This window comes from Nicotiana tabacum, chromosome 1 (assembly GCF_000715075.1).
Source record: "Nicotiana tabacum cultivar K326 chromosome 1, ASM71507v2, whole genome shotgun sequence".
NCBI classification, from domain to species: domain Eukaryota; kingdom Viridiplantae; phylum Streptophyta; class Magnoliopsida; order Solanales; family Solanaceae; genus Nicotiana; species Nicotiana tabacum.
The window spans coordinates 39,494,990-39,567,078 of NC_134080.1; positions in this window are offsets into that span (position 1 = coordinate 39,494,990).

The following is a 72,089-nucleotide window of genomic DNA, read 5'->3' on the forward strand; positions in this document are numbered from 1 at the left end:
TTGCTGGGTCAAAAGTACGACCCAACAGAACTTTTTGGTACCTCGGGCGTTCTGAGCCAAGGCTGACTTCACTTCTTATTCTCTTCACAGAACCAGGTTCTTGAACAATTTCAGACTTTCGTTTGCCATATTTCCCACCACGGAATTTCTCTTTTCCCTTGGATTTGACTAACACATCCTCATCAGACATCGAGAACTCACTCACAACATCCTTAGGTTGAAGCCTTCTCTACTGAAGTAGGCTGCTTCTTTTTCTGAGACCGTCTAACCAGTGAACCAGGTTCATCTGGTGTTTCCTCTTCCACCTTTACCACAAGGATCACCTTATCACTTACGGGTACACCATCTTTCACCAGCTTCCTCCTTTGCTTCTTACTACCCTTTTTGCTCTTTTGAAGGGTAGAGTCGTAGGCCACCTTAGCTTGCAACCTGGTAGTGGGTCACTTGGTGGAAAACTCAGGGGTGGATACCACCCTTTGCTTTACTTTGAATGCATCAAGAACTAGGTTGTCTAAGTCCTCCTTATCACTGGACCTCATCTTAGGTGCCTGTATTTCTAAGGGCACAACATCAAATGTAGGATCAGAACTGTCCTGGGAATGAGAACCCTAACTTGGGTCCTCCGGAGAGGGGTTAGGTTCCTCATGTAAGGGCCTAATAGTATCTGCTAGTGCAACGCCTTTAACAGTTACAATGACCTCTTCGTCCCCCATACCTTGTACCTCATTTTTTGGGAGATGATCTCATGTATTACACCATCATCAGACACCACAAAGACGGTTACAACATTTTCTTCCTCAATCGACACTGCTGCCACCACAGAATCGGTAGAAACAATGGCTGAACCCTCTGTGACCTCAGGGTTTTGACCTTGTTTACCACTTGGTCTTTGATTAGTGGGAACCTCAGAAGGTGGAGAGGACAGATCAACAATTTTAGGGGTTTCTGAAATAGAGAGAGAAGGAGAATCTGGGTGAGGTGTGATTTTAGCGGGAAGGGTAAGAGTGGTTAAAGAGGGCTCACTAGGGGTGAAGGACTCCATAAGTCTTTCAGTAACAGGTATGGCTGAGGCAACGAGGACGGAGTTTGTATCAACCATTGGAAAAATGGAGCGAAGGTGCTTTGGGAAGTTCGAATAGAAGACTTATGGTTTGTGGAGAACAAAAAGAGGGATTTTATTAAGAATGGATAATTATGAAGAGAGAGAGATAGGCACCGATTCTGAAATGGTGGTTGGGCATGGAGAAGTGCAATGTTTCAGAAGGAGATGAAATGATTTGAAGTGAAAAGACATGATAGTAGGATCTAAAAAGTTGGATGACATGGTAGTTGTGTTTTGTACCTTTTTAAGACGTGTATTAAAGAATGCACAGAACTACTAACCTTTGGTACAAGAACCAGGTTCTTGACCTGTTATTTGAAAATATTAATCCTCGTTTATCATCCATGCACTGCATCTAGATTCTGTACTCATCATGCGTGTTTACCTGCAACGATATTGAAGTGAGTTAGACGGGGCCAGAAAACACTTTTAGCCAATTTTTCTTGAAGATGATTTCCATAGCCAAATAATGAGGAATCAGGTTCTCAATTGGGCTTTAAAAGCCCCAACTTCACTCTGTTTCTTTCAAAGTGTTCCCTAATTAATGCCTTGGTAAAGATGTCTGCAATTTGATCTTCTGTGCTACAGAACTTCATACATATCAACCTTTTCTCCACATTGTCCCTCAAAAAGTGATGCCTCACATCAATATGCTTGGTCCTTTTGTGTTGAACTGGATTCTTGGCTATGTTGAGTGCACTTGTGTTATCACATAGAAGGGGCACACTCTCAGTGAGTACCCCAAAGTCTTTCAGTTGCTGCTTGATCCACAAAAGTTCTGCATAATAGGATGCTGCAACTACATATTCTGCTTAAGCTGTTGAAAGAGCCACTGAGTTTTGCTTCCTTGTGCCCTAAGAGATGAGACATGAACCTAAGAAGTGAGCCATTCCAGAAGCGCTTTTCCTGTCCACAAGATAACCTGCATAGTTTGTATCAGCATATCCAATGAGATTAAAACTGTCACCTGAGGGATAATAAATGACCAGGTACTGTGTTCCTTTAAAATATCTCGGAATTCTTTTGGCTGCCTTTAAATGATTTTCCTTGGGATTTGATTGAAATCTTACACATATCCCCACACTGAAGACAATATCAGGTCTACTTGCAGTAAGATAGAGAAGAGACCCAATAATGCCTCTATACATGGTTTGATTCACAGGATACCCAACTTCATCCATGTCAAGTCGAGTGGCCGTAGCAATGGGAGTGTCTATCACCTTTGATGCTTCCATGCCAAACCTCTTCAAGAGCTCCCTGATGTATTTTTGCTGACAAATAAATGTACCCTTTGGGAACTGTTTTACTTGAAAACCCAAGAAGAAGTTCAGTTCCCTCACCATACTCATTTCAAACTCACTTCCCATGAGTTTTGCAAATTCTTCACATAGAGAATCAGCTGTTGCCCCAAAAATGATGTCATCAACATAGACCTGAACAATGAGCAGGTTCCTTCCCCGTTTCTTTAGGAATATGGTATTGTCAATTTTCCCTCTTTTAAAACCATCTTCCAGAGAAACTTTGACAGCCTTTCATACCAAGCTCGAGGAGCATGCTTCAGCCCATACAATGCTTTGTCCAGTTTAAAAATATATTCAGGGTGTTCATGACATTCAAACCCTGGAGGTCGCTTCATATAGACTTCTTCCTTAAGAAGTCCATTCAAAAATGAACTTTTGACATCCATTTGGAACAAGGTGAATTCCATATGAGATGCAAAAGCAATTAGAAGTCTAATAGCTTCCATGCGAGCGGTCGGAGCAAATGTTTCATCATAGTCAATCCCTTCCTCCTGATTGTAGCCGTAAACTACTAGCCTGGCCTTGTTTCTTGTGGTATTCCCATGTTCATCAAGCTTGTTCCTGAATACCCACCTGGTTCCTATAATGGTTCGATCTGAGGATCTGGGTACCAGGTGCCAAACATTGTTCGTTTCAATCTGATGTAACTCGTCTTGCATGGCTGTAATCCAATCTCCATCTTTCAAGGCTTCATTGATATTCTTGGGTTCTATTTGGGAGAGAAAGGCGGAGAATGCAAGTGAATTTATGGCTTTTAACCTGGTTTGTACTCCGAAATCTAGAGGGGTAATTATGTTGTCAAGAGGATGTGAGCTTTTATGTCTCCAGTTAGACGTTTGAGGTTCATTTAGAGAGAGTGTGGGTACATTTGACTGGTTTTCCTGAGTTATTCTCTCAGGTGCTAGTGGAGTACCCTGAGCTGCATCAACCACTCTTTCTTCAGCTTCAGTGGTTGTAATTGAAGTACCTGATTCCATTGAAAATGAGACAATATTGTCTTCACTCAGCTCTTTTACTTGACTCATCATATTTTGCCATTCCATTCGCCATGTCAATGACTTCACCAGGGAATAGTAAGAGTTCTCCATTTTGATCTTCTTCAGCATTCTTCTCACAGGATGGATAAGACTCGTCAAAAATAACATGAACACTTTTCTCAACACATTGAGTCCGCTTATTATATATCTTGTACGCTTTGCTTTGAGAAGAGTAACCCAGAAATATTCCTTCATCACTTTTGGCATCGAATTTACCCAGCCGATCCTTTCCATTATTGAGAACATAGCATTGGCACCCAAATGTTCTTAGGTGAGTAAGCTTGGGTTTTCTTCCATTCAGCAGCTCATATGGGGTTTTGTTTAGGAGGGATCTGATCATGCACCTATTCACCAAGTAGCAAGCAGTGTTGACAACTTTAGCCCAGAAGTTCCAGAGTTCTAGTCTTCCTTTCCACTACTCCATTTTGCTGAGGAGTTCTGGGAGCTAGAAAGTTGTGAGTGATGCCATTTTCATTGCAAAACTCATCAAATTTGGCATCGTCAAATTTTGTTCCATGATTTGACCTAATGCATGCGACTCTAGACTCCATCTTCACCTGAATTTTCTTCACAAAGGCCACAAACACCTCAAAGGTTTCATCTTTAGTTCTAAGAAACAGAGTCCATGTGAATCTGGAGTAATCATCCACTATCACAAAAATGTATCTCTTTCCTCCTCTGCTTTGCACTCTCATAGGACCACATAGGTCCATATGCAAAAGATCTAGTGGTTTTGAGGTGCTCACATCCCTTTTAGACTTAAATGAGGACTTCACATATTTTCCTCTAGCACAGGCATCATAGATTTGTTCCACCTTGAACTTTGACATGGGCAGACCATGGACAAGGTCCTTCTGAATTAGTTTGTTCAGAAGAGAAAAGCTTGCGTGCCCCAGTCTTCTGTGCCACAGTTCAACATCATCATCAACGGCTTTCAAACAACTCTGATCACCACTTTGTAAGGACTCGAAATCAGCAACATAGATGTTCTTGTATCTTTTGGCCACAAGTAGCACTTCACCAGTTACCAGATCAGTAACTGTACATATCTTGGACAAGAATTCCACCTTTTTTCCTTTATCACAGATCTGAGAGACACTCAAGAGACTGTACTTAAGGCCATTGACATAGTACACATTTTTAATAGAATGAGTGATTGATTTCCCGACTTTTCAAACTCCAAGAATGTACCCCTTTTTCCCATTTCCAAAGGATACACTCCCTCCTTGCAGGGATTTTAGTGAAAGAAAGTCCATGGTGTTCCCAGTCATGTGCTTTGAACACCCACTATCCATGAACCATTGTTGACCTCTTCCTTTCACTGTTCCGTGCACAAGAAGATCAAGAGTTAGTTTTAGGAACCCAAGAAAGTTTTGGTCCCTTGTAATAGGAAAGAGGATGAATAAGAGCTCTCTTAGTCCATGCAGGTAATGTGCGCTTTTTGTGAGTGGAACCTGGTTCCTCTTTTGTAGTCATTTTTTCAGCAAATACTTTGTTTTTCTGAACAGATTGAACCCTGGCCTGGCAGTTTTCTTTGAAGTGCCAATTGTTCCCACAGTGGGTACAAAGCCAGTTATCAAAAACAATGACGCATTTGCTGTGAGGGTTGTAAGGAATTTTCTCCCTTTGGAACCCTATTCCCTACCTGTTTCCACCATTATTAGTGTACATGGCAGTGATAGTTTCTGAGGACCATGTCCACTTTAGGAACTTTTCAAGATCATTTTTTACTCTTTCCAGATCAGTTTGGAGGTGCTTGTTTTTCTCAGTTTCAACACACATCCTAGTTCTCACCGATTTCAACTCATCTTCAAGCCTAATGTGTTCATCACTGGCTATCTCTTTCCCTTTTCCAGAATTTCCAGCTTTTGAAATAGTCTCTAGTGTCTCTATTGTTTCCCTTAGGTCTGCAATTACTGCCAAGTGATCATTTCTTTCTTCTTTGAAGTTTTCAATGGTTTCCTTATGGTCAATACTACAGCACTAAGTCATCTCTAGTTTGTTCAGCTTCTCCTAGTTCTAAAATCAAGGAATCCCTATCCTCCACAAGACTATGATAGGCATCAATCAACACACTAGCTAAATACATGAGTTTCTTAGGAGAGTAGGATTTCAGATTTCTTTGAACATCCCTGAAATTTACCTCCTTGTTGTCATCGTCTTCATCATCATCTGATTTGGCCATCAAAGCAAAGGTTGAGTCACATTCATTTTCCTCGCCTTCAACTGCCATCATGGAGCTATCACCAGCATCAGTTTCATCTTCAGACTCACCATAGGAATTTCCCCATGCTGCAAGAGCCTATTTCATCACATTGTCAGCAGATCTTTTTTTTTGAAGTCCTTAAAAGGAACCAGGTTCCTTTTAGCTGTTTTTTCAGGGTTGTTCTTAGATAATTCTTACTTCAAGAGAGGACAGTGTTTGGTGAAGTGTCCAGGCTTTCCATACTTATGACAGAGATCATAATTTTTTGGTTTGCTAGAGATGCCCATTTTTAGCATTTCTCTATTTCTTCTGACCATCTTCTGAAATCTTTTGGTCAAGTACGCCATGTCATTGTATTCCTCACTTGAGTCATTGCTATCAACTTTGAGTACCAGGTTCTTTTCTTTGTTTGCTTCTCTTCTTTCACTGTCTATCTTCCTTTTCATCTCGTAGGTCTTCAGATTTCCAATAGCTCTTCTGTGGTCAGCTCCTGTAAGTCCTTTGATTCAGTGATAGCATTCACCTTGCTTTCCCAAGGACTAGGCAAAATACTGAGGATTTTCCTCACTAGCTTGTTTCTAGGAATGGTTTTGCCGAGTGAGTGTAACTCATTTATGATGGAAGTGAATCTTGTGTGAATATCTTGAATAGATTCATCATCCTTCATTCTAAAAGAGTTCATACTCGATAGTGAATATATCGATCTTAGACTATTTTACTTGGATGGTTCCCTCATGAGATATTTGCAAAGCTTCCCATATCTCCTTAGCAGTGTCACAAACGGAGATTCTACTGTATTCTTTAGGTCCTATTCCACATACCATAATCTTCTTGGCACAAAAATTCTTCTCCATAACTTTCCTATCTGCGTCAGTGTATTCTTTACTGGTTTTTGACATTGAAAATGGAAGTTCTTCCAATGCCTTTGTTGGAACATAAGGACCATCACATATGATATCCCACAACTCAGAATCCTCAGCCATGATAAAATCATGCATTCTTGTTTTCCACCACCTATAGTATTGTCCATTGAATCTGGGTGGTCGGTATGTAGATTGAACTTCTTCAAAATTTGGTGGAGCAGCCATAAGGATCCTTCCTAAGTGTTAGCCTGATAGGAGGAACCCACTCTGATACCAATTGTTAGTTTGTATGAGTCCATCAACATAGAGTACCTGGTCCTCTATGAGGTTATGCTGAGAACACTAGTAAAACTGTAAGTAAGTGAGACACATGATATTTACGTGGAAAAATCCCAACTCAAGGGGACAAAAATCACAACCTACAACTGTAGGCTTTCAACTTCACTAACTTGTAAATACCTATTACAAGCCACTTTGTAATAACTCTATTACAAAGGATTCAATTCAACTAACTTGTGGCACTCTCACCACAAGCCACTTTGTGACCCTCTAGTTACAAAGACTTTGACTAACTTGTGATACTCTCATCACAAGCTACTTTGTCACTCTCTAGTGACAAAGACTTTAACTTATGACTAAACCTAGTCACAACATAAACTCAGAGAGTTTACAGGTTTTACCAGAGGATTCCTAATCAACGCTTCTGACTAAGCAGTTTAGGAGATACAAAAAGAACAATCACAAAGTTGCAACTCAACTAAGGACAACAACATACTAACTTTAGGAACTAGTCCGTAGTAGCGTTTAACTTTGTTCTTCAAGCTCGTGAGGATTGATTTCTCTGTTTTTGCAAAAGGCTTGAATGAGAAATAGAAATGTTCAAGTGATGTTTTGATATAAACTCATTATTGATACACCTTGATTACATCACTTGAAATGATGTAAGCACTTTAGTTGGTCAACGAATAAGTGGGCACTGGAAACAGTGCAGTGCAGGAAGAAACAGTGTAGGCGGTCACGTCGCTTCCAGCTATGTCCAATTGACTTTGTACTGCTATGAGGGAACCACAAGGGTATCGAGTCCTTGTTTGGTTTCCTATCTCCTGAAGCTATAGCAGTTCACATTTTGCCAGAATCCGTTAATCTTGCAGTTTAGTCCAAATGTGTCAGGTTCCCTATCTGGTTCTTAATAATAAGTTTGTTAGATCATCAAAACATAAGGCAAAGACATTTAAAACCTATCAATAACAGAATGTCAGCTGGCAAAGAATAGTTGAAGAGGCACGAACCTTAACAGACGCGGGTGAAGACTCAAGAAAACAAGATGGAACAGTTATTCAGACTTCTTGATAATTTGAAGAGACATCGGAGGAGTGAACCTAGATAGCAAAAAGTATAGATACGTATTATCTATGATTAATGAGCATCAATGATGGAAAATATTATAGAATCTTCACGAAACAGTTACGATTGCCAATTATAACATTTCATTAATGCCATTAAATGCTTATAATGGCTCTGTTATGAGAGGAAAGAAACGTTAATAGCTATAAAAGGAGAGAAATAACATTTGTAAAGACACAAAATATTATTGGAATACACTGATTTACTTTGCTTTCTTTTACTTATTCAGCTATCATTTAAGTCAATTTTTCTTATTTGTTTCATATTTGATTATCAGTAACCCGAGTTCTTCTAAAATCGAGCTTTGACCGAAATTCCTATTTTCTGGTTAACCGGGAAGAAATAGAAATCAAAATTTTCATAAGGAAAATCTGAGGGAGAGTTCATGTATTTATAGCCAAAACGTTGCGTAATACCGAAGAGTTGCAACTCTTCATGTAAGGCTGCAACTCAAAATGGTTAAACGGCCATTTACGCAAACCCCCAAATTCAAATTATAATGTGAAAAAAATTAGATTACCATTACCAAATACAAATCTGAGCCGAGCAACGACGGTGCGGGGCTTTCCTTCTTATCAACTCTTTAAGAGCTAGAAGAAGTGCATATATATATATACCCATGAAAACTCTTTTCCTCCTTTAATATGGGATAATGATCCTTTGTCAAAGAGGGAAATTCAAAAAATTTATTTTCCCTCCATTTTCTATTCACTCTATTTTTAAGCTCTAACAAGCTTAAAACCCAATAGAGGTATGCCTAAGAAGTAATGGGAAGAGGTGATTAGGCAGGATATGGCACAACTCTAACTTAGCAAGGACATGACCCTTGATAGAAAGGTGTAAAGGGTGAGAATTAAGGGTAGAAGACTAGTAGGTAGTCGATCGTTTCTCTTTGCCATACTAGAAGCTTTAATATTATTCAAGTATTTTCTTACCTTAGATTTCTCTTACTATATGTTGTTTCTTTTGCTTCTGTTATCTTATTATCTTACTGTTGATACTGCTTCTCTTGCATGGCTTTCCGCTACTGTATTTCTTTTTGTAACTGCCATGACTGTGCTTTGCTTAAGTTGATCGAGGGTCTATCGAGAACAACCTCTCTGCCTTCACAAGGTAGGAGTAAGGCTGCATACACACTACCCTTCTCAGATTCACTTGCGGGATTATACTGGATCTTTTATTTTGGTGGTGTATATAGCCACTGTCATCAATTGGACCTTTCCTTTCTTTGTTACTAGTAGATATTAATTTCTTCTTTTACAAATCATGGTAGTATGCATCTCAATTTCATCCTTAGAAGATTATAGAAAGATGACCGGCATTTCAATAATTCAGTTTGCTTTCCTTCAACGTAACTCTACATAAACGATAAATCAGCCAAAAGAAACAGAAAATAAGAAAAAGAAAAGAAAAAAAAAGCAAGGAGGTCAACATCTCTTGCTTTTGATTCAACAGTGACTGGGTTAATAAATATTCTCTTCGTTTATTTTTATTTGTCCTCTATTTGCTTTGCACACCCCTTAAAAAATAATAAATAAAATGTATAATTTATTGTGATACCCATAGTAATTGGTGTATAGTCTTAATAGATTTGAAAAATGATTTGAAGTGGGTAATTAATACTAAGGGCAAAATATGAAAAAAAATTTATTTTTCTCTTGATATGCGAAAAGACAAATAAAAAGAGAATTTATTTTTAGAATACTTGACAACTAAAAGTGAACGGAGGAAGTATTAGGTTTTGTAATTCCTTGTTTGGCTTTATGGCAAAATTTCACAAGAGCTAAGCACCATCATTGACATTTGCAAACAATGTCTTGTTAGTGAAATGGCATTCTGTCTTTTGCTATCCTAACACATGTTCTAATCTGGATTAGTTGCTTAATAATCATATTTTGTTATGAAACAATAAAGAAGAATATTTCAAAGAAAGAGAGAGAATTCTTAATTTGGATGAATTACAATGGTTTCCTTTATTTATAGGAAAAAAGTGACTTAGCCACTAAGTAACAAACCGTAAAATCTCTCTAAAATATAGACATTCACCTTAAATACAATTCTATTTATGACACTCTCCTTGAATGTCTACTCAATAGATAATGTGCCTAGTTAAAACCTTAACTAAAATAAAACCCAGTGAAAAAAAATTCTAGAGAAGGAAAAAGAGTACACATGTTTAGAAATACACCTTTTGGTTGTCTCGTTAAAAACCTTGCAAGAAAAATTCAGTGGGACAAAACCTTGTAAGAGAAAAAGAGCACAACGCGCATTAACTCCCCCTGATGAGAGCATCAATTCACATCCTTGAGCCTTCACATTCCAATCTTGTGCACCATCTTCAAAAGATCGTTGGTAGAGATTTTATAAACAAATCAGTCATACTAACTTGAATAAATATGTTGAACCTTTAAATTATCATTCTTGATAGATATGTAATGTCTTCATATACTATCGTGGAATATGGCTCTTCAATATCTCTGCAGATGTATTCTTGCTATCACATTATCATGCTTATAGTTATAGCAAGATACATATGTGCACAAATCACACATAGGATGTGGTACTTCAGGACCAAGAATTGTAAATGCTTTAAGTGATTAAAACTCTTCAGGGATTGTCAAATAAGCCATATAAATAAACTTTCGATGCATATCAAATTTTCAGGTCTTGATAGACATATAAGATAGATAAAAGTGATTGCATACACTGTTGACTTTATACCTTCAAGTATTTGAACTGCAGGTCCAAAACTACATGTCTTTCATATAAAACCAATTCTACTTGAATTGTTTCTTCATACTTAAGATCCTCATATCTATTTAACTTTATCATATATGTATTCGACAAACATTTTATATTGGTTCCAATATTTTTTCATAAAGACATGACATATAGATCTCTTCATTCATATTTTCAAGTACCTAAACCTCTTCTGAGATTTTATGAAGTATTATGTCATGTGATATTCTAGATCACTTGCCTCCTTATGATCATTTTCTCATCTTCTTTATCAAGAATTTTATATGAAACTAATTTGTCTATACACTTTAAGCGTACCATAGACTTTGTCCTTCTAGAACTTATTCTAATAGGAGCATATGTAGTGAGAATATTGTTACTTCCTTTGGGTCAGAAAATGTGTTTGACATGCTTTGCAATATATTGCAGATAAATTATTTATGAACTTCAAGTTCATATTATCTTATTCGAAGATCTAGATATACAAATGATAATTCATGCCATGTAACTTTTTCTCAATTGTTTATCTTGTGTCCCCTAGAAGGGGAGCTTTAGCGTAACTGGTAAAGCTGTTGCCATGTGACTAGGAGGTCACGGATTCAAGCCATGGAAACAACCTCTTGCAGAAATACAAGGTAAGGCTGCGTACTATAGACCCTTGTGGTCTGGTCCTTCCTCGGGCCCCGCGCATAGCGGGAGCTTAGTGCACCGGGCTGCCTTCTTTTTTTTAATCTTATCTCCCTCTCATGTTAGAAAAACTAACTTGCTTCCTCAACTTTGAAAATCCACCTTTGTGCGTTATGGTGTTAATAAAAAAAATACAACACACATCAATAATAATAAGATGAAATTATTTAGTTCCTGACCCTGAACCACTTGTGAAGGGAGAATGTAATATACTTTCGTATATAACGTATATCAAACTGATATAGATAACTTTGTTCTCATAAGTAATAGTTTAGCTATTAAGTGGAGTCACTCAATAAGCTTTTTTGCTAAACCAACTCTGGTGTATACCAACTTATCAAGATGAACTATCTTGAATAAAAAATTATGGAATATGCTCTAAATTAAATTATTGAGCAAGTTATCTGGCAAACACCATGTTGCGGGTTAATAATAATCGCACATGTAACCATCTCGTAGATGCATCTTATGTGGTAAATATGGTAGGTGAATGAGCTCTGTATACGGTAAAATCAGAGGGTCCAATTTTTTGTCGTTACGATGGCTCGTAAGCACATCTCAAAAGCTCGAGGCTATGGTCGAGGTTGACTCCCGAAGGGCTATTTTCACTCAACCTCGAGGCAATATAAACCAACGTTTATGATGGAAAAGTGGGGAGTTCCCAAGGCGCGTAAATAGGGCTGACAAAGCCTAGTGGACTAGTTCAAAACAAATCAAGATATTAAATGGCTGTACCAGCCCATATCTTTATAATTAATACATTTATACTATATTGGGATTCCCCCTCATATATAAAAGGGATCCTTGCCATTTTGTAAACATCTATTGCTCAATACTAAATACGCAAATACATTCTCTCTGCTCTCTAACATATGCTCTTGATCTTATTACTTCATTTATCGCTTATATTTATTGTGTTCTATTTATTGTTCATCATTTATTGCCTACCATTGATTATAAAGAGCCATCACCGTAGCTCTCATAAAGTGTTAGTCCTCCCTCGATCGCTCTAAGACGGTTACCTAACTCGACCTCGAGGCATTATAATCGATGACTCGAGGCCCCGATCTCCAACTGTTCGGTTCGATTGTCATACTGCTCCTAAGCTGTAATCTTGATTTCTAACCTTTTACCCAGTATCCATTGCTTAACAACTAGCATACAAATAGATCACGTATTTTTAGAACCTCATAATCAAATTTAATTGTTATTACCATTTTCACGGTAAACAGTTTGGCGCACACCGTGGGGCTTAAAATAATAGTGATTATTTTCTTGCAGGTTTTACTACATAACGCAAGTTGCCTTTCACACTTTTTCTTGTCTAAGATCTTTGATTTCAGGTCAAAATGTTTGACTCAATGAACAACACTCTTGAGAACCATGGAGAGAATGGTGTGGATGTTCCAGGTGTTGGTGTACCACCACGAAACCCTGAGAACGCACCAGAACCAATTTTCGTGGATGCGGTCTCACCCGACACCCAACACGTCGATATAAGCTACCACACTAACAGGAGCGTGCACCAAGGAGACCAACAAGAAGCTCAGAAAACCCCAACTAGGGAAGAACGAGAAGTTAGCCTTCACATTATTTTTGAAATGTTGCAGGCACAACATCTGGCGATTGCTCAGGTGCAAAGTCACCAGAAAACTCCCAGCACGGTAGCACCGGGGATGGACCCCCCAACCGAGCAGGTACCAGAGAGATCAAGCAATAGCGGGTCGGCAACCGACCCCGCCATCGTAAAGATGCTCGAGGACCTCACAAAGAGGATCGAGTCGGGCGAGAAGAAGATAGAAACCAATGACAAGAAGGTAGAGACCTACAATTCCTAGGTCGATCAAATTCTGGGCGCACCCCCGATTCTAAAAGGGGTAGACTCGAAGAAGTTCATGCAAAAGCCGTTCCCGTAGGAAGCGGCCCCAAAACCCATTCCAAAGAAGTTCAGAATGCCCGAGCTTCCAAAGTACAACGTAACCTCAAACCCCAACGAGCACATCACTGCCTACACTTGCCCAGTGAAGGGCAACGACCTAAAAGACGATGATATCGAGTCCGTCTTGCTAAAGAAGTTCGGGGAAACACTCTCAAAAGAGGCCATGATGTGGTATCACAACCTAGCTCCTAACTCTATAGACTCATTTGCCATGCTGGCAGATTCTTTCATAAAGGCATATGCTGTGCTATCAAAGTAGCAACAAGGAAATCTGACGTCTTCAAGATCAAGCAGAGGGAGAATGAGATGCTGCGAGAGTTCGTATCTTGCTTTCAAATAGAACGAATAGAACTACCACCAGTCTCCGATGATTGGGCAGTGCAGGCCTTCACTCAAGGTCTGAATGAACAAAGCTTGGTGGCTTCGAAGAAGCTAAAACAAAATCTGGTTGAATATCCCACCGTGACCTGGTCGGACGTTCACAACCAATATCAATCAAAAATTAGGGTCGAGTATGACCAACTAGGAGCCTCCTTGGGCTCGGTATACCCAAGCAGGCTTTTGGTGAAGGAGCCAAAGCCAAACAAAGAAAGGTACCAGCCATACAAATACCCCGCAATGATCGAAGGATGGACCGAGGCCGGAATCCTCGGGGACTCGTCGATAGAGCTTGATTTGATAGTCATACAGGGCCAACGGAGGCACCTCGCTTGTCAGAATACAACTTCAACATCGACGTATCAGACATCGTGTTCGCCATCAGTAAAATCAGAGACAGCGGGTAGCCCAGGCCTGTGCAATCAGATCATTCACAAAGAAATCATAACTTAGTGTGTGAATTTCACAACACGCACGACCACAGGTTAGTGGATTGCCACCAGCTCCAAGAAGAAGTAGCCCGATTACTCAGTAAAGGTCACCTCCAAGAATTCCTTAGTGACCGGGCCAAAAATCAGTTCCAGGAAAGAGAGGCGACCAAGAAGAACGAAACAAATGAGCCACAACATGGCATCCACATGATCTTGGGAGGCATCGATGCCCCACAAGAGCCCATGATGAGAAGAACAAAAATATTCATCACCAGGGAAAAGCGAACTCGGGATTACATACCCGAGGATGCTCTCACATTTAGCGACCAGGACATCGAGACCTTGTCTCAGCCTCACAAGGACGCACTGGTAATCTCTTTCCTTGTAAATACAATTCAAATTAAACGTGTACTTGTGGATCCAGGTAGCTCGGCCAACATTATCAGGTCGAGGGTGGTAGATCAGCTCGGACTGCTTGACCAAATCGTGCCCGCCTCTCGAGTCCTCAATGGATTCAACATGGAAAGCGAAATAAAGAAAATGGAATCACCCTCCCAGTCAACGTGGCCGGCATAACCCAAAATGCCAAATTCCATGTCATCGAAGGAGATATGAGGTACAACACCTTGCTCAGAAGGCCATGGATACACTGCATGAGAGAAGTACCATCCACCCTCCATCAAATGATGAAATTCTCGACAAAAGATGGGATTAAAATCGTTTACGGGGAACATCATATAGCAAGAGAAATGTTTGCGGTGCACGATGTGAAGCTGACACCAGTACCTCCACCCTTGAAGGAGCCAAAGGGTAATCAAACAGTAAAATAGTGATAACAAACTACGTCTTCGGCTAAGCCCAACTAAACAAAACAAAGGACCGTACCGAGTCCTCGTAACAAGTGATTGAATCACATCGAGATCCAAAGTGCTGTCAGCACTAAGGTATGGCCATCCCCCCTTTTTAGTTACATTTTATACTAACCTGAATGCAGGTACCCGATCAAAACGGCTGAAGCACTTCCCAACTCGAAGGCCTTAGGTTTCAAAAGCATGCGTTGCACTTTTTTCCTTCGACCGGGTTTTTATTCCAAGAAGGGTTTTACCGGCAAGGTTTTTAACGAGGTAACATCTATAAGATACCTAAGGAAGACCCAACAAGTATTCAAGGCTTCTTTTGTAATCAACCTCAAATACTGGGGGGCATCCCCCCGGAAGGTCACCTACTCGAAGAAGCCAAGATGCGCTAAGTGGGGTCGTGATAGGAAAATAATGTACCGGGCCAAACGGTCGAAAGAACCGTGTCCGCATAAAACAACCGATCCCGTAACAGCAAAAACGTATATACTTGTACCGAGTAATCAAAGAAACTCGGTGTTTTTGCAAAAACGGCTCCGCTGTCAAAAATGTCCCGAACACTCGGGGACTGGCGTCAACAATTCAAAACAATGTGACCCCCGGGTCGGAGCTCCTAACTCGTAAGCCCTCAATGAAGCAACATCAAGATCACAAAATAGCTCCAGAGCCAAAAACGTCCCAAGCACTCGGGGATTGGCGTCGAAAACTCAAGGCCAAATGACAAACTCAAGGCCAAATGACCTCCGAGTCAGAAACTCCAAAATCGCAAGCCCTCAATGAGGCAATACCAAGTTTACAAGTAATGGCTCCCAAGCCAAGAAACCCTCGATGACTCGGGGACTGCTGCCAATCACCACCCCCATCGACTTATCAAAAGACTACATGCGGGCATTCTCGGTCTCATAAGACCTATAAGGTAACAACAATATCTGTAAGACCTCAAGCAAGGCATGAACCACACTTGTACCAAATGACAATATCTATAAGACCTCAAGCAAGGCATGAACTATACTTGTACCATGTATCCAAAATTGTAAGACCTCAAAGGCATGTAAAACTTGTAAGACCTTACTAAAGGCATAAACCTGATCTCAAAGTTAAGGCTATATATCGAACTTGTAAGACCCCTAAAAAGGCATACCCTCGATATAGATGTCGAAACTACTTCACTCGGGACTGAAAGGCTTCGGCCAAACACAAACGACTACGGTCACAAAGCTGTACCAGCCAAACTAACGCAACTCGGGGACGCCCGACCGTTGCTATAAATCATAGGCTTTCAATTACTTCGAATATACTTCAAAAAGAACCGGTTAAATAGGCTACCCTCGACATAGGCAAAAGAGCTTCGACCATGTCAACTCCAACTATAAGGCTTCGAGATACTCAGTGTCACACCTCCTTTTTCCGGCACCGCTAGGGTACAAGGAGTTTTTCCAATTAAAGGACAATCGATATGAAATTTGTTTATTTATTTCAGAGTCGCCACTTGGGAGATTTTAGGGTGCCCCAAGTCACCAATTTAATCCCGAATCGAGGAAAAGAATGACTCTGTATTACAGTCCGCGAACCAGAAATCCGGATAAGGAATTCTGTTAACCCGGGAGAAGGTGTTAGGCATTCCCGAGTTCCGTGGTTCTAGCACGGTCGCTCAACTGTCATATTCGGCTTGTTTATCTGATTTTATACAATTATGAGCTCATGTGCAGATTTTAACTCTTTACCGCTTTCATTATTATTATTATTATTATTATTATTATTATTTTACAGGGAATTGCAACGTTGTGAAAATGTATTTCGAACCGCGCCACAATCAATGTACCCGTGATCGTCGACACACTTTGACTCCGTTGAGATGTGGATTTAGGTCACATAAATGTGCACCCGAGTTTAAGAAGATTAAATTATTAAAGACGCGCCTAAAGCGACTAGCGTATCATTTACTTTGGGTAGGGTCGTGAAATTTTGCTAAACGGTCCATCCCGAAGTCTAAGCAATTTTAAAGCAAATATTTACTGAAGGCCCCGCAAATTTGTATTATTATTTGGCGAGGCTCGTCTCATTATTTTTGTTAAAAAAAAAGATAATCTTAGAATGACTACATTTTTTTCTATTAAGTTTAGTCTCTAAAATAAAGAAAGAAAATCCTAATTAATTAGGAGTTAGAAAAATTAAGAACATGTAACATACTAATTGCTAGATTAGGACCAATATTAAATGAAAGAATTTTAAAGAAAAAAAAAATTCGAAATTATAAATAAAATAAGAAATTCGACAACTAGTATTCAAAAGAAATCAAATATAGCTAGATTGAAGCTCGCATTGTTATATATATAAAAAACAACTATTGGAATTAATTATTCATAACCATTTGAAACTAGATTTAACCACAATTACTAAAGCTTATTAGAAAGATTATTAAACTTAAAATTATCTAGTCTTGTTTGGCTTTAACTAAATTTGACTATCCATTCATGATTGACCTACTGTTGACCATATTAAAACTTTCATAGCTAGTGAATTAACCCATTTTGCCAAGCTGATTCACTAAAGACCAATTTATATTATTTTTCTCTTATTGCAATTATTAAACAGTAATACATGAAATAGCCTAAATACAATCAGTAAAAGAAACGAAGAAAAAAAACGAAATTAAAACTTCAAAGTTCCATTCTTCATGTATTCATGCTTCACATTTTTCAGCTTGTAATAGCTAGTATTACAGTCGTGTACCTAGTATTTGAATACAAGGAAAGGAAGAATAGGATCAGCAGCAGTAGAAACAGCGCAGCAACAACAAACAACCAGCAGTCAGAAAACCCAGCAGTAGACTTAAAAACCAAATAGAAATTCCAGCAACCACTCAATAAAGCAATAACAAAGGACCAACAGTTAACTCAAAAAGCCAATTGAAAATCCCGGAAGCAAACAGTAGGCAGAGATCACACTCAGGAATACACGGAAATAGTATTCGGATATTTTAGAAATCCTCTTCTTCAAGATTAAAAGTATGTTCTTATCTCCTCTTTAGTTCTGAAATTTTTATCTCTCCCAAAATTCTCCTCTTTTAAGTGTCAAATGAGTCTCTTATATACCCAAAGCAAGACCCAATCTTCTTCCACTATGTGCACCCTTTAACTTTTATTATTACCCACACTTTTACTTTAGTAAAAGTAGTCAACGTGGGCCCCCGTGTTCCCTCTTTTTGAAAAGTAGTCAAAATGGGCCCCCATGTTCCCTCTTTTTGAAAAGAAGACATCATTACCCACCTTTTCCTTTTTGCATTTATCATTATATCGGGTCCCCACCATAATTAAATAATCTGTAATTGGTTAATTTCCGTTTTACCCCTAAAACTACTGTTACGCCCCGATTCAAAAATCTGTTCAACTTCAAAATTATCTAAGAACCTAAAATTAAATTACCAGCTATAACCAATCCTTAATCCAGTTCAATCAACAAATTCAAACTTAAACTGTGAACAACAAATCAACAATCAGAATTATTTTGACTGAACGATATTTTTAACAACACATATATTTGCAGATTCAACAATATTAACAAATTCAACATAACCAACAAATAGATTTGAGTTTCTAAATTCAATAGCCAATTGATCTTTAAACTAAATCTAACAACATTACAACCAAAATGAATATTCAAATTAAATCAAGCATTTAAAACATAAATTCACATTAAATCACCGGATTAAGAACGAACTTCAACCAAAAGATGAACACGAATTTAATCTAAACTAATCAATAAAAATGGATGATTCGAGCGATTAAACTAAATCTAACAATATTAAAATTAAACTATCAATTCCTTTTTACATAAATAAATAAAATTAACATGCAACAAACCAAAATAAGTAATTAAATTTCAATTTGATTCTAACAACATAAAAATTAAACTAACAATTTCTTTTACAAAAACAAATAAAACACATGAAATAAACTGAAAAATGATTAATTAAATTTCAATTCGAATCTAACAACATTAAAATTAAGCCAACAGTTTCTTTTACAAATTAAACTAAAATTAAACTAACAATTTCTTTTACATTAAAATTAAACTAACAATTTCAATTTGACTCTAACAATATTAAAATTAAGCTAACAATAAAATTAACATGAAACAAACTGAAAAATAATTAATTAAATTTCAATTTGATTCTAACAACATTAAAAATTAAACTAACAATTTCTTTTACAAAAACAAATGAAATAAACTGAAAAACAATTAATTAAATTTCAATTCAAATCGAACAATGTTAAAATTAAACTAACAATTTCTTTTACAAATTAAACTAACAATTTCCATTTGAATCTAACAACATTAAAATTAAACTAACAATTTCTTTTACAAAAATAAAATAAAAACACATGAAATAAACTGGAAAACTAATTAATTAAGCGATAAACAAGAACAAAACAAGAATCAAACAATTATCGACTTTTAAATCCTAGAATATCAAAATAAAAATACGGACAAAATGAAACTCAAACCACTAACCGGATCGAAGCGACGACGAACTCGAACGGAAAGTAGTTTGGTCGCTTGGACGAGGACGAAGAAGGAGACGCAACAGTAGCAGCTCGACGAATCCAACGAAGAAGGAGCAACGGGCAGCAGCCACATCAGTGAAGAAACGCAGCAGCAGCGACGAGCAGCTGCAACCATGGACGATGACGAAGCTGGAAGAAACAGAAGCATCGGGCAACTACAACACGGACGCAGCCATGGCAACAACGAAGGCAGCGACAGTGAAGAAGAAGCACGGGTTGGAGTTTGGTGATCGCAGCCATGGCGAAGTGGTCGTCCATGGTAGCAGCTGATCGTTTGGAACAAGACGACGATGGTCATTTGGAGCTGGGTGTTCATGGTGCGACAAAGAAGATGATGGTGGTTCGGGTAGTGGTGAGCGGAGGAGAAGACCAAGCTGAAGGGGAGGTCGTGGTGGTGTGAACGACGTGAAGACGTCGAAGAAGAAGAAGACGCAGCAGTAGAGTGGTCGACTGGCCTTCAATGGCGGACGAGAGAGGGAGGTCGACGAGCTGTGTGTGTATGCATTGTGTATGTGTGCGTATATGTTGATGTGTGTGTGTGTGTGTGTTAGTGTGACGGGGTGAAGGGCTGCCATGGGAGGACGAAGAAGAAGAGGAAGCAAGCAGCCATGGGAGGAGGGTTTGGAGAAGAAGGAGAGGAAGAAGAAGAGAGGGGGGGTAGCTTAGGGTTTTTCTTGTTTTTTTTTTGTTTTGTTTTATTAAAAATGAAAGAAAAGGGGGTTTGGGTCTTTTGGGGTTATGGACTGGGTCGACCCAGTTCGAAATGGACTGGGTCGTTTGGGAAGATTGGGTCTCTTTGGGCCTATGACTTAAAATTGAAGAAAAGGCCCAATCCGATCTCTTCTATTTTTATCCTTTTCTATTTATTCAATTTCCTAAATAATAATAAAGCTAGAATGCTAAGATTAAATTATAAAACCCAAAAATTATCTGGAAATACTAATTAACTCTTAATAACAGTTAACACACAATTAAATAGCGACTAACGAGAAAATCACACAATTTGGACATTAAGTGCTAAAAATGCAACGTACATTATTTTTATGATTTTTTCATTTTGTAAACAAACTTAATTAAATATTAAACACAAATGCGACATATTTTTATATTTTTTATTAATCTAACAAATAAACATGCATAGACAAAAATGCAAATAATTACACAGAAATGCCTCGAAGAACACAAAAATTGCACACAAAGGAAAATTATTTTGTTTTGAAATTTTGGGAGTAATTCTCATATAGGGCAAAAATCACGTGCTCACAGCTGCCCCTCTTTGTCCGAAAACACAAAGAGTTTTCGTGCAAAGATAAAGTGAGCGGATACGAGCGATTTTTGCCCGTTCGAGTACTCCGTGCGAAGCATTTTTTTTTTGAAAAGATTTGACCGAACCTTTGCTTCAAAAGTTTCCTACATATCCTGGGTTAAACAGGAATCAGGTCAATGTAGTTCGGGAAGTTTTGGTAGTTGGGACTACCATGGGACTGCAATGTTACTGCTGCTACATGCTGTTGCTACTGCTTTTCGATCTCCTTATTACACCGTGCCAAAAGAAAATAAGAAGCTAGACTAAGCTAGGAATTACAAAATCTTATCTGTCTTCCCCTTGCTCTAGTTGTCTTGCTTTCTTGTCGGCTTGTGTTTCCTGTGGTGCTTTTCTTTCGAAAACTGCTGGGGATGACACTGGCCTTTTGCCTTTTTGAACATAAGTTTTATTATTCCGTTCTGTCTGCTGGGGAAACTGTTTCCTACATTAAAGCTTGTTATGCTGGGGATCTTTGTTGTACTCCCTCTCATTACTGACTTCTGTTGGATCTTGAAATATACTCCTCTGTTCTGCAGGCGGGCTCCTAACTTCAACAACTTCCTCAAAATTTTAACACCTCCATTCTCCAGGCGGGGCTCCTGTCTTCAACAACAACTTAAAATAATTTAGCCTCCATTCTCAAGGCGGGCTCCTAACTTCTTCAACTTCGAGAAATAAATCAGCCTCCATTCTCCATGCGGGCTCCTGACTTTAATAATTTTCAAAATAATTCAGCCTCCATTCTCCAGGCGGGCTCCTGACTTCTTCAACTTTGAAAAATAAATCAGCCTCCATTCTCCAGGCGGGCTCCTGACTTCTTCAACTTTGAAAAATAAATCAGCCTCCATTCTCCAGGCGGGCTCCTGACTTCTCCAACTTTTTCGAAATAATTCAGCCTCCATTCTCCAGGCGGGCTCGTGACTTCTTCAACTTTGAAAAATAAATCAGCCTCCATTCTCCAGGCGGACTCCTGACTTCAACAACTTTTTCGAAATAATTCAGCCTCCATTCTCCAGGCGGGATCCTGACTTCTTCAACTTCAAAAAATAAATCAGCCTCCATTCTCCAGGCGGGCTCCTGACTTTAACAATTTTCAAAATAATTCAGCCTCCATTCTCCAGGCAGGCTCCTGACTTCTTCAACTTTGAAAAATAAATCAGCCTCCATTCTCCAAGCGGGTTCCTGACTTCAACAATTTTCAAAATAATTCAGCCTCCATTCTCCAGGCGGGCTCCTGACTTCTTCAACTTTGAAAAATAAATCAGCCTCCATTCTCCAGGCGGGCTCCTGACTTCTCCAACTTTTTCGAAATAATTTAGCCTCCATTCTCCAGGCGGGATCCTGACTTCAAAAACTTTCAAAAATAAATCAGCCTCCATTCTCCAGGCGGGCTCCTAACTTCTTCAACTTTGAAAAATAAATCAGCCTCCATTCTCCAGGCGGGCTCCTGACTTCTTCAACTTTCAAATAATTCAGCCTCCATTCTCCAGGCGGGCTCCTGACTTCAACAACTTTCAAAATAATTCAGCCTCCATTCTCCAGGCGGGCTCCTGACTTCAATAACTTTCTCAAAATAATTCAGCCTCCATTCTTCAGGCGGGCTCCTGACTTTAATAACTTTCTCAAAATAATTCAGCCTCCATTCTTCAGGCAGGCTCCTGACTTTAATAACTTTCTCAAAATAATTCAGCCTCCATTCTCCAGGCGGGCTCCTGACTTCTCCAACTTTCTCAAAATAATTCAGCCTCTATTCTCCAGGCGGGCTTCTGACTTCAAGAACTTTCAAAATAATTCAGCCTCCATTCTCCAGGAGGGCTCCTGACTTCTTCAACTTTGAAAAATAAATCAGCCTCCATTCTCCAGGCGGGCTCCTGACTTCTCCAACTTTTTCGAAATAATTCAGCCTCCATTCTCCAGGCGGGCTCCTGACTTCAACAACTTTCAAAATAATTCAGCCTCCATTCTCCAGGAGGGCTCCTGAATTCTTCAACATTGAAAAATAAATCAGCCTCCATTCTCCAGGCGGGCTCCTGACTTCTTCAACTTCAAAAAATAAATCAGCCTCCATTCTCCAGGCGGGCTCCTGACTTTAACAATTTTCAAAATAATTCAGCCTCCATTCTCCAGGCGGACTCCTGACTTCTTCAACTTTGAAAAATAAATCAGCCTTCATTCTCCAGGCGGATTCCTGACTTCAGCAACTTTTTCGTAATAATTCAGTCTCCATTCTCTAGGCGAGATCCTAACTTCTTCAACTTTGAAAAATAAATCAGCCTCCATTCTCCAAGCGGGCTCCTGACTTCAACAATTTTCAAAATAATTCATCCTCCATTCTCCAGGCGGGCTCCTGACTTCTTCAACTTTGAAAAATAAATCAGCCTCCATTCTCCAAGCGGGCTCCTAACTTCTTCAACTTCAAAAATAAATCACCCTCTATTCTCCAGGCGGGCTCCTGACTTCTTCAACTTTCAAAATAGTTCAGCCTCCATTCTCCAGGCGGGCTCCTGACTTCTCCAACTTTCAAAATAATTCAGCCTCCATTCTCCAGGCGGGCTCCTGACTTCAACAACTTTCAAAATAATTCAGCCTCCATTCTTCAGGCGGGCTCCTGACTTTAATAACTTTCTCAAAATAATTCAGCCTCCATTCTTTAGGCGGACTCCTGACTTTAATAACTTTCTCAAAATAATTCAGCCTCAATTCTCCAGGCGGGCTCCTGACTTTTCCAACTTTCTCAAAATAATTCAGCCTCCATTCTCCAGGCGGGCTCCTCACTTCAAGAAATTTCAAAATAATTCAGCCTCCATTCTCCAGGCGGGCTCCTGACTTCTTCAACTTTGAAAAATAAATCAGCCTCCATTCTCCAGGCGGGCTCCTGACTTCTCCAACTTTTTCGAAATAATTTAGCCTCCATTCTCCAGGAGGGCTCCTGACTTCAACAACTTTCAAAATAATTCAGCCTCCATTCTCCAGGCGGGCTCCTGACTTCAATAACTTTAAAAATAAATCAGCCTCCATTCTCCAGGCGGGCTTCTGACTTCTTCAACTTTCAAAATAATTCAGCCTCCATTCTCCAGGCGGGCTCCTGACTTCTCCAACTTTCAAAATAATTCAGCCTCCATTCTCCAGCCGGGCTCCTGACTTTAACAACTTTCTCAAAATAATTCAGCCTCCATTCTCCAGGCGGGCTCCTGACTTCAACAACTTTCTCAAAATAATTCAGCCTCCATTCTCCAGGCTGGCTCCTGACTTCAACAACTTTCTCAAAATAATTCAGCCTCCATTCTCCAGGCGGGCTCCTAACTTCAACAACTGCTTCCTTCAAAACTGGTGTTTTATTCCTATGAAAATTGCTGGGGATAACACCGATATTTTATTTCACCAATATGTCATTTTCCTTCTTCAAAGACTATTTTCTTTAAAGCTGGTGCTTTCGCTTCCCTGAAACCTGCCGGGAATAACACTGCTGGGGAATTATCTTCCTACTTTTTAACAATGGTGGGGATGATATTGATTCAAAGGCCATTTCTTTTACAACTTTGGGTTATCTTGCTTCTTCCAAGATTGTTTTTCTTTTAAAACTTGTATCTCCCTTCTTGCGTATATGTTGATGTGTGTGTGTGTGTGTGTTAGTGTGACGGGGTGAAGGGCTGCCATGGGAGGACGAAGAAGAAGAGGAAGCAAGCAGCCATGGGAGGAGGGTTTGGAGAAGAAGGAGAGGAAGAAGAAGAGAGGGGGGGGGGGTAGCTTAGGGTTTTTCTTGTTTTTTTTTGTTTTGTTTTATGAAAAATGAAAGAAAAGGGGGTTTGGGTCTTTTGGGGTTATGGACTGGGTCGACCCAGTTCGAAATGGACTGGGTCGTTTGGGAAGATTGGGTCTCTTTGGGCCTATGACTTAAAATTGAAGAAAAGGCCCAATCCGATCTCTTCTATTTTTATCCTTTTCTATTTATTCAATTTCCTAAATAATAATAAAGCTAGAATGCTAAGATTAAATTATAAAACCCAAAAATTATCTGGAAATACTAATTAACTCTTAATAACAGTTAACACACAATTAAATAGCGACTAACGAGAAAATCACACAATTTGGACATTAAGTGCTAAAAATGCAACGTACATTATTTTTATGATTTTTTCATTTTGTAAACAAACTTAATTAAATATTAAACACAAATGCGACATATTTTTATATTTTTTATTAATCTAACAAATAAACATGCATAGACAAAAATGCAAATAATTACACAGAAATGCCTCGAAGAACACAAAAATTGCACACAAAGGAAAATTGTTTTGTTTTGAAATTTTGGGAGTAATTCTCATATAGGGCAAAAATCACGTGCTCACAGCTGCCCCTCTTTGTTCGAAAACACAAAGAGTTTTCGTGCAAAGATAAAGTGAGTGGATACGAGCGATTTTTGCCCGTTCGAGTACTCCGTGCGAAGCATTTTTTTTGAAAAGATTTGACCGAACCTTTGCTTCAAAAGTTTCCTACATATCCTGGGTTAAACAGGAATCAGGTCAATGTAGTTCGGGAAGTTTTGGTAGTTGGGACTACCATGGGACTGCAATGTTACTGCTGCTACATGCTGTTGCTACTGCTTTTCGATCTCCTTATTACACCGTGCCAAAAGAAAATAAGAAGCTAGACTAAGCTAGGAATTACAAAATCTTATCTGTCTTCCCCTTGCTCTAGTTGTCTTGCTTTCTTGTCGGCTTGTGTTTCCTGTGGTGCTTTTCTTTCGAAAACTGCTGGGGATGACACTGGCCTTTTGCCTTTTTGAACATAAGTTTTATTATTCCGTTCTGTCTGCTGGGGAAACTGTTTCCTACATTAAAGCTTGTTATGCTGGGGATCTTTGTTGTACTCCCTCTCATTACTGACTTCTGTTGGATCTTGAAATATACTCCTCTGTTCTGCAGGCGGGCTCCTAACTTCAACAACTTCCTCAAAATTTTAACACCTCCATTCTCCAGGCGGGGCTCCTGTCTTCAACAACAACTTAAAATAATTTAGCCTCCATTCTCAAGGCGGGCTCCTAACTTCTTCAACTTCGAGAAATAAATCAGCCTCCATTCTCCATGCGGGCTCTTGACTTTAATAATTTTCAAAATAATTCAGCCTCCATTCTCCAGGCGGGCTCCTGACTTCTTCAACTTTGAAAAATAAATCAGCCTCCATTCTCCAGGCGGGCTCCTGACTTCTTCAACTTTGAAAAATAAATCAGCCTCCATTCTCCAGGCGGGCTCCTGACTTCTCCAACTTTTTCGAAATAATTCAGCCTCCATTCTCCAGGCGGGCTCGTGACTTCTTCAACTTTGAAAAATAAATCAGCCTCCATTCTCCAGGCGGACTCCTGACTTCAACAACTTTTTCGAAATAATTCAGCCTCCATTCTCCAGGCGGGATCCTGACTTCTTCAACTTCAAAAAATAAATCAGCCTCCATTCTCCAGGCGGGCTCCTGACTTTAACAATTTTCAAAATAATTCAGCCTCCATTCTCCAGGCAGGCTCCTGACTTCTTCAACTTTGAAAAATAAATCAGCCTCCATTCTCCAAGCGGGTTCCTGACTTCAACAATTTTCAAAATAATTCAGCCTCCATTCTCCAGGCGGGCTCCTGACTTCTTCAACTTTGAAAAATAAATCAGCCTCCATTCTCCAGGCGGGCTCCTGACTTCTCCAACTTTTTCGAAATAATTTAGCCTCCATTCTCCAGGCGGGATCCTGACTTCAAAAACTTTCAAAAATAAATCAGCCTCCATTCTCCAGGCGGGCTCCTAACTTCTTCAACTTTGAAAAATAAATCAGCCTCCATTCTCCAGGCGGGCTCCTGACTTCTTCAACTTTCAAATAATTCAGCCTCCATTCTCCAGGCGGGCTCCTGACTTCAACAACTTTCAAAATAATTCAGCCTCCATTCTCCAGGCGGGCTCCTGACTTCAATAACTTTCTCAAAATAATTCAGCCTCCATTCTTCAGGCGGGCTCCTGACTTTAATAACTTTCTCAAAATAATTCAGCCTCCATTCTTCAGGCAGGCTCCTGACTTTAATAACTTTCTCAAAATAATTCAGCCTCCATTCTCCAGGCGGGCTCCTGACTTCTCCAACTTTCTCAAAATAATTCAGCCTCTATTCTCCAGGCGGGCTTCTGACTTCAAGAACTTTCAAAATAATTCAGCCTCCATTCTCCAGGAGGGCTCCTGACTTCTTCAACTTTGAAAAATAAATCAGCCTCCATTCTCCAGGCGGGCTCCTGACTTCTCCAACTTTTTCGAAATAATTCAGCCTCCATTCTCCAGGCGGGCTCCTGACTTCAACAACTTTCAAAATAATTCAGCCTCCATTCTCCAGGAGGGCTCCTGAATTCTTCAACATTGAAAAATAAATCAGCCTCCATTCTCCAGGCGGGCTCCTGACTTCTTCAACTTCAAAAAATAAATCAGCCTCCATTCTCCAGGCGGGCTCCTGACTTTAACAATTTTCAAAATAATTCAGCCTCCATTCTCCAGGCGGACTCCTGACTTCTTCAACTTTGAAAAATAAATCAGCCTTCATTCTCCAGGCGGATTCCTGACTTCAGCAACTTTTTCGTAATAATTCAGTCTCCATTCTCTAGGCGAGATCCTAACTTCTTCAACTTTGAAAAATAAATCAGCCTCCATTCTCCAAGCGGGCTCCTGACTTCAACAATTTTCAAAATAATTCATCCTCCATTCTCCAGGCGGGCTCCTGACTTCTTCAACTTTGAAAAATAAATCAGCCTCCATTCTCCAAGCGGGCTCCTAACTTCTTCAACTTCAAAAATAAATCACCCTCTATTCTCCAGGCGGGCTCCTGACTTCTTCAACTTTCAAAATAGTTCAGCCTCCATTCTCCAGGCGGGCTCCTGACTTCTCCAACTTTCAAAATAATTCAGCCTCCATTCTCCAGGCGGGCTCCTGACTTCAACAACTTTCAAAATAATTCAGCCTCCATTCTTCAGGCGGGCTCCTGACTTTAATAACTTTCTCAAAATAATTCAGCCTCCATTCTTTAGGCGGACTCCTGACTTTAATAACTTTCTCAAAATAATTCAGCCTCAATTCTCCAGGCGGGCTCCTGACTTTTCCAACTTTCTCAAAATAATTCAGCCTCCATTCTCCAGGCAGGCTCCTGACTTCAAGAAATTTCAAAATAATTCAGCCTCCATTCTCCAGGCGGGCTCCTGACTTCTTCAACTTTGAAAAATAAATCAGCCTCCATTCTCCAGGCGGGCTCCTGACTTCTCCAACTTTTTCGAAATAATTTAGCCTCCATTCTCCAGGAGGGCTCCTGACTTCAACAACTTTCAAAATAATTCAGCCTCCATTCTCCAGGCGGGCTCCTGACTTCAATAACTTTAAAAATAAATCAGCCTCCATTCTCCAGGCGGGCTTCTGACTTCTTCAACTTTCAAAATAATTCAGCCTCCATTCTCCAGGCGGGCTCCTGACTTCTCCAACTTTCAAAATAATTCAGCCTCCATTCTCCAGCCGGGCTCCTGACTTTAACAACTTTCTCAAAATAATTCAGCCTCCATTCTCCAGGCGGGCTCCTGACTTCAACAACTTTCTCAAAATAATTCAGCCTCCATTCTCCAGGCTGGCTCCTGACTTCAACAACTTTCTCAAAATAATTCAGCCTCCATTCTCCAGGCGGGCTCCTAACTTCAACAACTGCTTCCTTCAAAACTGGTGTTTTATTCCTATGAAAATTGCTGGGGATAACACCGATATTTTATTTCACCAATATGTCATTTTCCTTCTTCAAAGACTATTTTCTTTAAAGCTGGTGCTTTCGCTTCCCTGAAACCTGCCGGGAATAACACTGCTGGGGAATTATCTTCCTACTTTTTAACAATGGTGGGGATGATATTGATTCAAAGGCCATTGCTTTTACAACTTTGGGTTATCTTGCTTCTTCCAAGATTGTTTTTCTTTTAAAACTTGTATCTCCCTTCTTGCGTATATGTTGATGTGTGTGTGTGTGTGTGTTAGTGTGACGGGGTGAAGGGCTGCCATGGGAGGACGAAGAAGAAGAGGAAGCAAGCAGCCATGGGAGGAGGGTTTGGAGAAGAAGGAGAGGAAGAAGAAGAGAGGGGGGGGGTAGCTTAGGGTTTTTCTTGTTTTTTTTTGTTTTGTTTTATGAAAAATGAAAGAAAAGGGGGTTTGGGTCTTTTGGGGTTATGGACTGGGTCGACCCAGTTCGAAATGGACTGGGTCGTTTGGGAAGATTGGGTCTCTTTGGGCCTATGACTTAAAATTGAAGAAAAGGCCCAATCCGATCTCTTCTATTTTTATCCTTTTCTATTTATTCAATTTCCTAAATAATAATAAAGCTAGAATGCTAAGATTAAATTATAAAACCCAAAAATTATCTGGAAATACTAATTAACTCTTAATAACAGTTAACACACAATTAAATAGCGACTAACGAGAAAATCACACAATTTGGACATTAAGTGCTAAAAATGCAACGTACATTATTTTTATGATTTTTTCATTTTGTAAACAAACTTAATTAAATATTAAACACAAATGCGACATATTTTTATATTTTTTATTAATCTAACAAATAAACATGCATAGACAAAAATGCAAATAATTACACAGAAATGCCTCGAAGAACACAAAAATTGCACACAAAGGAAAATTGTTTTGTTTTGAAATTTTGGGAGTAATTCTCATATAGGGCAAAAATCACGTGCTCACAGCTGCCCCTCTTTGTCCGAAAACACAAAGAGTTTTCGTGCAAAGATAAAGTGAGCGGATACGAGCGATTTTTGCCCGTTCGAGTACTCCGTGCGAAGCATTTTTTTTTTGAAAAGATTTGACCGAACCTTTGCTTCAAAAGTTTCCTACATATCCTGGGTTAAACAGGAATCAGGTCAATGTAGTTCGGGAAGTTTTGGTAGTTGGGACTACCATGGGACTGCAATGTTACTGCTGCTACATGCTGTTGCTACTGCTTTTCGATCTCCTTATTACACCGTGCCAAAAGAAAATAAGAAGCTAGACTAAGCTAGGAATTACAAAATCTTATCTGTCTTCCCCTTGCTCTAGTTGTCTTGCTTTCTTGTCGGCTTGTGTTTCCTGTGGTGCTTTTCTTTCGAAAACTGCTGGGGATGACACTGGCCTTTTGCCTTTTTGAACATAAGTTTTATTATTCCGTTCTGTCTGCTGGGGAAACTGTTTCCTACATTAAAGCTTGTTATGCTGGGGATCTTTGTTGTACTCCCTCTCATTACTGACTTCTGTTGGATCTTGAAATATACTCCTCTGTTCTGCAGGCGGGCTCCTAACTTCAACAACTTCCTCAAAATTTTAACACCTCCATTCTCCAGGCGGGGCTCCTGTCTTCAACAACAACTTAAAATAATTTAGCCTCCATTCTCAAGGCGGGCTCCTAACTTCTTCAACTTCGAGAAATAAATCAGCCTCCATTCTCCATGCGGGCTCCTGACTTTAATAATTTTCAAAATAATTCAGCCTCCATTCTCCAGGCGGGCTCCTGACTTCTTCAACTTTGAAAAATAAATCAGCCTCCATTCTCCAGGCGGGCTCCTGACTTCTTCAACTTTGAAAAATAAATCAGCCTCCATTCTCCAGGCGGGCTCCTGACTTCTCCAACTTTTTCGAAATAATTCAGCCTCCATTCTCCAGGCGGGCTCGTGACTTCTTCAACTTTGAAAAATAAATCAGCCTCCATTCTCCAGGCGGACTCCTGACTTCAACAACTTTTTCGAAATAATTCAGCCTCCATTCTCCAGGCGGGATCCTGACTTCTTCAACTTCAAAAAATAAATCAGCCTCCATTCTCCAGGCGGGCTCCTGACTTTAACAATTTTCAAAATAATTCAGCCTCCATTCTCCAGGCAGGCTCCTGACTTCTTCAACTTTGAAAAATAAATCAGCCTCCATTCTCCAAGCGGGTTCCTGACTTCAACAATTTTCAAAATAATTCAGCCTCCATTCTCCAGGCGGGCTCCTGACTTCTTCAACTTTGAAAAATAAATCAGCCTCCATTCTCCAGGCGGGCTCCTGACTTCTCCAACTTTTTCGAAATAATTTAGCCTCCATTCTCCAGGCGGGATCCTGACTTCAAAAACTTTCAAAAATAAATCAGCCTCCATTCTCCAGGCGGGCTCCTAACTTCTTCAACTTTGAAAAATAAATCAGCCTCCATTCTCCAGGCGGGCTCCTGACTTCTTCAACTTTCAAATAATTCAGCCTCCATTCTCCAGGCGGGCTCCTGACTTCAACAACTTCAAAATAATTCAGCCTCCATTCTCCAGGCAGGCTCCTGACTTCAACAACTTTCAAAATAATTCAGCCTCCATTCTCCAGGCGGGCTCCTGACTTCAATAACTTTCTCAAAATAATTAGCCTCCATTCTTCAGGCGGGCTCCTGACTTTAATAACTTTCTCAATATAATTCAGCCTCCATTCTTCAGGCAGGCTCCTGACTTTAATAACTTTCTCAAAATAATTCAGCCTCCATTCTCCAGGCGGGCTCCTGACTACTCCAACTTTCTCAAAATAATTCAGCCTCCATTCTCCAGGCGGGCTCCTGACTTCAAGAACTTTCAAAATAATTCAGCCTCCATTCTCCAGGCGGGCTCCTGACTTCTTCAACTTTGAAAAATAAATCAGCCTCCATTCTCCAGGCGGGCTCCTGACTTCTCCAACTTTTTCGAAATAATTTAGCCTCCATTCTCCAGGCGGGCTCCTGACTTCAACAACTTTCAAAATAATTCAGCCTCCATTCTCCAGGAGGGCTCCTGAATTCTTCAACATTGAAAAATAAATCAGCCTCCATTCTCCAGGCGGGCTCCTGACTTCTTCAACTTCAAAAAATAAATCAGCCTCCATTCTCCAGGCGGGCTCCTGACTTTAACAATTTTCAAAATAATTCAGCCTCCATTCTCCAGGCGGGCTCCTGACTTCTTCAACTTTGAAAAATAAATCAGCCTTCATTCTCCAGGCGGATTCCTGACTTCAGCAACTTTTTCGAAATAATTCAGCCTCCATTCTCTAGGCGAGATCCTGACTTCTTCAACTTCAAAAAATAAATCAGCCTCCATTCTCCAGGCGGTCTCCTGACTTTAACAATTTTCAAAATAATTCAGCCTCCATTCTCTAGGCGGGCTCCTAACTTCTTCAACTTTGAAAAATAAATCAGCCTCCATTCTCCAAGCGGGCTCCTGACTTCAACAATTTTCAAAATAATTCATCCTCCATTCTCCAGGCGGGCTCCTGACTTCTTTAATTTGAAAAAGAAATCAGCCTCCATTCTCCAAGCGGGCTCCTGACTTCTTCAACTTCAAAAATAAATCAGCCTCCATTCTCCAGGCGGGCTCCTAACTTCTCCAACTTTCAAAATAATTCAGCCTCCATTATCCAGGCGGGCTCCTTACTTCAACAACTTTCAAAATAATTCAGCCTCCATTCTCCAGGCGGGCTCCTGACTTCAATAACTTTCTCAAAATAATTCAGCCTCCATTCATCAGGCGGGCTCCTGACTTTAATAACTTTCTCAAAATAATTCAGCCTCCATTCTTTAGGCGGACTCCTGACTTTAATAACTTTCTCAAAATAATTCAGCCTCAATTCTCCAGGCGAGCTCCTGACTTTTCCAACTTTCTCAAAATAATTCAGCCTCCATTCTCCAGGCGGGTTCCTCACTTCAAGAAATTTCAAAATAATTCAGCCTCCATTCTCCAGGCGGGCTCCTGACTTCTTCAACTTTGAAAAATAAATCAGCCTCCATTCTCCAGGCGGGCTCCTGACTTCTCCAACTTTTTCGAAATAATTTAGCCTCCATTCTCCAGAAGGGCTCCTGACTTCAACAACTTTCAAAATAATTCAGCCTCCATTCTCCAGGCGGGCTCCTGACTTCAATAACTTTAAAAATAAATCAGCCTCCATTCTCCAGGCGGGCTTCTGACTTCTTCAACTTTCAAAATAATTCAGCCTCCATTCTCCAGGCGGGCTCCTGACTTCTCCAACTTTCAAAATAATTCAGCCTCCATTCTCCAGCCGGGCTCCTGACTTTAACAACTTTCTCAAAATAATTCAGCCTCCATTCTCCAGGCGGGCTCCTGACTTCAACAACTTTCTCAAAATAATTCAGCCTCCATTCTCCAGGCGGGCTCCTGACTTCAACAACTTTCTCAAAATAATTCAGCCTCCATTCTCCAGGCGGGCTCCTAACTTCAACAACTGCTTCCTTCAAAACTGGTGTTTTATTCCTATGAAAATTGCTGGGGATAACACCGATATTTTATTTCACCAATATGTCATTTTCCTTCTTCAAAGACTATTTTCTTTAAAGCTGGTGCTTTCGCTTCCCTGAAACCTGCCGGGAATAACACTGCTGGGGAATTATCTTCCTACTTTTTAACAATGGTGGGGATGATATTGATTCAAAGGCCATTGCTTTTACAACTTTGGGTTATCTTGCTTCTTCCAAGATTGTTTTTCTTTTAAAACTTGTATCTCCCTTCTTGTACACTGCTGGGGATTTTATTTTCTTCAAAACTTGTGTTATCTTCTCTATTTCCCAAATGGCTATCTGATTTTAAGAAAATTTTCATCTCTGCCCCAGTTTAATAATCTTCTTTATGACCCTGTCTTCCTGTGGTCAATAATATTTCCTTTCCATGCTTTAAATCAAAGAAAAATTTGTTAGTTTAAAACGTGGTGAGTGATCGTGTCACTTCTGCTGGAGATGGTTTTTCCCTTTTTCTCTTCCCTGCTTTGCTACAAAACTTGCTGGGGATGATGTTCCTGTTGGGGATGGTTTTTTCTTTTCTCTTCCTTCCCCGCTCTGTGTTGTCCGACTATTGTGGAACCTGGTCAAGAATTTGTCGGAGTTGTTCCTGTATCTCGCAAATCTGCTGGGGATCCTCTTGGAATTTGATCCATAACTTCCCTTGGAAATTTGGGCCTCTTAGGATCTAGACCCATTCATCATTTGGTCTTGCGACAAACTTCTTTTCGCTTTGTCGCCTTATCTTTGGCTTGTCCTTTTCGCATTTTGCCTTGCACCATTTTGGCAACTGGTAGTAAGCTCTGAAAATCCTTTTCAAAAATAAATTGTTGGGGAAATAAAATCTTTTAAACCAAGAAATGAAAGAGTCATAATTTTAAAGTTAGAAAAAGAAGTCTTTCTGAACAAACGCTGGGGAAAAAGAAAAGAAAAGAACTTATCTGAATGATATAACCAATCCCAACGATCATGTCGTGCATTCCGGATTGATCAACCCAGTCTATTTGTATCAATCAATCTTTCGGATGGCCTCATCTCGCTGGGGATAAATAAATACTCAACTTTTGCCAAAGGTGGACCTTTTCCGCCAATCTCGCCTTGTCGCCTCATAGTGCCCTTCGGGGGGTTTTCACTAATAAGACTCTCTCATTTCTCTCAACTCCCGTCGCCTCATGGTGCCTGTGAAGGTTTTCACCGATAAGACTCTCTCATTTTATTTTATTTTTCAGCTGGGGATTGGAGCGTTGTCGATATGACGCTCTTTGTTGGGGATTCTTTCGGCTATCAATTCATTTCCAGTTTATGATCCTCTTCTCTGCTGGGGATCAGAGTGTTGTTCCCTACTTCCACGTGCATGAACTTGGCAATTCTCGGATACTAATCGGGAGGTATTTTTTGGACATCAATATGGTTTTTTGTGTATGGCTAAAAGGAAAAGGGGTATCAAAAGTTTAAAATAATTTGGAGGGGTGAAACAGTACAACTCTTGGAATCAAACTTTCTTTTCACAACTTCTACCCCAGTTCTTCTTACTTGGGGATTTTTTTATTTTTTTATTTTTTTGGTTAAACTATGACCGAGCCGTGAGGCGCCTACGTATCCTTCTTTGAGGAATCAGGTCAAACGTAGTTCCCACTTCCTTTGTTTTTCTTTTGATTTTTCTTTTGTCTTTATTATTGTTTTTCTCTTTTTTTTTTCTTTTTTTTTAATTACTAACTCCAAAAGAGGGATATGAAAGAATAAATAAGGCTCAAAAAGGGTAAGCAAAGGTTAAAGTGTTTGGATAGAAGAAAGAATTGCCTCCGTCATTTCATTCTCCGATAAATGCCAACCACAAACAAATGACAATTACAATCAAAAGAGATCATACATAATATCTCTTGACTGCGTCGGAATTGATAGCCATGTCGATGCATTTCCCTTCGATATCTGTTAAACATAAAGCGCCATTGGGCTTGCTTTGTTCAGATTGCGATAATCAACACACACCCTGATTTTTCCATCTTTTTTGGCCCTGGCACCACATTAGCCAACCAATCAGGATATGGAGCGACCCGAATAACCTTAGCATTCAGCTATTTGGTTACTTCTTACTTAATCTTCACACTCATGTCGGTTCTCAATTTTGCTTGACGGGAGGAAATGCCGGGTCAGTGGGCAATTTGTGAACCATTAGATTGGTGGTTAAACCCGGCATGTCATCATATGACCATGCAAAACGTTTTTGATTTCAATAAGTGCTTTGATTAGTTCTTCCCTGATGTTTGGTTCAATGTGGACGCTTATCTTAGCTTCCCTAATATCATCCGCATCCCCTAGATTGACGACTTCCGTGTCATTTGAGTTGGTTTTTTTTGTGGCTCAACTCTCTGTTAATTTCTTCGAAGGCTTCATCCTCATCGTATTCCGACTCATCATCACAATCTTGTACTATAAGTTCGAAATCATATTGATTTTTTTAGACTAGGTTGAAGATCCGTCGTGCATGCCATGTTATTAGAACCAGTATAAAGAGAACTGTTCAGAAGAGAAAAAAGAAGAAGAAAAATTAAAACAAAATAAGGAATGAAGAAAGAAAGAAAAAAAAACTTTCACTTTATTAAAATACGGGATAGCAAGGTTTCACACTTTGGCGAGCACAAAAAGAAATCTGGAATACAACCTTGGAATAATCCAAACAACAAGAAAGAAAATTATAGCCCACTACCAAGACTCCCTTCGGATAGGAAGAGGAGTAGCCATTCAGTTGTTGATTTTTGCTTTCAGCCCCACAAACTGTATATCTGCCCCAATGGACCCTTTTCCCAATACCATAACTGGCTTGTCATCTACCTTTTCCAACTATGCAACCGCTTTTCCACTGGTCGACTTTTCTTTGAACTGGCACGGATCATCATCACTGTTTGTGAGGATTTCTTTAGCTCCCCTCCTTCGTGCACTAGTTCGATCATATGGGCTTCATGGTGCAGCGGTAACGGATTTTCATTGATGTTGGGTGCCTCTGGTGCCTGAACCTCGATCCTATTTGTGTCAATAAGATCTTGTATGGCAGTCTTCAACTTCCAACATTTCTCAGTATCATGCCCATGAGCACCCGAACAATATTCGCAGCTTACTGAATGGTCCAGATTTCTGGGAAGGGGATTTGGCAATTTGGTTTCAACAGGACTTAGTAGGCCTATCTGCTTCAATTTGTGAAACAGAGTAGTATAGGTTTCTCCCAATGGAGTGAATGTTCTTGGCTTCTGCATCCTTTCGTTCCTGAAAACTTGATTTCCGCGGAAGCTTGGCCCTGAAGGATTCCTGTAGGCCCTCAGTGGTGGATATGTGTTTTGTGGAGGTGGATATGTGTTTTTTAGTGGAGGTAGATATGTATGTTGGGGAGCCGGTTCACGCCATTGCGGACGAGCCGGAGGCTGGGTGTAAGTTTGGACGTGATGGACGGAAAAATGTTGTTCTTGTGGTGGGTAGTAGGGTTGTGGAGGGTAATTTGGAATGTGTGGGTAGTTTAGATGATGGGGTCTGGGTTGGTAATGAGGGGAAAGACCTTTAGATCTGGACCAATTGCCTGCCTCTATTGTCGTTACCTCCTCTCTCCTTTTCTTTCCGAGCGCACCTTCCGTGCCGCTTTGAATGGCCTGAGTTGTTGCTTTAATGGCCGAGTAACTCAGGATCTTATTGGACTTAAGTCCCTCCTCTATCATACCTCCCATTTTCACCACTTCATTGAAGGATTTGCCCAATGATGTTACCAAGTGACCGAAGTAAGTCGGCTCTAGAGTTTGTAGAAAGTAATCAACCATTTCTCCCTCTCTCATTGGAGGATCAACTCTGGCTGCCTGTTCTCTCCATCGGAACCCAAATTCCCGGAAGCTCTCTCCGGGTTTCTTTTCTAGATTTAGAAATGTGAGACAGTCTGGGACTATCTCAAGGTTGTATTGGAAGTGTCCTGCGAAAGCCTGTGCCAGATCATCCCAGGTGTACCACCTGCTCGGATCTTGTCTTGTATACCACTCTAGTGCCGACCCGCTCAAACTCTGGCCAAAGTAAGCTATAAGTAGCTCATCTTTGCCCCCCGCTCCCCTCATTTTGCTACAAAAGCCCCGTAGTTTTGCCATAGGATCGCGATGCCCTTCGTATAAATCGAATTTGGGCATCTTGAACCCTGCTGGTAATTGGACGTCAGGGAAATGGCATAGATCCTTGTAAGCCACGCTGACCTGGTTGCCTAACCCATGCATGTTCCTGAAGGACTGCTCCAGGCTTTTAAATTTCCGCATCACCTCGTCCTGCTTTGGGCTCTTAGCCGGCTTTTCAATCTCCGCCGGGACCTCAAAGAGGGGATTATAGGTATGTGGCTCGGGTGCTTTGAATGTGAGTTTAGGGGGGTAATATTGTGTGTCGTGAGCCTGAAACAACGACTCACTAGATGATCTGTGCAATGGGGCTGGGGGAGGCACCACAAAGATGGGAACATTTGGTGGAGGAGGGTTTTGACTGGCTGGTGGAGCTTGGGGATCATAGGCCTCTCTTCCCTGATAGTAGTGATGGCTTGGGAAACTCGTTGAAGGGCCAGTGGAGGGGTATTCCGGTGTGTGTCCTGGTTGGAGAGTAGGAGTAACGGGTAGTTCATGCCCCTTCTGGGCTCTAGCTAAGGCTATCTGCATTTCATTCGTTTCCAGCCTCATTTTTTCCATTTTCTCGAGGGCTTCCTTTAGCATCTGATTTGTCGTCTTTTCCGACTCAACGCTGTTGTCTGATCCAGTCATGCTTTCTGATATAGGACCTTTCGATCTTGTTTGATAATGGTACGGTGCCAGTACACTATAACAACTAACTGGTATTGGATTGGAAAAACAACAAACTTGTCAGTGTTAGAGTCTTAACAGATATTGTAATTGCACATTGGGGAATGCAATGTTCTTAGGCAAGTAACCATTTCTAATATGCTTTTGCTCTAACCGTATGCATCATCCCGGCTTATTTTATTTGTGCCTCTTTCGAGTGTTTTAGAAACCCCTCCTTTTCTTCTTCTCACTCTCCCTTTTTTCAATTACGGTCGAATCCTATGGAGATTGCCTACGTATCGTGACCCCGCACGAATCAGACCAGGCGTAGTTCGTGAAGAAAGATTTTCAATTTTTCATTACTTAAAACAAACTATTACAAACTAAAATCCTTTTTGCAGAAAGAAAATAACAAATTAAAACTAAGGTCAGATACAAGTTCCAATACTACGGAAATACTTTGATGCGAAAAGACAATGGACAGACAAACCACATGCTAAAAAAAATAGAGAAATACAGACACGAACTACGCATACTCTAAATCTTCAAATATGGGTGCCCGCAGGGCATCGTTCGGCCTCGCCGCGGGCCTAGGTTCCAAATCCCTTTTGAGTTGCTCTAATTCATTCATGGTCCGTTTCACATAGATTAGCACTGCTGAGACAAAAGTAGCATGGGTCATGTCTTCACAAGCGCGGCATCTTCTAAAAATGGCGCGGGCAATGGCTCTAATCCTGTCCTTTGCTTGATTCTTTTCTATAAGCAGGCGTTTTATCTGATCACTGCATGTTTTTAACGCCTGAGAATCATGCATATGCTGATTCTTCAGTTGCTGCACTTCTACCTCCATTTGGGCCAACAAGTCGTAACAGTGTCTGCTCTCAATTTGGAAATGCTCAGCCTGCTTAACTGCTTTACCCTCAAGTGTAGCTACCTTTCTCTTCATATTGGCAACAATTTTCTCGTGGTTGCGTTTCAATTGATTCGAGTATCGGCGACGCTTATCTGCTCTTGTACCCCACTGTGCTTTGAGCTCTGCCATGACGTTCTCAGACTTTTCTAAACCATCCCGCCATTCTCTGACTTCAATTTTCAGCCCTTTTATCAACTGCTCATCTGATCGACTCCTTGGTTGTTTATCATGAGCCATTCTCAATTTCTGGATTTGGGCCCTAAGTTCTTCATTTTCTTGGGCCAATCTATTCTTTTCGCCTCGATCCGTAGCAACTTGCATACTATTATCGAATTTCAGACTTTCAACCTGTTGCTTCAACTCACCGATCTCCGCCCGATAACCCCTTTCCTTTGCTAACTAGTTCCATTGCTCCTGGCATGACTCAGCAAAATCTTTGAGATGAGGTCCTTTAGCTGGTCTCCCGTAGGACATGTCACCTCTGAACCACGCGTGATACCCCGGGGAAACTTCTCCTTTAACCCTATCCAACACACAAGTATTTGCCGTTAAATGTTGACACTCACTCCAGATCTGGCGAACTTCTTCTTCGGGGAACCGACCGTCAGGACTGATTTCAACCACTTGGGTACTCAAGTCTTCATCTTTCGGCACTACTTGATACCTCCCAAGTTGCCTCAAAACCCGATACGGTGCATAGGGTTGGATGCTTTTAAGTCCCATCAACAGAAAGTGGGGCCTGGTTGTCGGCATGTATATGATTTCCTCAACAGGAAACCATCCGAGCGTCCACTGGATTTGGCTGGCAGTGAGAGTTCGGAAGAATGACGTACAAGCTGTGACTCCCTCGGGTAGACTAACCCCTTTGATTATTGTGTAAAATTCTCCAATACAAGTCTTCTCGGGCGAACCGTAACCCAAGAGCTGGGAGCGGCGGCATAAATGATCGGTCATCCACATTTGCAACAATAGGTTACATCCCTCGAAAAAGTCACCCCCGGCTCGGTAAGCAGTGAGAGCCCGGAAGATGTCAGCCATAATCATAGGCGCCAGAGTGCTTTTATCTTGGGTGAGCAAGGTACTGACGACCCCAACTACTTTCAAATCAATGTTTCCATCTTTCATTGGGAATACTATAAGACCCAAAAAAGCTATCATAAAAGCTACCAGCCTGTGTTCATCCCACTTCTGTCGGTTATCTCTACTGCATAGTTTGAAGTCTGGCTTATTGAACCCGCCCACGTGGCCGTATCTAGCATATATGAGGCGGAGACTGCAGAAACCTTTTGCAAAATCTGGATGGTGAAACGTTCGAGGTATTTTTAGGGAATCCAAAAACCGGTGTACAGTGACGGCCCTGGGTGCAATCAAGTACTTGAACCTTAACGGAGCTTCATCACTTCCGATGTATCCCGCTATTTCTTCCAATGTCGGGGTAAGCTCAAAGTCCGAGAAATGAAATACATTGTGTGCTGAATCCCAGCAAGTGACCAATGATCTGATAATATCACCCCGAGGCTGGATGTCTAGTAAATCCGCGAGATCTTTCAGATACTTCTTTACTTTGTCTTGCCCTTCCTTGCCTAGGTCATTCCACCATAATCGCAACTCAAAAGGGATCTTGGTCATTATTGAAAAGGGTTCGTTTTGTATTGTGCTCATCCTGCACATTTATTAAGGTGATTATGCCAATGAAAAAACTTTTATTTGACTCAAAATAAAACTATCTATATTCTTTTCCAAGATTTTTTTTCAAAACGATGGACTCAGTTTTCAAATGCGGCCTTTTAGCACTTCGGGAACGAAGATTTTAAGGCTGCGAGAGTCAACCGGTCAAAAATCAAAAATGATGACCAAAGACGACCGTTTATGCAATGTCAGCCTTCCGGCGTCTTGCTTAGGAACATTCGGCTATTTTTTGCAAAAACGACATCATCCGACTTGTTTATAACGAAAATTAAAATAGACTTTTTGGCTATTTTTGACAAAAATGGAGGTTGGACCCGATGAGGGTTGCCTACGTATCTCACACCCAGTGAGAATCAAACCAGCGTAGTTCGGGCAAATAAACTAACTGATTTTGAAAACAAACATATTTTCCCCCTTTTTTTTTAGCGAAAAAAACTATTTTTCCTTTTCGTTTTTTTTAAAACAAAGCAAACTAAAATAAAGGACTTTTTCCTACACACTTTCTGCTTTTTTGGGTAAACAAACAATTTTAAAAGTTAAATATATTTTTTTTAAAAAGAAATTTCGGCAGAGTTCCAACAGTACTTGGACACACCTAGCCAACGCTTAGATCCGGCTCTACCCAAACTTTTATGGTTCACCCCAACATTCCCCACTTGTCCGACTGTTGCTGAGCAGTTTTTGGATATCAAACTGACCTCCCCAGAAGGTAATTTTAATGTGGCCGATTTCCCCTCTTTTGCAATCAGTTTCGCTACAGCACCCGCTGCTCTAGCTAATTGTCCACCCTTTCCAAGTGTGATTTCTATGTTATGTATGACCGTGCCTAAGGGCATATCGGTTGAAGTAGATTCTTCTTTTGATCAATCAAAACCCCTTCCCAAACTGTACAAGCTTCTTCCAAAGCATACGACTGTTTTTCTAAAATAATCAATTAACTCCCTAACTATTATTTCTCTCTTTTTCTCTTTTTTTTTTCAATTTTCCAACGTTCCCGAGATTCAAAAATCGGTCAACATGCGGGTTCGGAATAAATGCACATCACAAATAGGATGCAGCAGGATGGTCTTTTCATTTCAGGTTGCTAGTCCTAGACGGACCCAACCCCTGTGTTGAGTCCCCTAAGTCAAATGCAACATGATGCAAATAATCGTTCCTACTAGGGATCCGGCATGAAGTCATGTTATTCTATGTTCAAAACCTGAGTCGGTGTTCTAGACTGTGTACCCGAGCGGACAACTCAAGTCGAGGAGGGGGCAACTTACCGGGAACCAAAAGGCCATCCGGTTTCGTAACTTGTCCGAGCCTCTTTTTTATTTCAGGGTATAACACTAACAGAATAGGGAGTTTCAACCAGTAAGCACATCCCCGGAGGTGAAGAGAGAAGGGTTCAGCACAGTTTATAATACAGTCAAATAATATCAAAGCGGTAAAAGCAACATTTAGCACATTAGGCTCAAACATGTAAAAATCAGATAAAGCCAAATATAACAATTTATCTAAGCTCGAATTTCTAACCATGAACCAGTGGTTCTGGGTTACTTTGCCTCCCCAGCAGAGTCGCCAGAGCTGTCACACCTCCTTTTTCCGGCACCGCTAGGGTACAAGGAGTTTTTCCAATTAAAGGACAATCGAAACGGGATTTGTTTATTTATTTCAGAGTCGCCACTTGGGAGATTTTAGGGTGTCCCAAGTCACCAATTTAATCCCGAATCGAGGAAAAGAATGACTCTGTATTACAGTCCGCGAATCAGAAATCCGGATAAGGAATTCTGTTAACCCGGGAGAAGGTGTTAGGCATTCCCGAGTTCCGTGGTTCTAGCACGGTCGCTCAACTGTCATATTCAGCTTGTTTATCTGATTTTATACAATTATGAGCTCATGTGCAAATTTTAACTCTTTACCGCTTTCATTATTATTATTATTATTATTATTATTATTATTATTATTATTATTATTATTATTATTATTATTATTATTATTATTATTATTATTATTATTATTATTATTATTATTATTATTATTATTATTATTATTATTATTATTATTTTACAGGGAATTACAACGTTGTGAAAATGTATTTCGAACCGCGCCACAATCAATGTACCCATCAATGTCGACACACTTTGACTCCGTTGAGATGTGGATTTGGGTCACATAAATGTGCACCGAGTTTAAGAAGATTAAATTATTAAAGACGCGCCTAAAGCGACTAGCGTATCATTTACTTTGGGTAGGGCCGTGAAATTTTGCTAAACGGTCCATCCCGAAGTCTAAGCAATTTTAAAGCAAATATTTACTGAGGGCCCCGCAAATTTGTATTTTTATTTGGCGAGACTCGTCTCATTATTTTTATTAAAAAAAAGATAATCTTAGAATGACTCCATTTTTTTCTATTAAGTTTAGTCTCTAAAATAAAGAAAGAAAATCCTAATTAATTAGGAGTTAGAAAAATTAAGAACATGTAACATACTAATTGCTAGATTAGGACCAATATTAAATGAAAGAATTTTAAAGAAAAAAAATTCGAAATTATAAATAAAATAAGAAATTCGACAACTAATATTCAAAAGAAATCAAATATAGCTAGATTGAAGCTCGCATTGTTATATATAAAAAACAACTATTGGAATTAATTACTCATAATCATTTGAAACTAGATTTAACCACAATTACTAAAGCTTATTAGAAAGATTATTAAACTTAAACATTATCTAGTCTTGTTTGGCTTTAACTAAATTTGACTATCCATTCATGATTGACCTACTATTGACCATATTAAAACTTTCATAGCTAGTGAATTAACCCATTTTGCCAAGCTGATTCACTAAAGACCAACTTATATTATTTTTCTCTTATTGCAATTATTAAACAGTAATACATGAAATAGCCTAAATACAATCAGTAAAAGAAACGAAGAAAAAAAAACGAAATTAAAACTTCAAAGTTCCATTCTTCATGTATTCTTGCTTCACATTTTTCAGCTTGTAATAGCTAGTATTACAGTCGTGTACCTGATATTTGAATACAAGGAAAGGAAGAATAGGATCAGCAGCAGTAGAAACAACGCAGCAACAACAAACAACCAGCAGTCAGAAAACCCAGCAGTAGACTTGAAAACCAAACAAAAATTCCAGCAACCACACAATAAAGCAATAACAAAGGACCAACAGTTAACTCAAAAAGCCAATTGAAAATCCCGGAAGCAAACAGTAGGCAGAGATCACACTCAGGAATACACAGAAATAGTATTCGGATATTTTAGAAATCCTCTTCTTCAAGATTAAAAGTATGTTCTTATCTCCTCTTTAGTTCTGAAATTTTTATCTCTCCCAAAATTCTCCTCTTTTAAGTGTCAAATGAGTCTCTTATATACCCAAAGCAAGACCCAATCTTCTTCCACTATGTGCACCCTTTAACTTTTATTATTACTCACACTTTTACTTTAGTAAAAGTAGTCAACGTGGGCCCCCCGTGTTCCCTCTTTTTGAAAAGTAGTCAAAATGGGCCCCCATGTTTCCTCTTTTTGAAAAGAAGACATCATTACCCACCTTTTCCTTTTTGCTTTTATCATTATGTCGGGTCCCCACCATAATTAAATAATCTGTAATTGGTTAATTCCCGTTTTACCCCTAAAACTACTGTTACGCCCCGATTCAAAAATCTGTTCAACTTCAAAATTATCTAAGAACCTAAAATTAAATTACCAGCTATAACCAATCCTTAATCCAGTTCAATCAACAAATTCAAACTTAAACTGTGAACAATAAATCAACAATCGGAATTATTTTGACTGAACGATATTTTTAACAACACATATATTTGCAGATTCAACAATATTAACAAATTCAACATAACCAACAAATAGATTTGAGTTTCTAAATTCAATAACCAATTGATCTTTAAACTAAATCTAACAACATTACAACCAAAATGAATATTCAAATTAAATCAAGCATTTAAAACATAAATTCACATTAAATCACCGGATTAAGAACGAACTTCAACCAAAAGATGAACACGAATTTAATCTAAACTAATCAATAAAAATGGATGATTCGAGCGATTAAACTAAATCTAACAATATTAAAATTAAACTAACAATTCCTTTTTACAAAAATAAATAAAATTAACATGAAACAAACCAAAATAAGTAATTAAATTTCAATTTGATTCTAACAACATAAAAATTAAACTAACAATTTCTTTTACAAAAACAAATAAATCACATGAAATAAACTGAAAAATGATTAATTAAATTTCAATTCGAATCTAACAACATTAAAATTAAGCCAACAGTTTCTTTTACAAATTAAACTAAAATTAAACTAACAATTTCTTTTACATTAAAATTAAACTAACAATTTCAATTTGACTCTAACAATATTAAAATTAAGCTAACAATAAAATTAACATGAAACAAACTGAAAAATAATTAATTAAATTTCAATTTGGTTCTAACAACATTAAAAATTAAACTAACAATTTCTTTTACAAAAACAAATGAAATAAACTGAAAAACAATTAATTAAATTTCAATTCAAATCTAACAATGTTAAAATTAAACTAACAATTTCTTTTACAAAAATAAAATAAAAACACATGAAATAAACTGGAAAACTAATTAATTAAGCGATAAACAAGAACAAAACAAGAATCAAACAATTATCGACTTTTAAATCCGAGAATATCAAAATAAAAATACGGACAAAATGAAACTCAAACCACTAACCGGATCGAAGCGACGACGAACTCGAACGGAAAGTAGTTTGGTCGCTTGGACGAGGACGAAGAAGGAGACACAACAGTAGCAGCTCGACGAATCCGACGAAAAAGGAGCAACAGGCAGTAGCCACAACAGTGAAGAAACGCAGCAGTAGCAGCGACGAGCAGCTGCAGCCATGGATGATGACGAAGCTGGAAGAAACAGAAGCATCGGGCAGCTGCAACGCAGACGCAGCCATGGCAGCAACGAAGGCAAGCGACAGTGATCTCGTGCTCGTTTGAAGAGTTTGAAGACGCAGCCATGGCGAAGTGGTCGTCCATGGTAGCAGCTGATCGTTTGGAACAAGACGACGATGGTCGTTTGGAGCTGGGTGTTCATGGTGCGACGAAGAAGATGATGGTGGTTCGGGTAGTGGTGAGCGGAGGAGAAGACCAAGCTGAAGGGGAGGTCGTGGTGGTGTGAACGACGTGAAGACGTCGAAGAAGAAGAAGACGCAGCAGTAGAGTGGTCGACTGGCCTTCAATGGCGGACGAGAGAGGGAGGTCGACGAGCTGTGTGTGTATGCGTTGTGTATGTGTGCGTATATATTGATGTGTGTGTGTGTGAGTGTGACGGGGTGAAGGGCTGCCATGGGAGGACGAAGAAGAAGAGGAAGCAAACAGCCATGGGAGGAGGGTTTGGAGAAGAAGGAGAGGAAGAAGAAGAGGGAGGGGGGTAACTTAGGGTTTTTCTTGTTTTTTTTTGTTTTGTTTTATGAAAAAGAAAGAAAAGGGGGTTTGGGTCTTTTGGGGTTATGGACTGGGTCGACCTAGTTCAAAATGGACTGGGTCGTTTGGGAAGATTGGGTCTCTTTGGGCCTATGACTTAAAATTGAAGAAAAGGCCCAATCCGATCTCTTCTATTTTTATCCTTTTCTATTTATTCAATTTCCTAAATAATAATAAAGCTAGAATGCTAAGATTAAATTATAAAACCCAAAAATTATCTGAAAATACTGATTAACTCTTAATAACAGTTAACACACAATTAAATAGCGACTAACGAGAAAATCACACAATTTGGACATTAAGTGCTAAAAATGCAACATACATTATTTTTATGATTTTTTCATTTTGTAAACAAACTTAATTAAATATTAAACGCAAATGCGACATATTTTTATATTTTTTATTAATCTATCAAATAAACATGCATAGACAAAAATGTAAATAATTACACAGAAATGCCACGAAGAACACAAAAATTGCACACAAAGGAAAGTTGTTTTGTTTTGAAATTTTGGGAGTAATTCTCATATAGGGCAAAAATCACGTGCTCATACTCAGCCACCGAGCCAAACCTCCCGAGGTGCTCGATCATCGCCATATAATGACTCATAATCGAGGTCCCTATCGAATCATCGAAGAGTCAGGCAAACACAATTTTAAAAAATCCTTATCGAGGGAAAAAAATAAAGCCTATATTAAAGGTCGTACTGACCTAAAGCGTAGGATCCACTGACGCCGGCTCACATAAAAGGTCGTACCGACCTAAAGCGTAAGAGCCACTATCACCAGCCCGTATTAGAGGTCGTATCGACCCAAAGCGTAAGAGCCATTATCGCCAGCCTGTATTAGAGGTCGTATCGACCCAAAGCGTAAGAGCTACTGATGCCAGCTCACATAAAAGGTCGTACCGACCTAAAGCGTAAGTGCCACTGTCGCCAGCCCGTATTAGAGGTCGTATTGACCCAAAGCGTAAGAGCCATTGTCACCAGCCTTTATTAGAGGTCGTATCGACCCAAAGCATAAGAGCCACTAATGCCAGCTCACATAAAAGGTCGTACCGACCTAAAGCGTAAGAGCCACTGTCACCAGCCCATACTAGAGGTCGTATCGACCCAACGCGTAAGACCCTAAGGGCCAACTTTAAATACAAAACTTGAGGGTTGAATGAGCTCGATTCGAAACCCGACTCAGAGACTGAACCCGAAAAGGTTAACTAAATATGCCTAAGAGCAAAAGCATAAGAGCTTAAACGCCAGCTTATGCTAACAGGTCGTACCGACTTAAGCGCGTAAGAGCCTACGGGCCAGCCTAATGAGCCCGAGGGCCATACTATGAATCTAAGGATTCCTTTTAACTCAAAGACCAATTCATCTGGCTAAAATCAAGGAAAAAGATTACAGGAGAAATAAAACCGCGAGGTTCCCTTTTATACATATATGCGAGAAAATACAAGCTCCATTTATAACGTACTTTGAAAGTACTATATACGTAAACAGAAAAGGAAATCTACGTCCCCCTTAGGGACTATGGCCCGTCGGCCTCATCCTCGCTGTCCTCGACGTCAGACAGAAGTAACTTAGTGCCATGTTCGTCCACCTTCGCCCGCTTCATCTCTTCCGAGAGGTCAAAACCCCTAGCATGGTTCTCCTCGAAGATTTCCCTTCGAGATTTACACCGAGCATATTACTTGCTCCTACCCTCACAGTCAAGAGTCCTTCTCAGCTCAGCCTGAGCATCAGCAATGTCCTTCAAATAGATCGCCACTTTCTTGTTATACTTAGTATGACTCATTACAGCTTCAGCCCAGGAATCTATAACCTCAGCCTTTATCTTCAAAAGCTCAGACTCGAGCTTTGTAATCATATCTATTCGAACCAAGCTATTATCATGATCTAAGCAAAGTTGAACCTCAAAGGCGGAGGCTTTAGCCAAAGCATCCTTCCCCGCTGAAGCCTGAACGTCCGCCTGAGCCTTTAACTCATCATACTCGCGCTTGGCTCGGCCAGCTTCATTTCGAAGGTGCTCTAGGTCCTTCGTCTTTTTCTGCAACTGAAATAAATAAAACATTAGCCTCAAGGGCTAGAAGAAAGAACACACACTCCCTCAGAACAAAACTACCTCCTCCTTCAGGTAGCTCTCATAATTTGAGCTTTGACTTACCTCATATCGTAAACGTGCCAACTCATCTTCCCTTTCATTGCAAAGAAGCCTAAGGGATTTCTCCCCGTCAACAGCTTTTCGCAAACTGGCCTCACGACGAAGCAGCTCAGATTTGAGCTTATTAAAAGACTGTAGAAGAGAAACATAGTAAGAAAGTGAAACTTACAAAATTATAAAACCAGTACGAACGGCCTGAACCTACCTCTGAGTAAAGCCACTGAGCTTCCTCAAGAGTTGAGCGTACATCTACTGGTCTGGCTTCATCTAACCCAGTAGAACCGCCCCGGTTTGGGACACGGTCGCCCGATATACGCGCCCCTTGGCATCGAATATCCCTCGAAGTTCCTTCGATAGGAGAAGAAGCCAGCGATAGAGAACCCTCGCTCCTCGAAGAACCTTCGACGGTAAAGAAAAATGCCAGCGGGGAAGGGACCATTTCTCTAGAGCCAGAGTCCTCGATTACTGCAGGTTCGGCTGATACGCCCTCTCTAAGCCTCCAGGATGGACTCGTCTTGCTACAATCACTATCTTCCTACAAAGGCCTCTCCTGCTTATTGTTATTATTATCATCCCTCAGTCCTAAAGACGACGGTCTTTCTCCCTCTCCTAAGGGCACGAACTCGTTTTAAGGGACTCCCCAATGCCTACGATGACAGAGTTAGTACACAGAAAGAAAAAGTACCCTTCTGAGAGAAGGGGGGGAGCAAATCACATAGCACGTACCATGGTGTTTTGCCTCCCACCTATCCTTAGATAAATCTCACCACTTACGCTCATTATAAGTCGAGTGGGTCACCAACTTCCGAACCCAATTCGGCAAATCAGGAACCTCGCCCGACATCCACAAAATTGCTGCAGAAAAGGAAAAGAAGGCTCATTTACGGATCCCACCTTATCCATAAACAAAACTACGAAGGTATGAGTGTACCACTTACGTGTAAATTTCCATTCTTCAGGAAATGGCAGAAACTCCATTGGAATAATATCGATAGTCCATACCCGGACGGATCAGCTCTTCCATCCCCAATCTCCGTCTTCTTCATCGTCAACAATGAAAGGCGTGGTGGATCGGCGTCGCAGGGTCAGCAGACCTCGATGGTGAAAGGGCCGATACAGCCTGATGAGATGACTAAAAGTGAATTCAAGACCTGTTTCTTCCGCAAAGAACCTCAACATCAATACTATCCGCTAAAATAACGGGTGAATTTGTGTCAAGTTAACCTGGTACTTTCGACAGAAGTTGAGCACAACCCCATCAAGGGGCCCAGCGTAAAGGGGTATATGTACGCATTCAAAAATCCCTCGGCATGGTCCATGATGCTCTCCTCCGGGGAAGGTACTCGCAATGCTACCTTTTCTCCCCATCCACAATCCTTCCTCACCAACTCAAGGTGCTCCTCTCCTATTAAAGAAATGAACTTCGATGCATACTCCCAATAACCTCGAACGTTGGGAGTCTTTTTTGATGGGAGATTCCCTCCCGAGACAAAGTGCCCAGAGGCTGAGCTCCCTTCTCCTTGTCGATCGGACCCTGACGTAGCAGCCATGACTGTGGTAAAACTAGAGAATTGGAGCGGGAACTTGATCAATGGCGTCAAAATTGAAAGGAGGAAGGACCTAACGTAGGAAAGGAGAACTCTATAAAAGAGGATAACTACTCAGAACAGCGAAATCTCCAAAAGGGCGAAGACAACCCTATATATGGAAAAAGCGGCGACCACCCACCTGCCTCAAAGGCCGATTAAAAATAATGGCTAAAGCTTTTATTACTTTGGAAAGATATTCCCGGCAGAATTGCCTCGATCATTTTGCAACTGTGTCATACACTTGACGCCGCCATACGACGTTTCGGTGTTGGAGACCCTACATCAACCAAGCCTCGAGATGGTACCCAATCTTGAGGACCTTTACCAAAAAGAAGATCGGCTCCAGGAAGCCATTAGCATCATTACAGGCCTCGAGATAGTACCCGATCTTGAGGTCCTCCACCAAGAAGAAGATATGCTCTAAGGGGCTATTAGTATCATTGCGAGACTCAAGATCGTACCCGATCTCGAGGGCTCCTCTCTCAAAAAGAGGATAAGCTCTAAGAACCTACTCATACGGGCTTGTCCTCAAGGTACCATCCAAACCCGGGTAAGCCCTCATCTAGGATCTATCTGCAATGCCTTAAGGCTATCTACAATGAGTTCAAAGCAAGTCTCTAGGTTGCCCGAGCTTGAGCGAACCCCCACTCTAGGACTGCTCCTAAAAGCCCAAAGGCTATCTTTATTCTCAGGCATCCGAGCAAATCCTCCCATCGAGGACAATCGCGGGGTCTAAAAGGCTAAGTCTCGTACTGAAAGTTCGAAGCCCTACTCTCATTCAACTCAGAGTCAGGGATCCCGATGACCCGAGTTTATCTAATCGATTCGAGCTCGGTCCAAGGAACGACAAACGGTTCTACGGGGAATCATTTTGATCAATCAAGGGCCAGAAGCAATACTTCCACCCGGGCTCAATACTCACACTAATCGGTGGAGTCGTGCATTCAGATTCTCCACAAACACAAATAAAAAGAAATATAGCATAAATCAGAGGTAAATTGAATAATCATCTTTGTATTCATAAGCACATGATTACAAAAGCCCATGAAGGGTCCTTACACAGATAGAAAGAAGCAAAAAAAAATACACATATAGTAAAAGCCAACAGCCTAATCTATTCCCGGGGATACATCCTCGGCAACAGTATCTTCGAGCGCCATCTCCTCGGGGGTCTCATCTCGGTCTTCCAAAATGATATCTCTAGGGGAGAAGATGAAGAAGAGGAAAGTGAGAAGATAGAGAAAAGAAAAGTGAAGAAGCAAAAAAAGATGAAGAAAAAGCCACAGCCCGCCAAAGACCAAAAGCTTTTATCAGGATGAGAAAACCACGGCCCGATAAGAGACTTGGTGAGCGCCAGCCTTACCTGCACGACTACTTTGAGTCCACTTCTTGGAACATTGTGCCGTGCATGTTAGCGGCCGGTAGTGCCACTTCACCCTACGAAAAGCAAAAGGGATGAAGTGCCACACCAGGACAGAGTAGGGAGGTGAGCAGCGGTGTATAGTCCGAACACCCTCCTGAGCAGCGGTGTAGAGTCCAAATATCTTCCCGAGTCAGAAGAAATCAGCCCCCTATCTCATCACCTCGAGCCAACAACGGCAGCAGTAACAACAATAACAACAACGACAAGTTAGTATAATCTCGCTTGGCAAGGGAAAGCCCAGGAAAAAGGCCATGGCGTGGCTGAAGAGAACGCCGCCATGTAACCTTAAGGCCACGGGCCTCAAACATGAGGGATAACGATGGATGAGGATGAGGAGAAGAAAAGGGTGGAAGGATATTGAAGGACAATTGAATGAAAAGTTGGTTCCAGGAGGCTCCCATTTATAGAGTGTGGAGGTGAAACTGACAATGCCATCAATATCTTTGAAAGACGTATCGGCATGTGCAATCAATGCATTTTTGGGAACTGAATCGGCGGCGATATTACCGCTTTGGAGGATGAGAATCGGCAGTACATTGAATGGCGCTGAAAAGATGAGTCAACGAGATGCCTCAGTTATCGCAAAGGCTTGCGTCATAAGTATGACATCATAGCGGGAAGTTCGAAGAGATGGGTATCAAAGTCATTTCTTATTGTTCCACTCTAAGAAACACATGGACTATCTGTATACGGTAAAATCGGAGGGTCAAATTTTCCATCGTTACGATGGCTCGTAAGCACATCTCAAAAGCTCGAGGCTATGGTCGAGGTTGACTCCCGAAGGGCTATTTTCACTCAACCTCGAGGCAATATAAACCAACGTTTATGATGGAAAAGTGGGGAGTTCCCAAGGCGCGTAAATAGGGCTGACAAAGCCTAGTAGACTAGTCCAAAACGAATCAAGATATTAAATGGTTATATCAGCCCATATCTTTGTAATTAATGCATTTGTACTATATTGGAATTCTCCCTCATATATAAAAGGGATCCTTGCCATTTTGTAAATATCTGTTGTTTTATACTAAATACGCAAGAACATTCTCTCTGCTCTCTAACATATTCTCTTGATCTCATTACTTCATTTATCGCTTATATTTATTGTGTTATATTTATTGTTCATCATTTATTGCCTATCATTGAATATAAAGAGCCATCAACGTAGCTCTCACAAAGTGTTAGTCCTCCCTTTATCGTTCTAAGCCGGTTACCCAACTCGATATCGAGACATTATAATCGACGGCTCGAGGCCCCACTCTCCAACTTTTCGGTTCAATTGTCAAACCGCTCCTAAGCTGTAATCTTGATTTCTAACCTTTTACCCAGCATCCATTGCTTAACAACTAGCATAGAAATAGATCATGTATTTTTTGAACCTCATAATCAAATTTAATTGGTATTACCATTTTCACAGTAAATAAGCTCATATTCACCTTTAATATTTCCAGTTGTCATGACACAAAACCAAACCGTCGTAATGGCACCTAACCCGACTTGCTAGATAAGCCAGTTAACAATAAAACACAATATAATAACACTAATGTGAGTCAAAGATGAGATAATTGGATTTTTATACAACCCCCAAGGACTGGTAGTACAAGTCATGAGCTTCTAAAATATAGAGTTTACAAAGCTGGTTTGAAATAAAATACACCATCTATTTGAAATATACAAGAGAATATCTGAAATACGAAATCCACCAAGATCAAGAGACAGCTATGACTGGAACGCAGGTACATCTTAAGATCCAGCTCTCACCGTATGCGGCAATATCAATATCCAACATCTACACGTAAGGTGCAGAAGTGTAGTATGAGTACAACCGACCACATGTACTCAATAAGTAACAAACCTAATCTTAGGTTGAAAGTAGTGACGAGTTGGGACAAGGTTCAGAGTCTAACTCCAATAGCCAACAACAGTTCATAGCAGTATAATAAAGATGGTACAAGAAATAACTCACCTCGTTCATAATTACGAAAAAATAGGCATGCTTTTCAAGAATAATTGTAGATCCCAAATCTTTCACCGAAAAACCCCAAAGATATATTGTCACACCTCCTTTTTACTACACCCCTTAAAGGGCATAAATATAAGGGAGTTTTTCCAATTAAAGGACAATCGAAACGGGATTAGTTATTTACAATTCAGAGTCGCTACTTGGGATAATTTGTGGTGTCCCAAGTCACCAGTTTAAAATCCCAAATCGAGGAAAGTTGACTCTATCTATGGTCTGCGAACACAAAAATCCGGGTAAGGAATTCTGTTAACCCGGGAGAAGGTATTAGCATTCCCGAGTTCTGTGATTCTAGCACGGTCGCTTTGATCATACTTGGCTTATTAAAATTGTTTTAATTACTGATTTTAGATCCTATGTGCATTTACCCCTTTATCGCTTTTAAACTGAGAAAAATTATCTTGAAATGGGTCACGCGTACGTATACCCATTTGTTTGGCATGTCAAAAATCGTGTCACGCGAACGTGTCCACAATTAATAACACTTTATTATTATTAAGAAAATTTATTCGAAGTTGCGCGAACGCATACTCTGAATTAGTCTTTTTAAAATTGTAATTATATTATGCGAACGTATACACAATCACGGTGGCATATTAAATGGGCCTAAAGCAAACTACAAACATTTATTGTTTACATCTATATCACAAGAGGGTCGTGTATTTTAAGGTTTGTTTGATTTGGTGCACCTCGAATCTAAATAGATGGAATGATCGAAAGAAATCTATGGTTAAGATCTAAATTACAATACCGACCTTCATTCGTTAAGAGGATTTAAACCTATTACGTACTTAGAAAATAATGATTTAGAAGGGGCGAAGGCCCAATTTCAATTTCCTCCCACGTTTGGGCTTGGCTGGCCCAAACCCAATTATGAACACCTGTATTGCTGATGCTCAAACGGATGCCTCAGGCGTGCCCAACCCAGAAAACTGGGCATAATATAAAACAGCGGCTCGAAGTCGAGCCTTTGTGGCCGCGCGTACTAATTGAAATCATTATGTTCTCAGGAAAATACACACCCAAAACTACTGATTTTCAATGCTTACACAACTGCGACGAAATCATCATTTTAAAATTTAAACACACAGAAAAGAAAAGGAAATCCTCATCTGAACCATTTTTGATATTAAGACCTCATGATTCAAATCCATGCCAGCTTGAAAACCTTATTAAACATCTAAAATGGCTTATGGCTTTCAGGCTGACAACTCTAATTTAAACCTGTCTTTCAACTTCCATATATAAAAGGAGTGGAACTGTAAACAACCAATCATATTGCTAAAACTTCATGAACTAAATTGCATGCACATGTAAGTCATTATCTATCAATGGCGAGAAATCAATATACTAATCTAAGCATGATTCAATGAGCTAATAGGTTTCATGTATTTTTCTAAGACAAATTGCAACATAAAACTCCAAAAGACACATTACACTACCACTACCTTAAAAATGAGTCAATAAGAGAATCATTATTACATTACATTGCTGCTACGAGAATTCTTAAGGAGAAAACAGAACATAGCTAACAATCATGGTTCAAAAACAGTGTTCATTTATGAGATCTTCAAACAGTCATAGCTTTCAAAGTTTGCATCTCATACATTCAGAAGGTCGAAGAGTACCTGGGAATGGAAAAGAAAAAGGAGAAGAAGATCAGCAATAAGGCAGCAACACACAACAATTTCTCCAACCAGTTTTGAACCTAGAAAATGAAGTAATAAACCCCAAAAATCGACTCCAAACCCAGCAATCAAAATTCGAACCAGAAATGAATCAAAACACTTGGACACCAAATGATTCAAACCATTTTATCCCTCAATTGTTCAGAAATTAACACAGAGGAAATATCACAGGAATTTCTAGGAATTTTTCAATAGAACAGTAAAATTTTGTATCCTTAGCTGTCTAGGATTTTCGGATTTTCGGATTTTTTGCTCTTCAATTCTTGCCTTGAAAGGGAAGAATGATACCTCTTATAGGCCCAGCCAATAAGGCAGCCCCCAGAACTACATATTTGCCCTTTACCCCCCTTTTAGTTCTTGTTTTAGCTTAAGGGTCCTTAATGTACAATCTAGAAATTCAGAATAGCCCCAACCCTAGCTTCCTAGAAGCTTCCTTAGTCAGTTACACCTAGATTCCCTATGTCTTTTACCCAAACTAAACCTTAATTGCCCTGTTTTACCCCTGAACCCAAAGCAGATATGGGTCAATCTTGACCCAAAACTTAAAAGGTTTTTGCAGTGGGGTCGAGAATGGCCTCATGGCCCAAACAAAATCAGAAGCTCATTTTAATGAATTAATACTCACTTGGGAGATTTTAAAACTAAAATTCTAGCTAAATGACTGATTTCTCTTTTTAGGCTAACTAATGAACTATAATTAAACTATATTACCTAATCAACCACGGCTAATTATATAATTAGAAGAATCAGAAATTGTGACCTGAATAAAGCTAAACAGGCAACACACACAAGTCAAACAAAACTGACGACAAATTTGAAAAGAAAATTGGAGAACACACAGAATAAATACCAACACCAAAATGAAAACCTAGGTTTAAAACTTTTATCAACTTTTAGTCAGAATAAAAATTAATTAAAGAAAAAGGAGAAGAAAAGAAGAGGAAGACGGTGAAGTGACGGAAATGGACAGAAAAAAATAAAGAAGCTTACTGACTAAACTCGACACCAACACTGGATTTCCAATTTATCCCAAAATAATGTTAATAGCTTGTTCTTTGTCAAGAACCAGCGACCATCATTGTTTCGTGATAAATTGGCCTTGAAAACTCAGGAAAATCGGGGAAATAGCCCTTGCATGCACAGAATCTGATTTTGGATTTTTAGGGTTTCTCTTCAAATCAAGATTCGACGAGTTCTGGAAAGATTCGAGGGAAACGAGTACCAGATTTGGGAGGAGGGGGTCGTGGAGGTCATGGGGTGTTATTTTGGGAGTGGTTGGAGGTGGCACCGCCGGTTGAGGCGGTGGAAAATAGGGCGGCGGATTAGGGTTTGGACCTTCTGACCCAGATTCGAGAAATTCGGGTATGATTCGAGGGAAAATGGGTGTGCATTTGGGATGAGGAGAAAGGGATGGAGCTAGGGTGTAAATTTGGTGGCCATCGGAGACCTACCGCCGCCGTAGGGTGATTTCCGGCGGCGGTGCACGGCGGGGTTGAGTTGGGATCTTTGGGAGTGTTGGAGACGATGAGGGGGGGTCTAAGAGGGGCGGGGTTCGTTTGGACACTTATATACCATCAAGACCCATGGTTCCCAACCGTTGGATCTAAAGAAGATCAACGGCTGGGATTCAAGCTCATCAAAACGGGGTCGTTTGGTTTAGTGTGGAGATGGACTGGGTTCAGACGGGTTCTGGGCCTGGGTTAAGCAGGTATTTTGGGCTGAAGAATCAAATTTGGTCCAAAAATCTGATCTCATTTGTTGTTTTTCTTCTTTTTTTTTAATTTTCCCTTTAATTTCTTTTAAATTAAAATTAAACCTAAATTAATTCCTAATCAAATTATCTTATCAAATTGAATTAATTAATTCTAAATAACAATTACCAGCATTAATTAAATACCAAATCAACGAAAAGCTACCAAAATTCGAAACTAAAATTACAAATGCAAAAATACGTTATTATTATTTGATTTTTCCCTTTTTACAAAACAATTAATTTAATAACTAATTTTTTAAGAAAATGAAAAGTTAAACTCTAAATGCTAATGCAACATATTTTGTATTTTTCATTAACTATAATGCACACACAAAATGCAAACAAATAACAGAACATGTCACGAAAATCCACAAAATTGCGAACACTGAAAGAAATTATTTTATTTTGAATTTATGAGAGTAATTCATATAGGGCAAAAATCACATGCTCACACTTGCCCCCCTTTGCCCGGAAACACAAAGAGTTTTCGTGCAAAGATAAAGTGAGCGGATACGAGCGATTTTTGCCCGTTTGAATACTCCTCGGGAAGCATTTTTGAAATATTTGATCGCACCCTGCTTCCGAGGTTGCCTACATATCCTTGGCTAAAAAGGAATCAGGTCAGTATAGTTCAGGAGTATTTGGTAGCTGGGACTACCATGAAGCTGGGCTTTCACTATTGCTGCTGCTGCCGCTACTGCTTACTGAACCCCTTATTACACCATGTCAAAAATAAAAGAAGCCAGACTGGACTATAATCTATGTTTTACAAAATCCTATCTATATCTTCAAACTTTCTCTTGTGCTTCTTGTTGCCTTGTGGTCCTCTATTCTCTTGGTGATATCCATTTGTTATCCCCTTGAATTGTAAGCTGAGATGTCTTCCCCTTCTTCAGGTGGATGCCTGACCGCTGAGCTTGATACGTATTCCCATGCTATCCAGGCAGGCTCCTGCTCGCTGAACTTTAATGTATTCCCATGCTATCCAGGCGGGCTTCTGACTTCAACAAAATAGACAAAAACAAAGAAATGTTTTTGCCCCAGTTTGGGTATGCGGGCCCATGTGTAAGTGTAAAACGGATCAATTACCGAATGTCAATAAGAATTTTGAAAACCAGAACTTGAATTGTACTCCCTTGTTCTCCAGGCGGGCTCCTGACTGCTAAACTTGAAAGTATTCCCTACTTTCCAAGCGGGCTCCTAACTTCAACTTGAAAGTACTCCCTGCTCTCCAGTTGGGCTCCTGACTTCAAAATAGACAAAACAGAGAATTTGAAAGCTAAAACTTAAATTGTACTCCCTTGTTTTCCAGGGGGGCTCCTGATTGCTGAACTTGAAGTGTATTCCCTGCTCTCCAGGTGGGCTCCTGACGGCTGACTTTGAAATGTATTCCCTACTCTCCAGGCGGGCTTCTGACTTCAACTTGCAATGTATTCTCTGCTCTCCAGGCAGGCTCCTGACTGCTGATTTAAAATGTATTCCCTGCTCTCCAGGCGGGCTCCTGACTACTGACTTGAATGTATTCCCTGCTCTCCGGGCGGGCTCCTGACTTCAACAAAATAGATGAAAAACAAAGAAAATCTTCTGCCTCAGTTTGGTGGCTGGGTACATATGTGAGTGTAAAACTAAATCATATTACTAAGTATTACTAAGAATTTGAAAGGTAGGTCCCATTATCCAGGGGATCCTGACAACTCTTAATTAAATGACAATTTGAAATCTAAGTTATATCTTCTAAATGTGTGACTTTTGCTAAATCTTTTTACCTAAGAGGGTCTTTAAATTACTCCCATTATCCAGGAGGGTCATGACAATCAAAGGTCAAATTTTATCTTAAGAGTGACAACTTTTATGGCTGAATTATACTATCCTACAGCAGAATTTACGCTAAGTGTTGTTATCTAATCGAAATCTTAAAGCTAAGTCCCATTATTCAGGAGGGTCCTGAAAACTCCTAATTGAATCCTATCTCGAACATGCAAACTTCTAAGCCAACTTATATTCCTTTGGGATGCCTTTATGCTATATTATGATATTTCTTAACATTTGAACTAGGTCCCATTTTCCAGGAGGGTCTTGAAAACCAAAAATCAAACCTGTTTGGCGACTGCCTTTCTCTACGGAAGGTTTCTCCGAGACAATTGGAATTGTCTGCCCCTGTTTCAATCAAAGAACATTTTGTCAATTTAAAATGGTGGTTAGTTGATGGCATTCGTGCTGAAGATCTTTCCACTGCCTTGTTTTGTTCTGAATGACTTTCCCGAACTGGCCCTGAACAGCTTTGACTTTCTGACTGACTTTCAAATCCCATGACCTTTGACGAACCGACTGTTCTATACCCATGTTGTTGTTTCACACCTCCCCTTTATCTGAAACTTTTGCATCTCCCATGACATTACCAAATCATTCCACCTTACATCATGCTGTCTTTAGTATGCTCTGACCACATTGTGATTTGCAATTTTGGAAGTTGGTAGTGAGCTTTGAAACTCTTTTCCACTTACTCGGGACAAGACTGACATTAAAACATCTTAGAAAAATAAACCCAAAAGAAAATGAAATGCAATGACTTTGCGGGTTAAGGATAAGAAGAATCCAAAACCAGATGACTGCTACAAAGGGAAAAAGAAAAAGAAACTTATCTGAGTGGAACAGATGGTACTAATGATCCTGACATGCATTTCGGAATAATCGGCCCAATCTGTCCAACCGATTAACTTTCAGTCGCCGTACTTCGTTGCCTCAGAATTTCCATGACCTGATTACTTCACCCAAACCTTGACCTTGTTCATCCTATGGTGCCTTGAAAGGTTTTCACCAGCAGACCTCTTTCATTCGTTCATCTCTCAACTCACTTCGCCTCATGGTGCCCGTAAGGATTTTCACCAATAAGACTCTCTCATTCTTTGATTTCTCTCAGCTCTCGTCGCATCATGGTGCTCGCGAGAGTTTTTACCAATAAGACTCTTTCATTTTTATTTTCCTACTTGAACCAGAGTGTTGCCCCTGACATGAATTACCTTTACTTGCTCGACTTGGCATTTCTCAAAGACTGATCAGAAGGTCTTTCTTTGGATCGGAATGTGGGCTTTTGGACAGGGTTAGAAAGAAAGGGTATAAAAGGCTCAAAACAATTCAAATGGTTTAAAGTTACAACTTTCGGAATCAGGTTTCTCACAACAAACACAAGTTCTGCTCCAGTTTCTTGCATAGGGGACTTTTGGATTTTTGTTTGATGAGACCGAACCGTGAGGCTGCCTACGTATCCTTAAAAGGAATCAGGTCAAACGTAGTTCATGACATAGGAATTGCTCTATCGTTGTGATTTTCTTTTCTCTTTTCTTTTCTTTCTTTCTTTTCTCTTTTTGTTGTTTTTGTTGTTTTTCTTTCTTCTTTTTCTTTTCTTTTCTCCTTTTCCTTTACTTTTCTTTCACGCTTGTGTTTATGATCCTTGCTGCTGATTCCGAAAGAGGGGTAAGAAAGAAAATAAATAAGGCTCAAAAGGGGTGACGAGGGATAAAGTGTTTAGATAGCAGAACAAAACGCCTTCGTCATTTCAATCTTCAAAATATGCCAAATACAAACAAGTACAATCAAACAAAGAAATCATACATAGTATCTCTTGACTGCATCGGAATTGATAGCCATTTCTACACATTTCCCTTCTACATCTATCAAATATAACGCGCCATTGGACAATACTTTAGTTACGACAAATGGCCCCTGCCAGTTTGGGGCGAACTTTCCTTTTGCTTCAGCCTGATGAGGCAAGATACGTCTCAACACTAACTGACCCACTTCGAACTGCCGTAGACGTACCTTCTTGTTATATGATCTCGCCATTCTCTGTTGGTACAATTGGTCGTGACATACTGCTGCCAATCTCTTTTCATCAATCAGACTTAATTGCTCCAAGTGGGTTTTGACCCACTCAACATCATCAATTTCCGCCTCAGCGACAATCCGAAGGGATTGGATTTCAATTTCTGTGGGTATTACTGCCTCCGTGCCATACACCAACAAATAAGGAGTGGCCCCTACTGAAGTACGGATAGTAGTGCGATAACCCAGCAATGCAAACGACAGCTTTTCATGCCACTGTCTAGAACCTTCCACTATTTTTCGAAGTATCTTCTTTATATTCTTGTTGGCTTCCTCGACTGCTCCATTCGCCTTGGGGCGATATGGGGTGGAATTGCGATGTATAATCTTAAACTGCTGACATGTCTCTGTCATCAGATGACTGTTGAGATTAGCGCCATTGTCCGTGATGATTACCTTCAGAATCCCAAATCGACAGATGATATTTGAATGCACAAAATCAACCACCGCCTTCTTGGTTACAGACTTGAATGTTTTAGCCTCTACCCACTTGGTGAAATAATCGATGGCCACTAGAATAAACCTGTGTCCGTTTGATGCTGCTAGCTCGATAGGCCCAATGATATCCATGCCCCAAGCAACAAAGGGCCATGGTGCCGACATTGTGTGCAATTCGGATGGTGGGGAATGAATTAAATCTCCGTGCACCTGGCACTGATGACACTTGCACACAAAACTGATGCAATCTCGCTCCATGGTGAGCCAATAATAACCTGCTCGAAGAATCTTCTTTGCCAGAACGTACCCACTCATATGCGGTCCACAAACCCCGAAGTGTACCTCAGTCATGATAGCTGTGGCCTGTCTAGCATCTGTGCATCTTAGAAATCCCAGATCTGGAGTCCTTTTGTACAATACCCCTCCACTGAAGAAAAATCCACTTGCCAATCGTCGAATAGTTCTTTTCTGATCTAGTGGCCTGTATCGGATATACCCCCATCCTGATGTATTCTTTGATATCATGGAACCATGGCGCCCAATCAAGTTCTTCTTCCACTATATTACAGTAAACATGCTGATCACGGACCTGAATCTGCAAAGGGTCCACATAAGCCTTATCTGGATGATGTAACATTGACACCAGAGTAGCCAAAGCATCGGCAACTTCATTACGGATCCTTGGGATATGCCTGAACTCTATTGACTGAAACTGTTGACAAAGATCATGCAAACATTGTCTGTATGGTATGAGTTTCAAATCTCGTGTTTCCTATTCTCCCTGAATTTGGTGCTCCAGAAGGTCTGAGTCACCCAAGACCAAGACTTCCTGGACACCCATATCCATAACTAACCTCAAACCCAGAATGCATACCTCGTACTCAGTCATGTTATTAGTACAGTAAAAACGAAGCTGATCCGTAACAGGGTAGTGCTGCCCTGTTTCAGAAATAAGTACCGCTCCTATCCCCACGCCCTTCATGTTTGTAGCCCCATAAATAAAAAGTTTCCATCCTGGCTTCTCAACTTGTTCCAACTCATAAATGTGCATCACCTCTTCATCAGGGAAATAAGTTTTCAAAGGTTCATAATCTTCATCAACCGGATTCTCGGCCAAATGGTCCGCCAAGGCCTGTGCTTTTATTGTAGTTCGAGTCACATAGACAATGTCAAACTCTATGAGTAGGATCTGCCACATTGCAAGCCTTCCTGTAGGCATAGGCTTCTGAAAGATATACTTCAATGGATCCAAGCGAGATATGAGGTAGGTAGTATAAGATGACAAATAATGTTTCAGCTTCTGTGCCACCCAAGTTAGGGCGCAACATGTTCTCTCAAGATGAGTATAGTAACCTCGTACGACGTGAATTTCTTGCTGAGGTAATAGATGGCCTGCTCCTTCCTACCAGTGATATCATGTTGACCCAATACACAGCCGAATGAATGGTCCAAAACCGTCAAATATAGAATCAAAGGTCACCCTGGTTCTGGTGGGACCAACACGGGTGGATTTGACAAATGCCCCTTTATCTTATCAAATGCTTCCTGACATTCATCTGTCCACTTGACCGCAACATCTTTCTTTAACAGCTTGAAGATTGGCTCATAGGTTGTCGTGAGCTGAGCAATAAACCGGCTGATGTAATTCAATCTTCCCAACAGACTCATCACCTCGGTCTTATTCTTCGGAGGTGGCAATTCCTGGATGGCCTTGATTTTTGATGGGTCCAGTTCAATACCCCGACGGCTGACCACGAACCCCAACAACTTTCCAGACGGCACCCCAAAAGCACACTTTGTATGATTAAGCTTGAGATTGTACCTGCGAAGCCTTTGGAAGAACTTCCTCTGATCCCTGACATGGTCAGACTGCTTTCTAGACTTCACGATCACATCATCCACGCACACCTCGATTTCCTGGTGTATCATATCATGGAATATTGTTGTCATTGCCCTCATGTAGGTTGCCTTGCATTCTTCAAGCTTAATGGCATAACCCGATAGTAGTACGTTCCCCACGACGTGATGAATGCCGTCTTTTCTGCATCTTCCTCGTCCATTAAGATCTGATGATAACCCGCGTAACAATCCACAAAAGAACCAATCTCATGTTTGGCACAATTATCAATCAAGATATGGATGTTCGACAATGGGAAATTGTCTTTTGGACTCGCCTTGTTGAGATCCCGATAGTCAACACACACCCTGGTCTTGCCATCCTTCTTCAGCACAGGCACAACATTGGCTAACCAGGTGGGATACCGGGTGACCCGAATAACTTTGGCATTAAACTGCTTGGTGACCTCTTCTTTGATCTTTACACTCAAATCCGTTTTGAACTTTCTCAATTTTTGTTTGACAGGAGGGAATGCCGGGTCAGTGGGCAACTTGTGAACCACTAAATCAGTGCTTAGACTCGGCATGTCGTCATAGGACCATGTAAAAACATCTTTGTATTCAAACATTGCTTTAATTATCTCCTCCCTGAGTTGAGGTTCCAGATGTACACTTATTTTAGTTTCACAGACATTATCTTGGTCCCCTAGATTAACTACTTCTGCATCGTTCAAATTAGGTTTGGGCTTTTCCTCAAAATGACTTAGTTCCTTACTAATTTCCTCATAGGCCTCATCATCATCAAATTCCAACTCGCCATCACACTCAATTTCTTGTATTATTATTTCAGAGTTAGATTGGCTTTTAAAACTGGGCCGAAGATTCCTCATGCATGTCATGTCATTGATATCAGCATAAAAAGAACTGTACAAAAGAAGAAAACAAAATAAAATTAGAAGAAATGAAGGAAAAGGAACAATTGCATTTCGTTGAATTTAAAGATAACAGGGTTTTAACACATCTAACTGGACGGAACATAATATCTGAATTACAGACCCTAGAATAATCCGGACAACTAAAGGAAAATCAAAACCCACTACCAAGACTCCCTCCGGATAGGAAGAGGAGTAGCTTCCCAGTTGTTGATTTTTGCACGTGGTCCCACGAATTGCACATCTGCCTTGCTTGACCCTTCCCCAGCCTCAACCATGTTAACCTCGGCGAATAACCTTTCGAACCCCTTTTCCAAGTCTCCATCAGCACCAATCAGTGATCCAGGAACCTTTGACAACAATTGCTTTCTGATACCCGGCCTGACGAATGATCGGGACAGACGCGGGATTGGCCTTGGCAATGCCTATGCTTTCTGTTTCATTTTGCGGGCTCGTCTCACATCTGCAACTGTAGGCTTGAACCCCAGACCAAAAGTATCCAGATTCTTTGGAAGAGAAACTGGCTGCACAATACCTTGCAGAGGTGCACCCAAACCCTTTCCCGGTACGAAACCATTTTTCAACAGCTACCATGGCTGATGCCGCAACCATCTTTGGAGTTGGAACACAGTTTCCTTCCGGAATTTTCTCTACCGACATTGTGTCAAAAACTTGATAAACCATGGTCCCTTGTCGTTGTCAACCTCTATGAATGGAATAATGGCATCATTGGGCACACACAAATTATCCTCGTCGTGTACGACAATTTCCTGTCGATCCCATTCAAACTTGACAATATGATGCAGAGTAGACGGGACCACTTTGGCAGCATGAATCTTTCCCTCCACCGTCGAATCCCCGAACGCAAATACTGTTCTTGTGAATTCTTTCATCCTCCACTTTCAGCTTGTTCAATGTGGAGAGGGGACAAATGTTCGTGCTAGACCCATTGTCAACCAGTACCCGAGTAACCATGGAATCTTCGCATTTCACCGTCATATAGAGGGCTCTATTGTGCTCGGTGCCCTCCACGGGCAACTCATCATCAGAAAAAGTGACCCGGTTTACCTCAAATATCTTGCTAGCTATCTTTTCCATGTGGTTTACTGAGATTTTGTCAAGAACGTGGGCTTCGTTTAAGATCTTCATCAAAGCACGACGGTGTTCGTCTGAATGGATCAATAATGATAAGAGCGAGATCTGAGCTGGTGTCTTCCTTAACTTCTCTACAATGGAATAGTATTGTACTTTCATCTTTCTTAGAAATTCTTCTGCTTCTTCCTCGGCCACCGCTTTCTTCACGAGCACTGGATTATCTTTTGAGGTCTTAGGTTTTCTCAATTCTTTGGGGGCAAAGCATCTCCCCGATCGAGTCAAACCATGAGTCTCACACACTTATTCTTCAACCTCTTTCCCTTTGTAAGTCATGGTTACTCGTTCATAATTATGGGACTGCATTGTTGTTGACTATCGGTAATTGAGTTACCGGTTTGATAATGACAGGATCTGTGGGGGCGCCCTTCACAATTACCACAAACTTGTTCGTCACTCCTAGCACAACCACTTTTGCTCTTTCATGTTTTCCTGCAACGTCACTTGAGGACCCCTTCTTGATCTCCACAGATGGTTCATTATCTGTCCTGTTCAACTTGATCACAAACTTCTCACTTGTTGACTTTTCAAATGTCCTGGCTTCACTAGCCCGAATCATCATGACGGTTTGCGAAGGCTTCTTAGGATCCTCTCCCTTATGCACTATCTCAATCATATTTATTTCATGATGGGCTGGCAAGGGATTCTGATTGATATTGGGCGCCTCCGGAGCTTGGACCTCAATCCGATTGGTGTCAATGATTTCTTGAATGGCTGTTTTCAATATCCAGCATTTCTTTGTGTAATGTCCCGGGATCCCTGAACAATACTCATAACTCACCAAGCGGTCTAGATTTCTAGGAGGGAGATTCGGTAGTTTAGCCTCGATCGGATTCAACATACCCAACTGTCTCAATCAGTGAAATAGACTAGCATATGATTCTCCCAAAGGAGTGAAAGTCTTCTTTTTTTTGCAACCTCTCATTCTTAAAGGCTTGATTTGGCTGGAAACCTGTTCCAGGGGGATTTCTGTAGGCTTTTGGGGGCGGATAGTTATTTTGTAGAGATTGGTACGGACTTTGTGGGGCCGGCGCACACCATTGTGCGTGAGCGGGAGGTTAGGTATAGGTTTGTGCGTGATGGACGGAAAAATGGGGATCGGGCGGTGGGTAATAGTGTTGTGGTGGACTATATGGAGTGTCGGGGTAAGTTTGGTGGTAGGTTCGAGGCGGGTTGTAGTAACGTGGAATGTTCCTGGATCCAACCCAAGCTCCCGACTCAATTGTAGCAACATCCTCTTTCTTCTTCTTCTCGAGCACACCCCCAGTACCATTTTGAATGGCTTGAGTGGTTGCTTTGATCGCTGAATAACTCATGATCTTGTTAGACTTGAGTCCCTCTTTAACCATGCCTCCCATTTTTACGACTTCATTAAAGGACTTACCTACTGCTGACACCAAGTGACCGAAATAAGTGGGTTCTAAAGCCTGCAAGAAATAATCAACCATCTCGCTTTCTTTCATCGGAGGGTCAACCCTCACTGCTTGCTCTCTCCAATGGAATCCATATTCCCTGAAGCTCTCACTGGGTTTCTTCTCAAGCTTTGTCAATGACAGACGGTCTGGGATAATTTCGAGGTTGTACTGAAAATGGCAGGCAAAGTCTTGGGCCAAATCGTCCCATGTGTACCACCTGTTGTGATCTTATCTGGTATACCATTCTAAAGCCGATCCACTTACACTTTGGCTGAAATATGCCATCAGCAATTCATCTCTTCCACCCGCTCCTCTCATTTTACTACAAAATCCTCTTAAGTGTGCTTCTGGGTCACCATGCCCGTCGTACAGATCAAACTTGGGCATCTTGAACCCGGCTAGTAACTGAACATCTGGGAACAGACATAAATCTTTATAGGCCACACTTACTTGGCCTCCTAACCCCCTTATATCTCGGAATGATTGTTCTAAACTTTTGACCTTTCTGATCATCTCCTCATGCTCAGGATTTTTGGGTGGCTTCTCGGTTTCTGCCGTGAGATCAAGATGAGGGGTGTAAGAATATGGTTCTGGAACTTTGAAGGTGGGTTCAGGGGGATAGTACTGGTTGTCGTGGGTTTGGAATAGGGGTTCACTGGAAGATCGGTGTAATGTAGCAGGTGGAGGTGCCACAAAAACAGGTGTAATTGGTGGGGGAGGGTATGGGACTTGTTTGGGTGGTAGAGCTTGAGAAGTATGGAAAGTGGCGTCATGGCATTGTTGGTAGAGGGGAAAGGCTGGAGATGCGTTCACAGTGGGAGGCTCCGGAGGTTGGGCTGATGGTGGGATATAAGCAGGGTTGGCGGGATAAACCGGTGGTGGATGCCCCTTGGCCCAGGCTTGGTACATTTCAGCCATCTGTTGCTTTAGCTTATACATTTCTTCCCTCATTGCATTAACGTCCAATTCTTCCACTTCTTTCGATGGGTCGACAATACTTGTTTCCGGTTCCTGGTTGGCCACATTCAGCCTGTCTTTCGATCGGGTGTTGTATGAGTGAGTTGCCAGAATGCCAATCAATTAACCACCTGCCTGGACTCAATACATCAACAACAACCTTGTTAGCGATTAGATTTTAACAGATTGGTAACCGCACATTGGGCATGAATGCACCTAAATAGTTAACCATCTCTATTATGTATTTGATCGGTTGCATGCGTTATCTCGGACTTTTAATTGCAAACTTCCCCCTTTTCTTTCTTTTTCATTTCCTTCCTTCCACTCTTGCCTATGTTCTCTCTTTGTTTTTATTCTCTCTTGATTTCTTATTTTCTCTCTTTTCTTTCTTGTTTTTCCGCTCTTTTCTTTTCTTTACTATGGAGATTGCCTACGTATCATGACCCTGCATGAATCAGACTAAGTGTAGTTCTTGGAGATAAAAATAATAAAACATTTTTGGAATTTTCAAATTTTCATAAACTGATACAGACTCAAAAAACAAACAACCCCACATACTCTGATAAAAGAAATACAGACTCCAAAACAACTGGTAGACTTTAATGGAAAGAAAATACAGACTCAAGAAATCACGAATACATCAGTGCCTCAACTGCCCCCGGGACCCGCGGGGCATCATTCGGCCTTGCCGCCAACCGACTCGCTAAATCCCCTTGGAGGTGGCAGAGATCTTCCATTCCCCGGCGAACGAAAATCATCACAGTAGCAAAGAACATAGATCTAGTCATATCCTCATAGCTAGTGCACTTTATCACGATGTAGTTAGCAACCCTTTTGACTCGCTCTCTTATGACGCCCTTCTCTTGCAACAAACGCCCAATTTGTTCGGTTCTGGCTTCCAAAGTTTGTTTGGCTACCTGGTTCTGCTCTTGGAGTTGTTGAAAGTCTCTTTCTAGCCGTGCCATTAAGGCATAACAATGTTCTCTTTCAGCCTTAAAATCTTTGGCTTGTTTAGCCATTTCACCCTCGAGGTTGCCAATTGCCTTTTCCCAACCTGTGACCCCTTTTTCATATCTTTCTTTCATGTGTTGAACGAAAGCTGCACACCCTTCGGCGCTTTTAGCCAACCTCGCCCGTGCTTTTGCTAGTTCAGAATTAGCTTTCTACAGGTCATCTTCATAGTCACGTACCTTTTGAGTGAGGTTGTAAATGAGCCTTTCATCTTTCCTGCTTCGGCCTGGGTTCTCGGCTTCAATTTTCAACTGTCGAACCTGAGCTCTGAGGGCTTCATTTTCTCGCACAAATCTTCTCCTTTCACCTTCGGCCTCTTGTGCCTGCAAATCATTGTTGAAGGTAACATTTCTCAACTCTTCTCGTAGACCATGGATGATGGCCTTTTGGCGGGCCTTTCGGGCTCTGGCTAGTTGTTTACATAAGACATTTTCTCAAACCAAGTAGCATAATTTAGATCTACTTCCCCCTTGGCGATGTCTGGTACCTGGGTGCCATTTTTTAGATACCGGCAGCTATTCCAATCCTGCTGAACTACCGCCTCGGGCAATGCAACTTCTGGATGTAACTCTATGACCTGGGTGCTTAGATCTTCATCTTCAGGCACAATCTGATACCTTTCCAATTGCCTCAAGACCCTCTGCGGTGCATATGGCTGGATACTCCTTACACCCATTAACCTCAGGTAGCCTTTGGTAGCAGTCATATTGATGGCTTCTGTCCTCGGGGGCCATCCTATAGTCCACTCGACCTGACCTGCGTTAAGAACCTTCAAGTGAGAGACCCATGCTTCAAACCCTTCTGGTGCGTTATAATCTTTTATCCTCTCCTCGTAACTAGTGATGAAGTTATTCGGGCTCGAACCATAACTCATGAATCTGGGATGATGGCAAAGGTGCTCGATCAACCACATTTGCAGAAGGATGCTGCAACCTTCAAAAAATTGAGCCCCTGCTTTGCATAAAGTCAATGCTCGATAAATATCCGCCAGCACCAATGGGGCAAGTGTATGATCTTCCTTGGTAGTAAGGATTTGTGCAATTCTAGCCATACGAATATCCACCGTCCCTTTCTTATTTGGAAAAACCATGATCTCCAAGAATTCGACAATAAATGCGAATCGACGATGAATTTGCCAAAGGACCTTGTCTTGTTTGTTGCTCATACCTTTTTCATGCGTTTCAAAACCAGCGGAGTGCCCGAACCTGAAGTATAAGAAATGGAAAGCACAACACCCATTGCTCACACGTTCTTTATTCGTCTATTTACTAATATTCAGGAGGTCAAAGAACTTGTGCACCGATGGAGCCCTTGGAAATATAAGTTGTTGCTTCCTCAAATCCCGTCCGAATTCAATGTATCCGGCTATCTCCTCCAAAGTAGGGGTGATCTCAAAATCCGAGAAACGAAAGACATTGTGGACAGGATCCCAGAAAGTTAACAAAGCTTTGATCAGATATTCCCGTGGTTTGATCTCAAAGATGTCTATAAGAGCACCCAAGTGTTTTTTCACGCATTTCTGACCATCTTCGTCTAGATCATTCCACCACATACGCAAGTGTAGCTGAGCTTGTTCCCTGACCACTTCTGGCAGTTCCTGGATGGTATTCATTTGTTTCTGTGGAAGATTAAGGTTAGGGTTGACTCGAGTGGACCCTTTTGTAAACAGTTTTTTGAAGAAGAAAAAAAATAAAGGGAAAAGAAAATAAGAAAAGAACCATAATTTTTTCCCCTATATGCCAACTTTAGCCAAGTGACTGTTTTTGCAAATGCGACCCTTCCCAATTTCACGCGAATTTTGAGGCCGGGGGGAATTATTTTATGACCCTTCACAAACTTGTCCATTCTTTTACGAAAATAGCCTTTCGACAACTGAAGAATACTCTGAGGCTATCTCGGCAAGAACGGTTTAAGACATTGCCGAAGCTGGATCGGCTTATTTTGACCTAAAATCAAGATTGTATTCACTCGACCACCGACTCTCTTTTCTTGGTTTTTTTCTCTTTTTTTTTTCAAACATAAGGCCGAACCTTATGTAGGTTGCCTATGTATCCCACATTCGATGAGAATCAGACCTGCGTAGTTCGGTCAGTTTTGACACATGTGAATGAACACAGTGTTTGACTCTTTTGAAATAACTCTTTTTTGAAAAATTTTGGGCAGAGTTTCAGGACGTTTTTCAAATACCGAGGTTTTTCGAACCGGGCCTTATTTCCTTCCCTATATAGCACGTAGAATGCAAGCCAAAATAAATAAATGTTCACATAGCACGTAGAATGCATCAGGATGGTCTGTTATTGCGGGCATACCTGTCCTAGACAGACCCAACCCCTGTGTTGAGTCCCCTAAGTCAAATGCACATGATGCAAACAAACGTTCCTACTAGGGATCCGGCGTGAGGCTGTGTTTTTCTAGGTTTAAATCCTGGGATTTTGTTCTAGACTTGGGTACCCAAGTGGACAACTGGGGCCGAGGAGGGGGTGACATACCGGGAGCACTGAAGTCTACCCGGCCTTGTTGCTTGCCCAGCCTCGTTCTTATTTAGTATAATTTCTACAAAAAAAGCGGGCTACGCGAACGTATGCACCATTTCCAGAAGACTCAAATGAGTGTCGTAAAAAGACAGTTATATACAATTCAAATAATATTAAAGTGGTAAACAGATATAATTTAGCACAAAAGATTCACAGAATACAGTAATATTAACAATAAATAAAGCCAAATAAAATTATATTAACAAGTTCGAATTCTTGAACCCTGAACCAGAGATTCTGGGTTCGATCCCCAGCAGAGTCTCCAGAGCTGTCACACCTCCTTTTTACTACACCCCGTAAAGGGCATAAATATAAGGGAGTTTTTTCCAATTAAAGGACAATCGAAATGGGATTAGTTATTTACAATTCAGAGTCGCCACTTGGGATAATTTATGGTGTCCCAAGTCACCGGTTTAAAATCCCGAATCGAGGAAAGTTGACTCTATCTACGGTCTGCGAACACAGAAATCCGGGTAAGGAATTCTGTTAATCCGGGAAAAGGTATTAGGCATTCCCGAGTTCCGTGGTTCTAGCACGGTCGCTTTGATCATACTTGGCTTATTAAAATTGTTTTAATTACTGATTTTAGATGCTATGTGCATTTACCCCTTTATAGCTTTTAAACTGAGAAAAATTATCTTTAAATGGGTCACGCGTACGTGTACTTATTTGTTTGGCGTGTCAAAAATCGTGTCACGCAAACGTGTCCACAATTAATAACACTTTATCATTATTAAGAAAAATTAGTCGATGTTGCGCGAACGCATACTCTGAATTAGTCTTTTTAAAATCGTAATTATGTTACGCGAACGTATACACAATCACGGTGGCATATTAAATGGGCCTAAAGCAAACTACAAACATTTGTTGTTTACATCTAAATCACAAGATGGCCGTGTATTTTAAGGTTTGTTTGATTTGGTGCACCTCGAATCTAAATAGATGGAATGATCGAAAGAAATCTATGGTTAAAATCTAAATTACAATACCGACCTTCATTCGTTAAGAGGATTTAAACCTATTACGTACTTAGAAAATAATGATTTAGAAGGGGCGAAGGCCCAATTTCAATTTCCTCCCACGTTTGGGCTTGGCTGGCCCAAACCCAATTATGAACACCTGTATTGCTGATGCTCAAACGGATGCCTCAAGCGTGCCCAACCCAGAAAACTGGGCATAATACAAAACAACGGCTCGAAGTCGAGCCTATGAGGCCGCGCGTACTGTTTGGAATCATTATGTTCTCACGAAAATACACACCCAAAACTACTGATTTTCAATGCTTACACAACTACGACGAAATCATCTTTTTA